General features: G+C 35.4%; 4 protein-coding genes, 1 long non-coding RNA gene and 1 pseudogene across 7 annotated transcripts; 4 read left to right on the forward strand and 2 right to left on the reverse strand.

Annotated features, from left to right (window-relative positions):
- The first annotated feature begins 9125 nt into the window (after positions 1-9125).
- On the forward strand, positions 9126-14585 carry LOC108983797. The gene is made up of 3 exons (XR_001994932.2): positions 9126-9260; positions 9367-9467; positions 14154-14585. It is a non-coding gene; the product is annotated as an uncharacterized LOC108983797 (long non-coding RNA).
- On the forward strand, positions 10245-14146 carry LOC108983796. 3 transcript variants are annotated; one of them, XM_018955559.2, is made up of 3 exons: positions 10245-12789; positions 12919-13006; positions 13128-14146. In XM_018955559.2, exons 1-3 carry the CDS (start codon positions 12410-12412, stop codon positions 13449-13451), a joined length of 792 nt encoding a protein of 263 aa, XP_018811104.1. In that variant the 5' UTR covers positions 10245-12409; the 3' UTR covers positions 13452-14146. The 3 variants fall into 2 exon arrangements, 1 of the variants encoding a protein (XP_018811104.1); XR_001994930.2 differs by having other exon boundaries at positions 10245-13006.
- Positions 14586-26629: 12044 nt separating the features above from the next.
- On the forward strand, positions 26630-49745 carry LOC108983795 (protein DGS1, mitochondrial). Its single transcript, XM_018955557.2, has 14 exons — positions 26630-26912; positions 34991-35105; positions 35208-35411; positions 38083-38220; positions 38415-38576; positions 41702-41896; positions 42945-43045; positions 43517-43606; positions 45914-45986; positions 46062-46090; positions 46190-46313; positions 47689-47799; positions 48868-48968; positions 49126-49745. Exons 1-14 carry the CDS (start codon positions 26686-26688, stop codon positions 49244-49246), a joined length of 1791 nt encoding a protein of 596 aa, XP_018811102.1. The 5' UTR covers positions 26630-26685; the 3' UTR covers positions 49247-49745.
- A 2800-nt stretch (positions 49746-52545) lies between these two features.
- Positions 52546-55549, forward strand: LOC108983792 (G2/mitotic-specific cyclin S13-7-like). The gene is made up of 8 exons (XM_018955556.2): positions 52546-52819; positions 53474-53580; positions 53676-53930; positions 54016-54141; positions 54234-54482; positions 54596-54757; positions 54870-55051; positions 55175-55549. The coding sequence occupies exons 1-8, from the start codon at positions 52780-52782 to the stop codon at positions 55320-55322; spliced, it is 1269 nt and encodes a 422-aa protein (XP_018811101.1). The 5' UTR covers positions 52546-52779; the 3' UTR covers positions 55323-55549.
- Positions 55550-61641: 6092 nt separating this feature from the next.
- Positions 61642-65087, reverse strand: LOC108983798 (tubulin beta-4 chain). Its single transcript, XM_018955560.2, has 4 exons — positions 64924-65087; positions 63952-64354; positions 63441-63710; positions 61642-62533 (listed from the first exon to the last, which is right to left on the reverse strand). The coding sequence occupies exons 2-4, from the start codon at positions 64343-64345 to the stop codon at positions 61857-61859; spliced, it is 1341 nt and encodes a 446-aa protein (XP_018811105.1). The 5' UTR covers positions 64346-64354; positions 64924-65087; the 3' UTR covers positions 61642-61856.
- Positions 65088-70003: 4916 nt separating this feature from the next.
- The window catches only part of LOC108983794, a 3024-nt pseudogene continuing 938 nt past the window's right edge, over positions 70004-72089 (reverse strand).

Consider the following 72089-nt stretch of genomic DNA (forward strand, 5'->3'; position numbering starts at 1 on the left):
TCAAGTAGTGTCCAGCCCTCAAGTGCCCACCCACATAGCAGGCGTGATATGCGAGGAGCCTTTGATCTAATGACAAGAGAGATATCAAAGGACTATGAAGAAGACAGTCTGAGAGAAGAAGGTCGGAGAACCACGCTGCATTAATGGCTCCACTACCCGGGCAACACGCCACATTAATGACGCCGTCGTAGAGCTACGCCGCATTTAAAGATTCTGACACAAGGAACAGTGCAAAGGATGAGGACTTCATGGGGGCAGGCACAATCTATCCCCCGCAGACTTATAGTATAAATAGCATATCATAGGTACGAGAATGACTCTCTAATCCCTAAACTCATTTACTTATTTACAAACTTTTAAAAACATTTACTAACTTTGGCATCAAAGGTAGGCCGCCCTCTCAAAGTCACACTCTTCTCCATCTTTTGCAGGCCGTTATTGAAGACCTGAATTGCCAAAGTCTGGCTTAAAAGTGTGTGAAACACAACGTTAATAATTAGTATAACTATATCACTAATAATATTAGTATACTAATACTAATAGTATTAGTATTACTATATTACTATAGTATCATATAGTAATATAGTATTATAACTAATACTATAGTGATTTACTTAGTAATTTATATATAGACTTAAAGTGGATTACTAATAGTATTGGTATTAGGCCATAAAATGTAATTAATATATATACTTTATATTAAAAAGATATGATCAAACAAATGTTCATGTTTAAGATTTAGATTTTATGTTATAAATTATAATATAACATTATTTCATATATAATATTATATATTATATAAAATTATATATAATTAAAAATTAATTAAAATATATATATTTACAAACCGGTCTGGTCCAATTCCGAAAAACCTAAAACCAGAATTGGATCGATTTTGATCGGTTTAGGTTGTGTTTGGATGTTGAAGTGAGTTGAGTTGAGTTGAGTTGAGATAATAAAATATTGTTAGAATATTATTTTTTAATATTATTATTATTTTAAGATTTGAAAAAATTGAATTGTTTATTATATTTTGTGTTGGAATTTGAAAAAGTTGTAATGATAAGTTGAGATGAGTTGAGAGGAGTTGAGGAACCAAACGCAACCTTAAAATAGAGAAAATAGTCTCGAACCGAATCGGTCCAGAACCGAACTGAACCAATCGGTCTGGATCGGTTCTCCAATTTCTTTTTACCGTCCTGATTCCAAACGGAGCTTTGTTAATGCCCGTTCTTTGTGTAATAGTTTTTACACCCGAATTGGCCAATATTCACGACCAAGGAAAGTCCGGCGTGCTGCTGTTGTGTGCTGGTCAGCCACCAATGTCCATAGCCAGTAAGCGAGCGCGTCCTTTTTTAGTACGGTTAGCGAGATTCAATAAGCTTCTATTTTTCAGGAGTAAAATTGTAAGATTCGCTATTCTACAAAATTCTTCAAATAATTTATATCCAATAATTTTTACAATACTTTACATAATTATGTTTTAAATTAAAAAAAAATTTATAAAAAAATTTTAAAAAATAACATAATTTTATAAAAATATTTTTATTTTATAATATTATTATATAATCTATTATACAATATGTTGTATATATATTATTACTCTTAATAAATATAGTTTTTTTTTATGGAAACAGACTCATTTCATTAATAATCCGAAGTTATAAATGTAACTTATACATGAAAAATTCAGACTATAAGCTAACTACGCATCAACTCTGAGACTTTCCTACATACAAATTCTTTTGTGACGGACATTATCTTAATTTCTAAAAACTCTCTTAACAGAGAAAACACTCTGTAAAAACAGAACTTCACGATCCCCTTTATCCTCTCAAGAAAGAAGAGTACAGGACACTACAATGGACATTAAATCCAATCGCCTATTTCTATTATATTACTAACTAAACTAGCAAAAAGACTAGATAAAAACATATAATCAACTATAAAGTCACAAACACTAGCATGAACCTAAACGTCACGCCTATCGTAAACATCGAATTGACGTACAATCGAGAAAATAATTAAAATAATTTGGACATTCACAACCGTACAATCGAAAAACAATAAATAAACATACTTGGGCGTGAAAGAAGTATCCGTTTCCGCGTTAAAAATAATTAAAATAATTTGGACATTCACAACCGTACAATCGAAAAACAATAAATAAACATACTTGGGCGTGAAAGAAGTATCCTTTTCCGCGTTAAAAATAATTAAAATAATTTGGACATTCACAACCGTACAATCGAAAAACAACAAATAAACATACTTGGGCGTGAAAGAAGTATCCTTTTCCGCGTTAAAAATAATTAAAATAATTTGGACATTCACAAATCCATGATAAGATAAAGTCCGCCTCACCGATATCGTAACTCGAATCTCGAGAATCTCCCTATTAATAAACAAAGTACAGCTAGCGTGCCGCTTGCAGCTTACAGCTGCAAGTGACCGTTAGTACAAAATTAGTGTTATTTTTTTATTTAATTTTTTTATTATTTTTAAATATTTTAAAAAAATAAAAAAAATATTTCAATACATTTAAAATTATTTTTTTAATTATTAAGTAAAAAAAAAAAAAAATTGGCAAGCGGTCAAACTGGACGGTAGAGTTGGGGCGGCTAACTAGTTTTATTCTTAACATGGTTCGACGTGAAAGATGTCTACTTGTTCGCGTTAAAAATAAGTAAAATAATGGGCACCTTCAGTAACCGACGGTCGGCCGGCATCTTTTTTTTTTTATTATTGGAGGCATCTCTCCAGGCTCTCAGGAGTCAGGAATGATTTTCTGACAAGAACTACTTCACATGGTTATAGCGCACCGGCGTCCAATTTAAAATATAAAGAAATTGTGGCTTCCAGATCTCAGCTCCTCTCCCATGCTTTCCAATATGTTGGTTTCCTGTCTTTTGCTATGCTTTCCAATGTGTTGGTTGGGATGGCTCTAATATTTGATCTATATATATAAAAATAAGAACATGACTCCAATAGATTTGTATATGTTTATAGACGTGCAAAACCTCATTGTATATATTTTGAGAATATTTTTATTATATAATTTTTTTTTATTTTTTAAATTAATTTATATTTTAATTTAGTTTATAAATTTAGATTAATTTAAAATAAGATATAATTATATGATATTTTATATGAAAGATATTGTAAATATCAAAAGATATAAAGATATTATTAATAATTAGAGAATATATTTAAAATGAATAAAAAATATTAAAAAGTATAATATTTAAAGATATGAAGATAAAATAGATAAGTTGATGAATGACATATTGTAAAAATTAATATATAAAATAGAAAAAATAAATTTTAATAATATATTTTAAAAGACATGATAAATAATCCACGCTATAAATTTTGTATTACACTCAGAATAATGATAAGTGAAAAAATCACTTTACCTTTGGCCTTTAGGGGATCTTTGATGCTTCCATGTCGGCCGGATCTTTGAGCGGTTGCATCCGCAGCAGTTATAATAAGATTTGTTTAGTTATATTCTCTCTTTTTGTATCCCACTTATCCAGTTCCCACAGCCAATGTAAAGGAAGTAGACTTCCTAATTTTTATTCCTTTATATAGAGGCCAGGCCAATGTCTTGCCACACATAAGTTTCTGGAGAGCACGGAAAGGATGCGCTTTTTCGTGGACCTGAGATATGTGTTTGTGCCACCCACAGGCCTCGCCCTTAGGTATCTAATATCCCAATACAGCTCTTGGCCTCAAAATGACAACTTCCAACTTGACTCCCTTGGCCTTCCCATGTTTTCCCTGACATTTCTGATCATTATCAGTGTCATCCTGATCTGTCTTGTGGTCTCAGTGAAGTTTGATCTGACAGTGGAGAGACTCAGGTTTGAGACGGTAGATGTGTCTGCTCCTTTGACTATTTTACTGCTGGCTTCACTCATTTTGCCACTTTCACTCTTCTGGTTTGCCTATTTGATGCTCTTGGTCTTGTCTCCTTGTTCTGGGCTCATTTTTAACAAGCTCAATCGCTCTGTGTACTGGTTTTGTCACACTTTCAAAGCCACTTTCTTCTGCATCATCCGGCACCAAGAAGAATCAGGACCACCTCTACCTCAAGTTCAGATTCAACTGACTGAAGACGAAGAGAGCAATAATGCTTAGAAAATAACTGAAGCTATGCATTGGTCTTTTGAATAATGCTAGATACACTATTAAAGTGTACAAGTCTCGAGTCTTCATTTTGAAAAAAAAAAATAGTCTATTATTAAAATAATGATTTTTTCATGTATTAAGAGTGTTTTTGCTTGTAGTCGGGGCATAGGATTTAATGTGTAACGAATGTGTAGAATTAAATCCTGCCATATCATAACCATGGATATTAATGTAAAGAAGTTGTAGGAGGTGGGGTGTCTAAAAAGAAAGAACAGGTATAAGCTGTCTTTAGTTGCAAGTTTTTTTTTTCAACTTTGTTTAGAATGATTGATGTTTATTGGGGTTCATGTTCAGTAAATTTTGATGCTTTCCAATTTTGGATCCTCTCCATTCTACTCGGGTATGGGGTCCCTGATTGTAGTTTAGAGTCAGAGATATTTGACTGAGTTTTAAACAAAAAACAGGTACAACCAAGTCATGTGTCCTGCAATGCAATATCTAAAATTAACATGTTTGGATAATAAAATATTTTTGAGATAATATCTATATCTCAAAAATTTTACTAATAGTCACTTCTTTAATTATTAAGTAAAATAAAAAATTAAAAAAAAATAAATAAAAAATAATAATAAATAGATGGTAAGAGAGTAGTAATCATATCATTTTCCTTTTAAGTATTTGAGGAAATGATAGAATTCTTAGAGCATTCTCATTAGATTAGCTAAAAGTTAAATCCAATGAGAATTTAGCTATTAGGTCAATAAATTGCTCACATTGAATTAGCTATATTCCAAATATAGCTACAGTAATATCCAAACTAATTTTCAAATTTGGAACACACTATTCATTCATCAAATCTTTTTTATATTATTTATTTCTCTCTCCTTTTAATATTAATTATTTATCTCTCTATTTTAAATGACAATTGAAAAAATATAATTAGAATACAATTACAAATTAATATATAATATTATAAATAGTAAAATATGATAAAATAAAATAAATTTATAATTAAAAAAATTAAAAAAATTTTAAAATTATTAATTACTCATTACTATATAATGAATAAATGGATAATTCAATTTGGAAATTTGATGTGAATAGTCAAAATTAAATTCATCTTATATTATTTTATTGTCATATAATGAAAAAATGGCTATTCCAATGTGGAGATTTATAAAAATGGAATAGTTAAAAGTTAAATTCATCTTATATTCATCAAAAATGTACTTTAATTTAGCCATTCCAATGAGAGTGCTCTTATATGTCTAGAAAGAGAACTTTGTGCGACTATTTTTGAGCTTTGTGAGAGTGATTTTGATCTTGCGTTGCATTTTCTTCTTCTTTTTTTTCTTTTAATAATAGAAAACGAAACTAATAATTAATTTATTTTATTTCTTAAGGAAAAAAAATCATCTTGAGAGATGAAAAAGTTTTTTTTTGGTTAGCTTTTTGGTATGCACGCACGCAACGCACCCATATGTAAACGCATATATGGGATCATTGATTCAATGGATCGATCTTCTCTGTTCTTTCTTGCGCGCGGTGATTGAAAGCGGCAAAGCTACCAGAGCTCATGGAGGTCGTACCTGTGGAGAACGATGAATCGAGCAACTTCAAATAGCTGTTCTCATTCTATTCCAGCTATCTATGGAACCGAGTGGTCGGTTTCTTGCTCACTTCGGCCTCTAATTTCCTCAAGAAAATCTCATATCTCTGTCGCCAAGCAACTCGCGCCTGGTTCCGGATGCGCGGATGCGCAGAGACTGTCTTCCCCTCTGTGACTTCTGACTCGCTAGACTCTTATTTGTACGCTCTCTTCATTATTTTTCCCACATGTTTTACATTTATGTTTTGCACATGTCTTGTTTGGTTGCCAAGAAAGTGGATGAAAAGTCTTTCGGAGTTGGCATTTTATCTTGTTTCCAGTGGTGATGAAAAACTCTACTAAATTGGGTTCAATACTTCTCGCTATATACGCTGCCTTTTCGTAAAGTTCTTGTTTTGAGTTTTCTTCTACATTGAATTGCTGCAAGCTGTGTTCATTCTCTGTCAATTTTGTGTCAAGTTTTAATAATTGAATTGTTGTACACTTTCAGTGGTTGTATGTATTTAACTCATGTTTAAACTTCTGGGTTAAGAATGATTATGTAAGGTACTGATGCGTTCCCTTTTTAATAGTCAGTGAGCTCCTTCGAGATTTCTTCCAGTGCGTTACGAGTGTTCTATGCCCCTTTATTTATTTATTTATTTATTTAAGTTGGGATTTTTACTTTGAGTCCTATGAAATGTCTTTACGTGGGCAGCATTTTGACTGAATGTGTGTTTGGATGTTGAAGTGAATTGAGTTGAGTTGAGATGATAAAATATTGTTAAAATATTATTTTTTAATATTATTATTATTTTAAAATTTAAAAAAGTTGAATTGTTTATTATATTTTGTATTGAGATTTAAAAAAATTATAATGATGAATTGAGATGAGTTGAGATGAATTTGGGATCCAAACTTATCCTGAATGTAAAGTTTCTGAAACTGTTGTCTTTATAACTCTTCAACAATGTGATATAGCTTATTTACTTAGAAAATAGATTCGTTTGCTTACAAAGTATGCTATGTTTGTATGGCTGTAATCGAGCCGAGCCAAGCCGGTCTTTGGCTTACCGAGCTTGGCTCAACTCAAAATACTTGAGCTCAAGCCCGAGCTCGAGCCGAGCTCGAGATTTTTTTTTTATTCTTTGTTCAAGCTTGACTCGATAAGCTAAACTCTCAACTCGAACTCGAGCTCAAATTCATCCCACAAACGAGTTCAAGTCAAGTCGAGTCAAGCTCGAGCTCGAATTGTTTATTTTTTAATTTTTTAAAAAATATTTAATAATTAATAAATTAAAAAAGTAAAAAATAAAAGATTTAATATTAAAGTTATACAACTAACAATAGGGGTGATAAACGGTCCGGTCGGACCGACCGTTTCGGTCCGGACCGGACCGAGACATAGACCGGTCCGGTCCGGTCCATATTTTAGAGGACAGAAAACATTTGGTCCGGTCCATGGTCCACGGTTTTTTCGGACCGAACCGGACCGAATGAAAAATAAAAAAAATATATTTTTTTATATATTTTTTATATTTAATAATTGTACGATTAACAATATAAATTTTTAAATATATTATTAATACTTGTTAATATTCTATAAATTAACAATATTTTATATATATCTTCATCTAACCTATCACTATTAACAATATAAAATTTTAAATATGCTATTAACACTTGTTAATATTCTATGAATTAATAAATATATAATATCAATTAGTTAATTATATAGTAATTATATAAATTAATAATATAATTTTCAACTAATTTATTATCATTAACCATATAAAATATTTTTTTTATTGAGTTTGTTACATAATCCACATTAATAAGTCACTTAATTTAATTTAGTATTTCAAATAATTTTTTTTATTAATTATTTAAAAAATTTAAAAAAAATGGGCCGGACCGACTGGACCGGACCGGACCAACTATCGGTCCAGTCCGATCCCTTTGGGTGTTCGGTCCAGTCCGAAAAAATGATGGACCGGACTGAACCAGACCAGACCGGACTGTTTGCAGCCCTAACTAACAAGTAAAACCTCTATTGAATTATAAAATTTTAAAAAATTTATAAATAATTAATATCTAAATAATTGATATTTATCCAAAATAACAATATATTATATGCCTACATATATTATTAATACATGCACTTAATATGATAGCATATATCTATTTATTATCTCAATGAAGTTGTTTGTTTCATAAAAAAAATATATATATATATATATATATATGTGATTCTTACATACTAGTATATGAAATTATTAAATTTTATCGACTAATTATTATACAAATTATAAAATATACCTATGAAGTATATTCACTATATAGACATAAGTAATTAAATTACATATTATATATTTAATTATAAAAGTGGTATGCTTATATTATTAGCTAATACATATATATATGTATATATACATAGGTGTATGTATATATTTATTTATCAATATATGAATGAGTTTTAATCGAGTCGAGCTAACGAGTCGACTCAAACATAAACGAGTGGGCCTTAACGAGCTTTAGCCGAGTCGAGTCGAGTCGAGTTTTGTCGGGTATGTGTCGTTTACAAATCGAGCCAGTATCTGCTTTCACGGACGAACTTTTTTTTTCACGAGTCGAGTTCGATTCGAGTTTAATTGAGCGAGTACCGAGCGGGCTATTGAATAGACTGGTTCATTTACAGCCCTATATGTTTGATAAAAATAAGTTTGTTTTTCTTGGAAGAAATTAACTATTGGTTGAATATTCTGCACGCTAGGGTTTTGAAGAAGCCATCTAGAGTTTATGATGTTTTGGAAGATATTTAAGAGCATGTGCTTTTCATAACCAAATAAAAATTTCATTGGTTGTAAGTGGGTTTATAAAACTAAGTTTAATGCTGATGGCTCGATTGAGAGGTATAAGGCAAGATTAGTTACCAAAGGTTATACTCAAAGGGAAGGGCTTGATTACTTAGAAATTTTTTCCCCAGGTGCAAAAATGGTAATAGTGAGGTGTTTTCTATATCTAGCAGCAATTCATAACTGGCATCTAGTGCATTTGGATGTAAACAATGCATTTCTTTATGATGATTTAGATGAAACAGTCTATAAGAAACCACCACTTGGGTATCTTAGAAATACTACAAAAAAAAGGACTTGTTGTGGCCAAAAAATCTAGCGGCGACGCACTGTTGGACGAAAGAAGGCTCATTTAACTGTAGCAGCGTTTTTGTTATGGCGACCCAGAAATTCGCCACAAAAAGAGACTTGTTGCGGCGACATTTTGTCTTCAGAAATAAGTCTGCCGCGAAAAGTGCTGCACCACAGTGGCTTCCCTTTTGCGGCGAAATGTGATCGCCGCAATAAGTCCAGAAAATAAAAACGGACGAAAACCCAATTTTCTCTCCACGAAAAGCCCTTCAATTCACTCCGATATTCTCTCTCTCCTTTGTTACAATTCCGCCGCCCCTGTGTTGCGCCATCAACCCTTGCTGCAGCGCCGTCGACCCCTGCTGCAGCGCCGTCGACACCTCACGTAGCCGGTAAGTCTCCTCCGTCTCTCTCTTTATCTTTCACCGTCGATCTCTCTCTCTCTCTCTCTCTCTCTCTCTCTCACTCGGTCCCTCTGATCTCTTCCTCCGTGATTAGGCTGCCCCACCGTCGCGCACGACTCCTCTAGTACTCGATCGGCCTCTATTTCATCTCTATTTCAGCAACTTTCCAGTTTTCACATTTCAATCACTGCCAAGGTATTTCTTTCACTGACCCTCTGATCACACACACGTGTTTGTGTTTATTTCTCTATGAGTTTTGTGCTGGCTGCTTGTTCAATAGAATGACATCTACTTAATTTAAAGCTCAGAACACATGAGGAGATTGAAATTAGAGAACTATCGCTTGACTGAGACTTTAGAGAACTAGAAGTATTGCTATATATTAATGCAACGATCTGTCTAGAATTACATTTCTATAATATAAATACAAAATTTTCTGCTGCTCACAAATAATGCCTGGATATAATTAAATTAAGCTATTTTCATGCATATGTACTTCTAGTATCAGGGGACCTACATATGCATAGTATATCAGTAAATACAAGAAACAACAAATCAGAGAATGGAACATGAGAAAGCATAGTAAACTCAGTGACACTAAATATATATATAGGTAACTCAGTGACACTAAGTATATATATATTGTCAGATTACCCCATTTCAATTGACTAATTCATAAGAGGTTTGAATTAAATATATATATATATATATATATATTTAATGAGAGGTTTCAATTTTAAATGGTTATCTAAATATATGCTAGCTAGGTACGTACTTAGGATGAGAAGTTAGTTTTTTTGGACTCTCCTGATGTTAGCTAGGTAGATTAACTTTAGGAACAAATATGCTATATATAATTTAACTTGTGCAAATTGTTTTACTATAGTCTCAAATTTATGCAATTTTTTTTTTATATCTCATTATATATTCAAATATACTATATATGTTAACCTAACAACTATTCATCTCATAATGTTTTTCTCTACAGTCAATATTAAATGGACAAAAGTTGGATACATTTGACTGATAGATTTAGGTCCATCGAATACAGAGAAGTGGTACAACAATTCATTACAATGGCACGAGCTCATGCAAACACTACAAATAGTATTAGGTGTCCGTGTCGTACATGTCACAATAACTTTTTTCGACCCATAGATGTGGTGGAAGGTCACTTGTTTACCAAAGGAATGGATCCTAACTATACAGAATGGATCTTTCATGGGGAGGATGAGCACCTTCCGGAGTTCTGGGATTCTGATGAGGATGATGTTGTGGTTGATCAAGGCCAAACTCATGAATATGTTGATGACATGGACGAGATATTAGATGACATTCGTGCCAACATGTTTGCCGGTGCAACGTCAACTGATCCTAGCATCCATGTAGATTCCACCTATGTAGAGCCTACTTCAAAATCATTTGATCAATTATTGGAGGATTCCTCACGCCCACTCTATCCTGAATGTGAGAAATTCTCAAAATTATCGTTTATTGTGAAGTTGCTGCATATAAAGACCATTGGGGTCTGGACTGTCAAATCATTTGACATGCTTTTGAAGTTGTTGAAAGAAGTATTTCCCAATGCCCTTTTACCCAACACATACCGCGAGACACAAAGATTAGAGCGGGGTTTGGGCTTCTCTTATGAGAAGATACATGCATGCCAAAACGATTGCATACTATTCTGGAAAGAAAATAGCAACATGAATAACTGTCCTAAATGCGGTAAATCCAGATGGGCCCTAGAAATAAGTCAACAAAAAAAGATTCCCTACAAAGTACTCAGATATTTCCCCCTGACACCAAGGTTGCAAAGGTTGTTTACATCCAAGAAGACAGCACTGGCTATGAGATGGCATAAAGAACAGCTTGTTGATGATAATGATGTTATGAGGCATCCTTCTGACTCCATAGAATGGAAGAAATTCAATGAAGAGCATGCCTCATTCGCTAGAGATGTACGAAATGTGCGCCATGGATTAGTAAGCGATGGATTCAACCATTTCAATAATATGGCAAGGCCATATAGTATATGGCTAGTTATACTTTGTCCTTACAATCTACTCCCGTGGATGTGCATGAAAGATCCTTTCTTAATAATGTCCATCTTAATTCCTGGACCAAAGGCACCGGGCAATGATATCGACGTGTATTTGCAGCCTCTCATAGATGAATTGTTAGATTTGTGGGAAAATTGTGTAGATACGTATGATGCCTCCACCAAAGGCATGTTTAAATTACACGCAGCATTATTGTGGACCATCAATGATTTCCCTGCATATGAGAATCTATCTGGTTGGAGTACTAAGGGAAAGATGGCTTGCCCAACTTGTAACGAGGACATAGACTCGATGTGGTTAACACATGGCGAAAACATTGTTACATGGGATATCGTCGTTTTTTGCCAACAGGTCATACTTGGAGGAAGAAGAAGTCTATGTTTAATGGCAAAGATGATCATCGTAGGCCACCTAGAGAACTGTCGGCGCAAGATGTACTCGACCAACTAAATTTTGTTGGCCATGTACAATTTGTGAAAGGTGGAAAGAAGAGAAAACGCCGACCTGATGAGTTAAATTGGACGAAAAAAAGCATCTTTTTCCAATTACCTTATTGGTCATCATTGAAATTGCGACATAACCTTGATGTCATGCATATCGAGAAGAACATTTGTGATAATATATTGGGAACGTTGATGAGTATTCCAGGCAAATTAAAAGATTCAATCAATGCACATAGGGATTTGTATAGTCTTGGTTTAAGAAATGAATTGCACTTACATGAAGATGGAGCAGGTTGGTCTATGCCACATGCATGTTACACATTGCATGGAGATGAGAGGAAAAGCTTTTGCATGTGGTTACAATCTGTCAAATTCCCAGATGGATTTGCAAGCAATATTGCGAGATGTGTTACTGTAAATGATTGCAAAATACAAGGAATAAAGAGTCATGACTGCCATATCTTCCTACAACGGCTACTTCCTGTTGCAATAGGTGGGGCTTTGTGACTAGATATTCGACTGGCTTTGACTGAGCTAAGTACCTTCTTCAAACAATTGTGCACGCACATTGCCTATAGAGGTCTTACAACGCCTTCAGGCTGATATTCCAATTATCCTCTGTAAACTGGAGATGATATTCCCCCCTGTTTTCTTTGATGTAATGGTACATTTAGCTGTTCATCAACCTCATGGGGCATTGTATGGAGGACCTGTGCAGTATAGGTGGATGTATCCGTTTGAGAGGTACTTGGGAAAATTCAAGCGATACGTCCGAAATAAGGCCCATGCGGAAGGCTCAATAGCTGAGGCCTACATTCATGTAGAATGCCTTACATTTTCATCTATGTATCTCCATGATATCGAGACTAGATTCCATAGAGAAGAACGTAACGTGGATGTATGTGAAGAGCGTGAACAAATGGATTTATCGGTATTTTCACAGAAGGTGCGACCATTGGGGTCATCCACCTCTTATCGACCCAATGAGGCAATGTTTGAAACTGCATGTTGGTATGTCCTCAACAATTGTGCAGAGATTGTACAATACATTGAGTAACCAACCTTCGATCATCTTATGCACCACATCTATGTAGAAATGCTTATAAATTGAGTTGGTTTTTTTTTTTTTAATATTTGCAGTAAGCACTACAACAAAATTAAAGGAGAAACTGCACATAATGCAGATCGTCTACATCAAACACAATTTCCTATATGGTTCAAGGAGCGTGTGAGTTTCTTTAAAGCATGAATGCAAATCTTTATCAACTTCATATATATATATATATATATATATACTTTTATGCATTGGTTACTTAGATAGTCTTTCCCTTATCATATTCACTGAACAGATCAAAGCATTGCGCCATTCAAGTCCTATTGAAGTTTCCGATGAGCTATATGCCATTTCATGTGGACCTGACCCATTGCTTGCATCATATACTGGTTGCATTATGAATGGTGTTAGGTTTCACACAAAGGAGCGTGAACAATATCGATTATCACAAAATAGCGGGGTAGTTGTTTCGGGGGAGCATGAAGGCAAGCCTGTAGACTTCTACGGAGTTCTAACAGACATTTTTGAACTCGACTACATGGGCTGGCGGCATGTTTACTTGTTCAAGTGTGATTGGTTTGACGTTGGTGAGAGTTCGTGTCGGGATTCACCAGACTAGTGTCAACACATGTCGAAAAAGGTACAAGGACGAGCCATTTGTCCTTGCCTCACAGGCCTCTCAAGTATTTTATCTTAATGATAGGAGCTTAGGGAGGAATTGGCATGTAGTACAAAAGGTTACGAGCAGAAATGTCTATGACATTCCACGCGTAGAAGACTTCAATGAGGATGAGTCGAGTGTAGATGAAGCGTATCAAGATGATGAATATTCGATGCCTTCCCATTCTATACATCACGACGATACAAGCTTAGAAGTTCCATTGCATCGATTAGATGTTGAACCATTAAGAGTTGATCCCCAAAGAATGTTAGCACAACCGATTCAACCCCATGCTCATGAAGAGTTATTCGATGACGACTCACCTTCTTTATTGGGTGATGGGAATAGTGATAACATGTCTGATATAAGCGAAGAAGATGTGGATAGCGACCCTACATCACTCTCTATGGAATAACTTTTCATCTAAAGTTGATATTTTGTTTATATATGTAACTTATATAAATGTACACACAATGGCAATTTCAAATATTTTATATATGTCCTCTTCTCCTTACCTCTATATGTGGATACTGACCCTACATCATGCTATAACTAGTTAGTTGATAGTTGCATCACACAATGGCATTTTCAAACATTGTATATTCAGCGATCTCATCTTTAACAGCATGCTTGATAGTTTGTTTTGTCCCTTGGTGACAGGACTTTTGCAATTTAAGCAACTTTGCTACAAATCACAAGTTAGCACTTCTTTGAGCATGACAGTGTTCAGGCTATGCCATAAGGAACAACATCGACAACCAACCACATAGATGGTCATTGCCAGCGTGTTCCAAATTATCTTTTTGACCTTCTAATCAAAACAAAATGATGTTTCATTGAACTTTGTTGTAGAATCTGGAGATGAACTATTGGTGTACAATGGAAGTCATGTATTGGTTGCTAATACACTTTGCTACTGGGTGTGGGATATTTTTGTAGTGAACCTATGAAAGGTGGGGCCAGGGTGGGCGATGACTCTGTTTTTGGTTTTTCTTAATTTTTCTTTACTTTCAATCTTTGTTAAATATATTGAAAGAGCTTACAATCTTGGTAAAACTAAGGAATCCACATGTCATGAAACTTGATGATTGCTTTATACAGTTCAAAACATATTTGATTTCATTTAAATAAAGTTTGAGAACTTTTTCTTAATCATTTACTTAAAGAAGATAAGTTCTTTCAGTGAAATGAATGGTGTTATACATTGAAACCCTATAGTATTGATTTAGTAAAATCTCATTACTGGATGAGTTATAAAACTTAGACAAATGTGGAGTTCCATTTTGATTGTCACTTGAGTTGAAAATTGAAGTATATTAAGAAAAAATTTATTTTTTCATCAGGAGACTTTGTTAAGACAAGTATCTAACAATAAGAACTTTGGCCAGTCCAAATTGTAACTCCTAATTCATCCCCAACTTTGATTCTACCCATGGATGACCCAGAATAGAGATGCTCAGTTACAAAATCATTGAAGGGTTGACATCTCAATACCCAAACTCATTTTTATTTTTTTTGTAAATATTAGCCACCAATGTCAGCTGTGTCTCTCCATAGATATAAGTAATACACATATATCTAATATGAGAAATGCTGCTCTTACAGATGGGATACAGCTAACATTGGTGGCTAATAAAACAAACAATATATTTTTTTAATATGTAATCTAATTACTTATGTCTATATAGTGAATATACTTCATAAGTATATTTTATAATTTGTATAATAATTAGTCAATAAAATTTAATAATTTCATATATTAGTATATGGGAACCATATATGAAATAGATATATACTATTATATTAAATGTATGTATTAACAATATATGTAGGCATATAATATATTGTTATTTTGGATAAATATCAACTAGTTAGATATTAATTATTTATAAATTTTTTAAAATTTTATAATTCAATAGAGGTTCTATTTGTTAGTTGTATAAATTCAATATTAAATTTTTTATTTTTTATTATTTAATTTATTAATTATTAAATTTTATTCGAAAAATAAAAAATAAACAATTCGAGTTTGAGCTCAAGCTCGACTCAACTCGAACTTGTTTGTGGGACAAGCTTGAGCTCGAGGAGAAATTGAGAGTTTAGTTTATCGAGTTGAGCTCGAGCAAATAATAAAAAAAAATCTCGAATTCGAGTATTTTGAGTCGAGCCAATCTCGGCAAGCCAACGACCGACTCGATTCGGCTCGATTACAGCCCTAATTAAGTTGGATCAAAAAAGCACTTTCGAAATAGCCCGTGCATTATTAAAAACTTAGAAATATATCATTTTATATTGATAACTTATGGTTATTGATGCAGGCCAATGTCACCATAACAGTAAATAAAAAGGACATCATAAAAAGGAAAGGAAAACATTCATGCACAAAATCTTTGATAAAAAGCACTTGCTTGAAGGGAGTTGTGATGAGAATAAGAAAGAGAAACAATAATAAAATATAAATTTGATCTATGTAAAGTAACCATCAAGTTTAGAGTTTTTTTAAAAACTACTGTAGCTAAAGTCCAATTTTTTTTGACTTTAACAAATCCATAGCAATCAATTTTTGGTGTCTAATAATTAAATATATGATGAATTTAGCTTTTAAATGATCAATTAGGATGCACTCGTCCAATATTTATGCAAATTTACTTAAGTACGTTAATTAGCATATCCAAACCTTTAGTAGATGAGTTATAATTGTGGGCCCCAAATGGATTTTCTTTCAACATAAATGGACAACATTCCACCAACCACCTATTAATATAATATTTAATGGAGGGAAACAGTTTGGCAAATGAGCGGGACGTGAAAAGATAAAGGGGGATATATTGAACTCAGACCTTATTTTACAATGCCATGTACCCACAAAAGGCCTTCGGAGCTCAGTAGAGAGAAATAAGTTCTACAAACATGCAGTGAACACGATTTTTGGTATTGAAGTGAATAAAATTGTTGAAGAAATATTATGTTTTATAGCGGAAGAATAAAACCGTTGGAGAAATATATCCGTTAAAAAATATATCTGTTAGAAGAATGTGACTGTTAAAAAGATATGACTATTGGAAAAATATATCTGTTGGAAGAATATGATCGTTGTAAAACAAAACCGTTAGAAAATTATATACATTGGAATAATATGAACGTTAAAAAATTAATGTGTACTTTTTAATAATGAATAAATATTATAATTACCATTAGAATTAAAATAAATGAAAATGTCAAAATTAATATTTTAATAGAATAATTACAGATTTAGAGAGTTTGTTATTTAGTATTGTTGAAAAGTGGCTAGTTAAATTAGAAAAAGTGAATTTTTTAGTCAAATTTTAGTTAAAGAATGGCTAGGCCATTACTAATGCTCTAATGCTAGTGTAAGACTGTAATATCTTTAAGGTAAGTACTTGGAGGGGAAAAAAAGACTTTTGAGTTCAAATCCACAAATTGCAATCTTATGATCTGTTTGAGAATATAATTATTTTTATACATTGTCAGACTACTTCACTATTATTTATTATTATTTATAAATTATTTACTATTATTTTATATTTATAAATTATTTATAAATCATCTGAAATGTTTTTAATATCCAAACGAAACAAAACCGTGCCAAAAAATGAACATAAGAGAACGGGCGGCAATCACTTGTCAAAACTAACGTGCATATATAGCGATCGAGACCGCGGTTGTCATTCTCCGCGTACGTACGCGGGATTCACAATCTACAAACTTGAAGGTAATTTTTGTAGTCCAAATCCTAATATAATGCTATTATATTATTATCCAATCAAACTTTTTCTTCGAAGACAGAGCCCCCCCACTAAGTTACTGTTACTAACTTCAAGCACCATCTAGGCTTCTAGTTCTAGTTGTCTACGACTACACTCTTTGTTTATCCCGCCCCCAACACTAACGTTAAAGAACAGACGGTAATTACACTTTTTCATAGTTGTTGTATAAATACATGAGCGTACGTCTTTCCATTTCTGCTACGTTAAGATAGCACAAGATGCACTTTTCCGTGGACTTGAGATATGTCTTCGTGCCACCCATCGGCCTCGTCCTTAGGTTTCTATTATCACAGGACAGCTCTTGGCCTCAAAATGGCAACTCCAAACTTGAATCCCTTGGCCTTCCCATGTTTCTCCTGACATTAGTGATCGTTGTCAGTGTCATCCTTCTGTGTCTTGTGATCTCAATGAAGTTTGATCTCACAGTGGAGAGGTTCAGGTTGCAGACAGGAGATGTGTCAGGTCCGTTGACTATTTTACTGCTGGCCACACTCATTTTGCCACTCTCACTCTACTGGTTTGTAAGGGTGTGCATCCGGACCGAATTTTTTTCCGGTCCGATCCGGAACCCGGAAACCCGGGTGCATCCGGGCGGTTATCCGCCCGGATTACACCCGGGCGGTTAATAAAGTTTCGGATCCGGTTTCGAATCCGGTTATGTGATCCGGTTACGGATAACCGGGTCCTTTAAACGAAAAATCCGCCCCATTTCAGTTTCTTCTTCACGGCGTTCTCGCATCGATTAGGGTTTGCACTTACCCATCCTTAGCAACTTTCTCGTCTCGACGTTTCTCGAATCCGCCTTCTCTCTCGGTCTCGAAGTCCTTTGCAAACTTGCAGCTCTCTCGTCTTCTCGAATCCCTTCTGGCCTTCTCTCTCAAGGCTCTATTCTCTCTCAAGTTTTTCAACCTCACCGAAACACGGAAATAGAAACTTCGAAGCTCTTAAGGTATTTTCCTTTGCTCTGTAAGCTTATTTCGATATCTTATTAGTGAATTTTTTTTATTCTTTGTTTTGGGTTATCTTTGTTCTTCTGCCTCTCATTTTCATTCTTATTGCTAGATTAAGCAAGGAATTAAGCATGCTGCATGCCATTTTCATGCTGCATTATGCCATTTTCATGCTGGGTTATCTTTGTTTATCTTGTTGCATGCTTGGGATCGATAAAGATGGAAGAACCCTTTAGTACTCCTTCACTTAGCAGCTTTCATCACTACTTTAATATTCCTTTATATTTTTCATAAAAAAAATAAAAAAAATGAACAAGTAGTACTGTGATTGAAAATTATCAACATTTTTTGTCTTTTTATTTGCTCTCAAGGTGGTGGGGAAAGAAGTAAAAGCTACTTTTAGTTTCTGTTAGGGTTTTCAAAGGGTCAAAGAGTATTCAACAAATTTGTAGAACAAAACAAAGAAATGGGAAGATCATTTTCAAAAGAAAATGACCCATTTTCATGATCTCCATTATACTTTTGCCATTGATGCACCTTTGAAATGCTTTTGCTATATATTAAGTATTTGTATAGCCCACTAAAAACAATCATTACCATGTTTTGATCCATATTAGCAAGCTTAGGTCACTCAACATGTGTTACCACCAAGTGGGAAAATTGCTTGATCCATACTACTTAATTTCAGCTTTAATTAACAATGCTAATCGATCGAGTTGGTGTGTGTGTATATATATATATATATAGATATATATAAATAGTGGAAGTTAAACCTAGATCAACTCGGATAAGCTTTAATTAAAGCAGTTCCATCATGCACCAATATTCCTCAGAGTCTCTGTTATGTGAAGTATATCTTTAACACTCCCAAGTGGAATCAATTTGTAGATTGTTGATGCATTTTTTTTTTTTTTGTTGTTGTCAAGGTTGGATGTATGGTTGCATGATTTATAGTGGTGCTAGGTGGATTGTTGTTTAGTTCAGTGTGTTTATTTAGAGCTTGAAATTTTCATTGCCTCGTTATGCTTTCTTTTACCGTGGTAAATAGAGGACGAGAGGTTGGGGAAGATAAAGTTGAGGTCCCTGTTGCCTGAAAGTAAAGTCTCCTTTGCTTCTACCTCTTGCATTTCCTTGAATCCAAGTCTCTCTCCTTGCTCTATCTCCCAACCCTTTCTAGCTACTTTTCCTCTTATTTATATCTTGTCCTTTTCAGCTTGCAGCCTCCAATCATTGACATAAATTGTAGGTTCGCGAGGTCTACTGACCATTCTTAAAAAAATTAATTTATTATGTACATCTCATATTTAATATTTTTTTTAAAAATTTGCGCGACGCTGGCGCATACTGCCAATGTTGTTTCCTTTGTTTTTAACATTCCCATTACCAAAAATATTAAAATAAGAAACGATCAAGCGGTATAAGAGTTCCATCGAGATTCAAGTAGTGCGCAATAATGCAGAGTCAATAGAGTTGGTCCAATGATACATACAATCAAGTGGCATTCCACGATCTAAGATTTTGCCTCCCCATTCAATGGTGCATTGGATTCTGTCCCGAAAGTCAATAGAAATGGGCTGATTTATTTTATGTTGCTTGTTTCGTCTAAGATATAGCTAACCTTATCAGAAAAATGGTGCTCTCTTTCCTCTCATATATAATCTGCACCATATACTTTGCTTCGTAAAAGAATTTCAAGAGCTCTAGCAGCTAATTAAAGGAAAAATGGTGGTCACCAACATATAGCTGATCAAGTTTCGGCTTTGGTTGAATCTGACTACGACCGCTTTAATATTTTACGTAAAATGGTGGTTACTCGTGAGCTTTCCTTCTCCTTAGAAAAGAAAAAAGAAACGAGGTAGATGCCCATGATGGAACTGCTTTAATTAAAAATCTGCACTTAATAGTATAACGTGTTGATGGCCAAAATTCTTGATATTCAAATCATGTACGATAATCAGATTACTTGATTGTGAATCCAATATCAGATTACTATTTAACTTAACCAATCAGACTTTCCTTATTGAATAAACATCATACTTATTATGCTTACTTTACATGTAATTCCTGGGAGACACCTCACTGTTCCACCTACAAAAATAGCTTACACCTCACTGTTCCATACCTTACATGGCTGGAATACGTATGTACAGCTAACTAACCTGTATATATACTGTCATTGTTGGTTTTGTCTGTTTTGTTACCTAAGAATGATCTAATTGGCCAAGCTTGTTTGATATTTGCTGTCATTGTTGGTTCTTATTATATTTGCTGAAGTATATACATTATTTTTTATGTTTAAAACAGATGGAAGGTAGTTTTAATAGTAGTGTTGGTGGATCAGCGCCTATTTCATTGGACATGGAGGAAAACACTAGTCCTTTAGTGCCTTCCTCTATGAATACCCAAAACCCCACACAATCTCTCCCCCCAAAGTCAAAAAGAGCCAAGAAGGCTACGAACCAATCTCTTGTATGGGATCATTTTACAAGAGTTGAACCTATTGATCCCATTGCACCCAAAGCTCAATGCAATTATTGCTTTAAGATTTATGGATGCCATTATAAAAATGGTACTTCATCAATGTCACACCATTTAAGATATTCTTGTCCGAACTCTCCCATTAGAGAGAATAAAAATCTTGGGAAGGATAAATCACCATCACACACTGGAGTTAGGATGGATGGTAAAGGATCTAGTCCTCAAGTGTTAGGACAATATGATCATGAAAAATTAAAGGCGATGATTTTCAATTTGTTTATTCAGTGTGAATTGTCATTCAAGGTTATAGAGCATCCGGTATTTGTTAAACTTTTGGGTTATTTAGAACCTAGACACACTTTGCCATCCCGAACCACCTTCCAAAAAGAGTGTATTAGTTTATACAAGGAGGAGAAGCAAAAGTTGAAGGCATTGTTGAGTAGTCAAAGAGTTTGTTTGACTACCGATATATGGACATCGGTGCAAAACAAGAATTACATTTGTGTTACATGCCATTATATTGATCAAAGTTGGGTATTACACAAGAAAATTATAATGTTTTTCAAGATTTCTAATCATAGGAGTGAGACAATTGCTTGGATGTTAGAGTCTTGTTTGGCAGATTGGGAGATTAACCGCATTTGTACAATCACCATGGATAATGCCTCCTCCAATGATGTTGCTATTGATCATGTGAGGAGGAACATAAGAGATAATGAGTTCACAATTTTGGGAGGTGAGTTCATACATGTGCGATGTGCTGCACATATTTTAAACCTCATTGTATGTGATGGTTTAAAAATTATTCATGATGCTGTAAATAAGATTAGAGAAGCAATTAGATTTGTGAGGTCCTCACCGGCTAGGCTTGATATGTTTAAAACGTGTGCAAACGAGCTGAATATTATGTGTGGAAAAATGGTGTGTCTAGATGTTCCTACTAGATGGAACTCAACATACATAATGCTTAGTATTGCTGAAAAATACGAAAGAGCTTTCATACTAATGGGAGTGAAGGAGTCACAACTTTTGGCGCCTCCGTTTGAAGATTGGCAAATGGCTCGTATTTTTATTAAGTTTCTAAAAGTTTTTTATGATGCCACTTTGAAAATCTCTGGCTCATTGTATGTGACCTCTAATATGTTGTTTCAACAAATTTGTACAATTGAGAACACTTTGAACAACATGGGTCAGAGTGAGGATGATATGTTGATGAAGATGGCTTCTACTATGAAACTTAAGTTTGATAAATATTGGGGGAAAACAGATAGGATGAACATGATTGTTTATGTAGCTTTTGTCCTTGACCCTCGATATAAGATTACAGCCTTGTCATATTGGTTAAAAAGGTGCAAAGGGGATGAATGCGGAGATAGAATTGAGGCCAAAGTAAGATTGCTCATGAATCGTTTGATTGAGCAATACCATGAGTTTTATGAGCTAGGTAGTGGAAGATCAAATATGGCCCATAGAAGTTCATCAAGCATTATTGTTGATGACCTGGATTGTGAAGATTTTGATACAGCTATAGAGCAATATCTTGAGAAGCAAAACAGTTCAGTACTTAGCTCGGACATGGATAGGTATTTGTCAGATGTGATTGAACCAAAAATACTCGAGTTTGATATTTTGGATTGGTGGAAGAAGAACTCATTTAGATATTCCATCCTTGCGGAGATCGCACGTGATGTATTGGGCATCCCTATTTCCACCGTCGCATCCGAGTCCGCATTCAGTACCGGTGGACGTGTAATAGATCCATATCGAAGCTCATTAGCTCCGGAGACTGTCCAAGCACTAATTTGCACGCAAAATTAGTTGACTTGTGAACCACTTAGTTCTTGGGAGGTCGAGGAGCATGTAGAACGCGTTGACATCGAAGGTAAACACTTTTATTTGTTGAGTTTGATTTTTTATTATTAATTTATCCATTTAACTTATACCTTTACATTTTTTTCTGCTTAAGGTAACCCTCTTCCTTCAACTTCAACAACTTAAGCATATTGACTCCCACCCTATGCATTGAAAACTCTCCTTATGCAGTAAGTTATCGGAACCATGCCATTTTTAATTTAAATAGATCATGAGTTTCTTAGTTCTTTGTATTAATATTTGTGTCTTTTTTTCCAAAAGAAAGAAGTTAGGTATTACCCATTTTGCTTTGCTGCTGCCTACTCTTGCTTTGCTGACTATCATTTCTGAGTTGAGTAAACTTAGATGGGAACCAGGCTTGCAGAGTTGGGTTTGTTTCAAGACTTAAAAGCATTGGTTGGCAGGCTCTTTAAAAGTTGTTTCCTTATAAATTTCTAGGTGGTTTCTGTCATTTAAGAAAAGAACTTTCCTAATTTGTCATTTTATAAGAACTTGTTTTTTGGCATCATCCTGTTTTATTTTCTATGTTTTATTTTGTGCAGAATTATCGGCGTTAGAAAACTTGGAGAGGTTGAAATTAAGTAGCAATCGTCTCACTGACGGCTTAACACCCAAAGGTAATTCCAAAACTTCACAAAAGGACAAGGGTGTGCTAGTACCATTAATGGTCAAGTTTAAACATTGATAGACGTTTTGTTTTTATTGTACTAATTCTGTGAAACAATTTAATTAATTAAAATCTTAGTGAAATAAGGAACCCAGTAGAACTAAAAGGATATTATTGTGTAAAAGGCCAATATTAAGGCACCTTCTTCTTGTTTATACCTGTTTTAATTGCAGATAAAATGGGTAGAGTTCTTTCTTTTGAATCTTTATTATTTTTTGACTCATAAATTTCATCTTATTGTCTTATTTGAATTGTTTTTCCATTTGATATAACAATTTTCTCTGGATGTGGTGAACGCTCTTTTGATCTCTAATATAGAAGATTAACTTGATTTTAAGAAAATTTTAATGCTTTTTGGTAATCTTGCTTTTGAGATTATGGGTAATAATATGTTGATTCATTTCATGACAGACGTATATTGATTTTGAAATATCTGAGGGTGAGTTCGAAAGGACCAGAGAGCTCTATGAGAGACTTCTAGACAGAACAAAGCACCTAAAGGTGTGGATAAGCTATGCAAAATTTGAGGCATCTGCTATGGAGGAGGATGCTGGGGACTTGGATTTGGCAGAAGATAGCATCCAAGAAAATCGCTATGAACAAAAGAAACAATGCATTCAGCATGCTAGAAGTAGGCAATTTCTCGCAAAATCCTATTGTTTAGTTTTCTCAATTATTACCAAATAAAACAAACATTAAAATTTTATTTTCTTTCATCCCCTTCCCCCAAATGAATCAGGGGTTTTTGAGAAGGCTATCAACTACTTAAGAACATCTGCACCTGAGCTAAAAGAAGAGAGAGCAATGCTGTTAGAGGAGTGGTTGACCATGGAGAGCAGTTTTGGTGAGCTTGGTGATGTTGGTTTAGTCCAGGCTAAGCTGCCAAAGAAGCTCAAAAAGAGGAGGCCTATTGTAGCCGAGGACGGTCCTGCTGGGTATGTATAACTAAATTTACTAGTCTTTTCTTTCTGTTTAGCCCCTGAAGTGGCTGGTTTCATTTAGTTATGCAGTTTTTAATTGTTTGTTGGTCTTTGTTGCTTATGAATCATGTACTCTTTATAAACGTGGATTAGCAGGGTGCCATCCTCAAGATGAGTATATTGAGAAGTTACGACACCCAAGTCTGTATATTCCCCGAATTTATCATCAATGTATTCAAGCTCTATCGATTCCACTGAGAATTCTTCTTCCATCCTAGCTACTGGTAGTAAGAGAAGGCTTGTATTCACAAACAATGATCAAAATTGCCCACCAAAGAGAAGCCGCCGACCATAGATTGTTATATCTTTGGCTTCCTTGGAGTGATCTCCTTTCTTATATTTGCTATGTCTCTCTTCTAAGTTAGGTTGTAGTTACTTGCTTTCAGCAATATTCTTCTCTTTTGTAACTATTCTTCAGCAATATTCTTCAACAATAATGTGAAGGTCAATGCATGTTCACATGCCCAAGTAGCAGAAAAACTTAGTATTGATAACTAAGGTCTGTAATATGTATTTAAGGTCTAAATTAAGCATGGTATCAGAATTTGTTTTAAAAAAACCTGCTATAAATGTCTTTAAAAAAAAAAAAAAAAAAAAAAAAAACCTGGATTAAATCCGGTTATTATCCAGATTTCCGGATTTAACCCGGATATCCGGTTATACGGATTTAACCCGGATATCCGCTCGGATTAAATCTGGATTAATCCGGACGGATAACCGCTCGGTTTTTAAAATCCGGATCCGGATCCGGTTGTGGCCGGATATCCGGATCCGGATCTGGATGCACACCCCTACTGGTTTGTCTATTTGATGCTCTTGATCTTGTCTCCTTGTTCTGGGCTCATTTTTTATCAGCTCAAGAGCTTTGTATACTGTCTTTGTCACGCTTTCAGAACCACTCTCTTCTGCATTACTCGGCACCAAGAAGTTCAACCAGAACCACCTCTACCTCAAGTTGGCATTCAACTGATCAATGGAGCTGAAGGGATCAATAATGCTTAGGAAAGAACTCAAGTCAACGCGTACGTTGATGCTTTTAAAGTAGTTGTTTTAAAGAGTATTTGATCTACTTTTAAGACACTGTGGATCAGGATGTCCTTGCAAGGAATGCTTACAATTAAATAATCTAATCCTACCTTATCAAAATTATGGAGGTAAATACTAAATGTAATAAAATTGTGCACGTGGAGCATCTAACAATAAGGAACAGGTGTGAGCTTTCTTTGGTTAATGTTTTTTAGCAGCTTTGATTGAGGTTTACTGGGGTTTCAGTGGATTTTGATGCTTTATAAGTTTGGATCCTCTCTATTATACTTATGTATGGGTTCATTTGGGATAAAACAATTTTCTGTTTTTAGTTTAGGCCTCATTTGTTTTCGCAGATGATATGCAATGAGATGAAATGGTTTGAAATTAAAATTTAAAGTTGAATAAAATATTATTAGAATATATTTTTTAATATTATTTTTGTTTTAAGATTTGAAAAAGTTGATTTGTTTATTTTATTTATATAAAAATTTAAAAAAATTATAATAATTAGATGAGATAAAATGAGATAAGTTGATAAGAATTGTGAAAACAAACTAAAATCGAGTTTTTCTTTTAAAAAAAAAAAACAGTACAACCAAACCATGTGTCCTGCAATGCAATATACAATCTTAAAACTGTTTGATAAAAGATATTTTTGAGAATAATTTTTCAGATATTATCCTTACATATATTTGTGAAAGTGGTGAGACATGGAAAAATATTTGTAAAAAAAATTTAAAATACATATTTTAGGCATTTGAGGAAGGGATAGGATTCTTACACGTCTAGAAAGAGAAATTTCGGTGAGTTTTTTGAGCTTTGTGAAAGCGATTTTGATCTTCTTTTGTTTTTAAATAATGTCAGATAACATTTTAAAATGTATAAATTTTGTACACTTTTTTTAAAAAAGTGGAGCTAACCAAAAACTTTTATTTTTTAATGTAAATAACAAATTTATCATTTTTATTAAAATAAATTTACACTCATGCCTAAGGGCAGGTTTGGGATGCAAAACAAAATATAAAATTTTCATCTCATTTCATATCATTATTACATTTTTTTTAAATCTCTATATAAAATATAATAAACAATTCAATTTTTTCAAATCTCAATACATATTTTTTAAATTTTAAAATAATAATAATATTAAAATATAATATTTTAAACTTTAAAATAAAATACAAAATTCTTATCTCACCCTCCAAACCTGCCCTAAATGTTAAAACTGCATATATCAATTTTGTTCATTTCCATCGTAAAATGAACCTACTAATTAATTTATTTTCTAGTTTTCTAGAAAAAAATAATCTGATAGTTCTTTATAGATTTTTGGCACGCACGCACGCACGCAACGCACCCATATATAGGATCATTGATTCGGTGCGTCTTCTCTGATCTTCCTTGCGCGCGGCGAAGTTACTAGAGCTCATGGAGGTCGTACCTGTGGAGAATGATGAATCGAAGAACTTCAAAACGCTGTTTTCATTCTATTCCAGCTATCTATGGAACCGAGTAGTCGGTTTCTTGCCCACTTCAGCCTCTAGTTTTCTCGGGAAAATCTCATATCTCTGTCGCCAAGCAGCTCGCGCCCGGCTCCGGGGGCGGAGAGAATGTCTTCCCCTCCCGTTGGCTTCTGACTCTCTAGACTCTTATATGTATGCTACCTCTTCATTCTTTTTCCAACTTGTTTTACATTTATTTTTTGCATGTCTTGTTTGGCTGCCGAGGAAGTGGATGAAAAGTATTTCGGATTTGGCATTTTATCTTGTTTCCAGGGTTAATGAAAAACTCTACCAAATTGGGTTCAATACTTCTCGCTACATAAGCTGCCATTTCGTAAAGTTCTTGTTTTGAATTTTCTTTTACAATGAATTGCTGTAAGTGTTCATTCTCTGTCAGGTTTTAATAATTGTATTGTTGTACACTTTGAGTGGTTGTGTAACGCCCGATGCTGGAGGTCTAGAGAGTTAATTCCTCTTACCTAATAATCAATTTCAACAATGCTAATATGTTCTCCAAATCCAAATATGTATTTCCAAAGACTCCAAATCAAACATAAATTCCTCTAATCTGATTAACTACACATACTTATATGTTAGATCCTCAATACAATAAACCAAATAAAATAGATTTGCTGCTCCACATATCTCAAATAACATGGTAAAATAAACCAGAGTTTACATAAGTCTCCATAAACCACCTAACATACTGAAACCTATCTACTGAATAAAAATAAATCCACCAACAGCAATAATAACCCGAGGTACTCAACTACTATCCTCAACTAATCTTGCCCATGCCCTCTATTATTGATCCCCAGCTGAACCATTAAAGTCATCTGAAATATTGTGAAGATAAATAAGTGAGTTATCAACAACTCAATTCAGATAACGTATACTAGTATGTAAATATGAACATTTACAAAGTTCAAAATGTGGAACAAAACATTTATTTTCAGAATGCAGAATTGAAACATGTTACAAAATATCAGAGCGAAACTTTCAGAAAATATTATTATTCCAAAAAAAATTCTTTGACATATCATAAACTGAGACATCATCTTCATATCATATCGGAGCATCACATCGGGATAGAGACCATATTTAACCCCTGTGGTAAGGTTATAAACTACTATTTTACACGTGACGAGGCCGTATGCCACTATTATACCCGTGGCTGGGCCATATACCATGTTTAACCCTTATGGTAGGGTTATAAACCACCATTATACCCGTGATGGGGTCGTATGCCACTATTTACTCGTGGCGGGGCCGTATATCGTTATTATACCCGTGGTAAGGCCTTAATGGAAACAAAATAGAAACAACATTGGAACCATATTATAATCAGATTCAGAATAAAACATTCATGCTAAGGGTTTTTAGATGACACATCATATCAAAACATAGTACTGAATAACTTTAGATCATTTCACATATTCAAAATAACATAATCATATTTAATCAAAGCAAAACGTTTTTAGATCTCATATTCGCTCTTTTTCGGAAGAAATAGAATGCTAAAATAATCTTATGTCCACACCAGTAATGACGGAAAATACTCTCTCTTTATTCAGATTTCATAAGTATGCATAACACATATCTGATGTTGTTTTCAGGTTTCTTTTCAAAGCAAGCATGCATATTTTTAAAATCAACCTCATTTCATTTTTTTTATGCAAAGTCTAGTACAAGAACTCCGCTTACCTGACTCTGGTAGTATATTGTCTATGTTTTGGGACCGTAGTCTAGCTGTATCACGATAACCTAAATCAGAAATATTTGTTCACGAGTTATTAACTCATACCAGCACATAACCTTACCTAACTAAATTCCGTCATCCTAAGAATAGAGCGAAACAAGCTTATAAACAGCCCAACAAGCTCCTGATTTAACAGTTAACCAGCCATGAATATCAATCCCAAATATACAACATCAACCCAAACAACATATAAATCCAAGACCACTCATCAACTCAACACCCCACATATACACCCAAAACAGCCAACCCATTGACTCCAAGCATCCACACAACTTACCACACGTCCAACACAATCAGCATAAAAAACATCATCTCACAAGCTTCGAAGAACAACCCCGACAGCTACCTAATTCCACACCGTACAGCCACCAATCAACTCCATCCACCACACATCAACCCAAGTCACTATACTTTAACAATTAGAAAAGGCATATCACAACCAACATCTCCAACTCTATTAATTATCAGTTTCATCATATAAGTAGTGACATAATTATCTTCTAAAACTCATTAACGTATAGATTTCCTAATAACAACATAATCACAAAAATAAAGTTTGAATTTCCTTATCCAAATTCCGTTACTGTGATAAAATGAATTCGATATCGGGATGAGGTTGTCTAAGACTAATTTCAATGCCCTGTGATACCAAGTGGTGGTGTTAAAAATGAGATTTACAACTGTGTTTAAAACACGCCAAAATAAATTATGTGTGGCTAGGCTGTGTGATGTAACATACCAAGAGAAAAACAGCTAACGTGGCTGAGGTGAACCCATGGTAGTGCAACTTTAGTATCGGCACGTGGAAGCAACACAACGGTAGATCACGATGGCTGAAGCCAAACAAAGGTGAAGAGATGAACATAGAGAGAGAGAGATATGAAACTTTAAGAGAGAGAATGAATGAAGAGTGGGCTTACCGGCGTAAAGAGAAGGGCATAACCCAAGATTAGTGGCCTTGATGTCCAACTCGAAAATGGGCGACGACACACACAGCTACAGTCAAATGGAGGTGAAGTGGTAAGGCCTAGGGATTTGTTTCATCACAACCCAAATTGCCATTAGTGTTCAATTAAAACACAGAGAATGAGAGAGGGAGGGAGGGAGGGAGATCCTTACCAGCGTGTGCGGAGTATGGCAGCAGACCAAACGGAGATGAGAGAAGAGAAAGTACCTGTGGGGAAAATGAGCCCATTGGATGAAGAGATCAATTGTGGAAATGGGGGTTCAAGTGGGGTGTTTGAATGAGACTAGGGTGGAGGTTACAAAGACGTGGGAGAGGAAATCTGAGATAGAGGGAATATGAAAATCAAAAGGGGAAGGGGAAGGGAAAACTGTCAGGAGTGGGAGAAGGGAGGAAGAAGAGAGTGTAGGGAGCTTACCTAAACGGCGTCGTTCCGTGGTGTGGGCTGCCATTCTTGTGGGCCTGGGCTTGGGCCTAGGTATTATAGGTTGTATGTATATAACTGTTTGAGGAAAGTGTGTTGCGTGCCTTACAGGAAATGAAAAGTCAAGTTGATTTGTTACAAGCTAATATATCTTGGATGATACGGTGCGCAAAGGGGTTTAAAGGGCAGGGAGTGGGCTTGGGTAAGTTTGCGGGCTGTGGCCCAAGTGGGCCTCAGGAGCTGCCTAAGGCTAGTGGGCAATTAAAAATGGGTCAGGCTCGGACTAGTGGGCCTCAGGCTGGGAGTGTGGGCCAGGGAGGAGAGGCTGATTTAAAGGGGAAGAAGGCTGTAAATGGGATGGGTTGGAATAGAAGCCCACGTCAGGTTTGGCAGGAGAAAGGCTTGAAATCCAGGATTTCGGGTATGCTGGAGGTGCCTGAATCATCCACTTCAAGCCCGAGTCTTGGGCTGGGTCCGGCACAGATAGGGGCGATGGCCTGCGGCGCCTCAGGTGGTGGTCCGGCGGTGGCCTCAGATTCGCCGGAAGTGGTGGTGGGAGAAAATAAAAATGGCACTGAATCCATTTCTGCTGTTGATGGCTCTGGTGTTGCTTGGGGAGGGTCACCTCTTTATGGGGTGTCTCAGTCTCCTTCGGCAGACCCTGGGTCACCATTATTCTTGGCCCAGACACAGCTAAAGACGTGGGGGGAAGAAGATATGGCTCTCGGTTATGAGGGAGCCAGTGAAGAGTTGGCTCACGGAGATGAGGGGGAAGGTATGTTGACATTATTTGACCCATGCAAATATTCTTCATAGGGGGAGGAGGCTGTAGAAGAGGATCCTACTCTGTTAAGTATGGTTCCTCCTGGAATTTCCTTGTATTGGGTTTTGAAAATAGTAGAGGAACTCCAGAGCTATATGGGGATCTCGTGTGTGGGCTATGGAGAGCAGTTTAAGGCTTTGATTATAGCCATGGAAGCAAGTCAGCATGGTGCCAGGTCAAGAAGAGATAGGGAGTTAAAGAGGCTGATGTGGTCCATTAATTATGATGGCAAAGAGGGGAGTTCGAGTCGTGGAAGAAACAAGGGGAGGGGTGGTACAGTTGATAAATGAAGTCCAAAATATTGAGTTGGAATGTTAGGGGGTTGAATGAGATTAATAAACGCTTTAGAATAAAAGCTTTATTAAGGCAATGGAAGGTAGACATCATTTGTTTGCAGGAAACAAAGTTGAAGCTTGTCAATCGTAGTATTATTAGGAGCATATGGAACTGCCCATATGCAGGTTGGACTTACTTACCCTCGAATGGGGCCTCATGAGGTATTTTGGTTATGTAAGATACGAGGGTGGTGGAGAGCATTGATGAGTTTGTGGGGGAGTTCTCGGTGGGGTGTTTGTTTAAAAATTTTGATGATGGTTTCCTTTGGGCCTTTGCTGGGGTATATGGTCCGAATTTGGATAGTGAAAGGCGGATGCTTTGGGATGAGCTGGCTGGTCTTTGTTCTTGGTGGGAGGCTCCATGGTGTATTGGAGGGGATTTTAATGTGACAAGATTCTCCAGCGAAAAATCAGGGGAGGGACGACAAAATCAAGCTATGGTGGATTTTTCAGATTTCTTTTTTGAGTCAAGCCTTATGGATATACCCGTAATGGGAGGGGAGTATACTTGGTCTAATCATTTTTCTTGGTCGAGACTGGACAGGTTTCTCATTTCTCCTTCATGGGAACTTCAATATCCAGATGTAAGCCAGAAAAGACTCCTGAGGATTTGTTCTGATCATTTTCCTGTAATGCTTGATGGTGGTGGTATCACAGGGGGTAGAAGGCCATTCAAGTTTGAGAATATGTGGTTAAAAAAGGAGGGTTTTGTGGATTTGGTTAGACAATGGTGGAGTTCCTATTTATTTGAGGGCAATTCGAGCAATGTGTTGGCCAGGAAATTGAAAGCTTTGAAATTGAATTTGAAGATATGGAATGAACAAGTGTTTGGTGATGTAACCTTACAGATGAAAAGCTTGACACGAGCTACAAAGCTTGGAGGGTGTAGGAGTCGAGAACAACCGTAAAGAGCAAGTTGTTTCTGAACTTGAAAGATTTGACTCTATTGGAGGAGATTTCGTGGAGACGGAAGTCAAGGGCTCTATGGCTTCGGGAAGGGGATAAATGTACTAAGTTTTTTCATCGTATGGCTAATGCACATAGAAGGTTTAATTCTATATAGTCCTTGAATATAGAGGGAGTTGCATCCTCTGATCAGGTCGTGATGAAGGACTTTGTGGCTGGCCATTTTGATAATTTGTTGTCAGAACCTCATACATGGAGGCCTATGGTAGATGACCTAGTTTTTGAGGGCATTGATCAAAATAGCATGATGTGGTTGGAGAGACCTTTTGAAGAGGACGAGGTAATACTAGTAATCAGAAAAATGAACAAAGATAAAGCCCCAGGCCCGGATGATTTCACTTTGGTTTTTTTCAGACTTGCTGGGAGGTGGTAAGAGAGGATGTTATGCTGGTTTTTCAGGAATTATTCACTTATGGCAAATTTGAAAAAAGCTTAAATGCGACCTTTATTGCTCTAGTCCCAAAAAAGGCCGGTGCAATAGAGATACAAGACTTTAGACCGATTAGTCTTGTGGGCAGCGTGTATAAGATATTGTCAAAGGTTCTTGCTAATAGGATGAGCACAGTCATGGAAAAGATTATCTCTAAATGCCAAAATGCCTTTGTGAGGGGGAGACAAATTTTAGACTCGGTTCTTATTGCCAATGAATGCTTGGATAGCAAAATCAGGTCGGGAGTTCCAGGTCTTCTATGCAAACTAGACATGGAGAAGGCATATGATCACGTTAATTGGGATTTCTTGATATACATGTTGAGTAGATGTGGTTTTGGGGAAAAATGGAGGATGTGGATAAGGCATTGTGTGTCTACGGTTCGTTTCTCGGTCTTGGTAAATGGTGATCCTGTGGGCTTCTTTAACAGTTCGCGGGGACTACGACAAGGTGATCCATTATCACCCCTCTTATTTGTTCTAGTAATGGAGGCACTAAGTAGGATGGTGTCGGCAACAGTAGGGGGAGGATTTTTTTCAGGATTTTCAGTGGGAGCTTCATATGGCCCTACCATTATTTCTCATCTTTTGTTTGCAGATGATACCTTGTTGTTTTGTGAGGCCAATGTAGGACATATTCAATCTTTGAAGGCCATCCTACTCTGTTTTGAAGCTGTATCTGGGCTGAAAATTAATCTTGCCAAGACAGAGATGGTAGCAGTGGGAGACGTAAGCAATATTAGGGGGTTGGCTAGCATCTTGGGTTGTGCAGTTTCTTCGTTGCCGTTGAAGTACCTTGGGCTTCCATTGGGGGCTGCTTTCAAAGGAAAAATTTGAGCGTAGGTTGGCCGGATGGAAAAAGTTGTATTTATCAAAAGGGGGGCGGATTACACTTATTAAGAGTACTTTATCCAACCTTCCTACGTACTACTTATCTTTATTTCCTCTTCCCGCTAGCATTGCAACAAGAATAGAGAAGCTTCAACGTGATTTTTTATGGAGTGGCATAGGAGATGAGTTTAAGTTTCACTTAGTGGGATGGGACAAGGTTTGCTCTCCTATGAGGGATGGTGGGCTGGGGGTTCGAAATGTGAGGGCTTTTAACAAGGCATTATGAGGTAAATGGTTGTGGCGTTATAATTATGAGGGGGAAGCTTTATGGAAATGGGTGATTGACACGAAGTATGGGAGTGAACGGGGGGGTAGGTGTTCTAAAGAGGGCCAGGGGACATACGGAGTGGGGCTATGGAAGTACATACGTAAAGTTTGGTACTCTTTTGCTAGTAATACTCGATTGTGCTTAGGGGATGGTAGTAGGATCAGCTTTTGAAAGGATGTGTGGGTGGGTGACACGGCTTTGAAGGATGCTTATCCAACAATTTTTAGCATTGCAAGGGATAAGGAAGCCATGATGGCCGATTTGCAGATACTTCATCAAGGTTCCCAAGAGTGGAACATTAATCTTACTCGGGAGGCTCATGATTGGGAAGTGAATATCCTGGTGGAATTTTTCAATTTGCTGTATAATACTGCTATTGCAGCCACAAATGAAGATGCCATGGTATGGAGACTTGCTCGGAGAGGAAAATTCACGGTAAGTTCTTTCTATGACTATTACCATGCAACAAAGGCATTATTTCCCTTGGAAGAACATATGGAGGAGCAAAGCATCAACCAAGGCAGCATTCTTTGTATGGACAACAGCTTTAGGGAAGATTTTGACCATTGATAACCTTAGAAGACGTGGTTTCATCATCACAGATTGGTGCTGTTTGTGTAGAATTAGTGTTGAAACGGCGGACCATCTACTTTTATATTGTGAGTTTGCTAGAGGTATTTGGAATTATTTTTTCAGCAAACTGGGAGTCGCATGGGTAATGCCAGGCAGGGTTGTATTTTTTGGTGTATTTGGAGTGAACGAAATGAGCGACTTTTTGAGGATCATGAACGTTCCTTGGAAGAGTTTCGTAGTTTTTTTCTGGAAGACTTTGTTTCTGTGAACCATTGCTATAGATTTCAATGGTTCCAGCTTCCATGATTACCTTTTAACTGTTTCTAGTTCCTAAATAGGTGTATGTCTTTGTATACTCCTAGTGTACTTGGGCTATGCCTATCTTTCTATCAATGAATTACTTATTACCTATAAAAAAAAATGTATATAACTGTTTAAACTTTTGGGTTAGGTATGCTTATATAAGGTACTGATGGGTTTCGTTTTTAATAGTCAGTGCCTTTGAGATTTCTTCCAGTGCATGATGAGTGTTCTATGTGCCTTTTTCTAAATAAGAAAAAAAAATTAGTTGGGATTTTTATTTTGATTCCCATGAAATGCTGAAATGTCTTTATGTGGGCCGCATTTTGATTGGAGGTAAAGTTTGTGAAACAGTTGTCTTTAACTCTTCAACAATTTGATATAACTTATTTACTCAGAAAATGGATTCGTTTGATTACAAAGCATGCTACGTTTTATAAAAATAAGTTTGCTTTTTTGGGAAGAAATTAAACTATTGGTTAAATGTTCTGCACACCAGGGTTTTGAGGAAGCCATCTAGAGTTTATGATGTTTTGGAAAATATTTTAAAGCATACGCTTTTCAATTTGCATAACGTCCAGAAGAATTTGCAGTTTTGGCAATCTAGGGCGGAGGTTAGTAAATTAATGATGTATCCCAACTGATAGTGTAGGTTACCCATGAGCTTTTAAGTAGTGTTATCTAATTTGTCCTCATTTTTTCTGAGTTTATTTCAGGGATCAAATGCTCGTAAAATGTACTTTATGATCTTTGAGAGAGGGCCACGGGCTTTTATTCATGGATCAGTTAAGTTGATACGTGTATGTGTTGCCGAGGGTTCTTCCATGCAGCATCTGTGCCATTCTGCAGCATCTCACATATCTGAGAGAATAAAAGTCTTAAGTTGCTTACGATCTGAGCTTGCTATATTCTTGGCTCAGGTTTGCTTAACCTCATTCTTGTTTCATTTTAAGCATCCAAAGAGTATTGGGTTTTCCATTTTTTTATAAGTAAAAAAATTATCAATCAACACAAAGGACGCACCCTAGTTTGCAAGATGTATAACAAGAGAGTCAACTATCTAGGATTAAAAACAGATACGAGAAAGTCATGAAATTGGACCATCTTGAGATAGGATTTTTGCCTTCCAGCCATATATTTTTTGAACACTTTTTCTTTTATCTCTCTGAGTGATGATGTTTTGGACTTGTGGAAAAATATGGTCTGTCCTAGATGTTCGGTGCCAAGTTGCGGAGGTTAAGAATTGCTCTTATCTCTCCTTTCTTATTCTGGCTAAAACAAATTGCTGACTTCCTTTCATTTAAGGCTTGGCCTGACCAGGAGCAGCACGTTTGTAAACACTCCTTGGGGGTTTCTGCTTCATCTCTGTTTGCCCTGCTAAAAAGAATTATCACCAGCAAACAGCAAACAGTAAAGTTGAATTAAATCTCTCGTCTTAGGATCAGCCTGGAGAGAACTTCAACTCCCAAAATTAAGAGGAATGGTGATTGAGGATCTCCTTGTTGCAAACCTTGAGTAGGTTAGAGGCTGTCAGAGGAAAGCATGTATTTTAAAGTAATAAAGTTTTGAACTCCTTGAGGGTCCGTTTACTATCCTCAAAACTCCTACTGTTTCTTTCTCTCGAAACTCACCTTCCTTGGTGTTGCACTCCATCGTGATCAATCTGGTTATTGGCCGTTGGGAAGGGAATGAAAGGGGATCCTTTTTCCTCTTATTCCCTTTGGTGAAGAGAATTAGTGTGAAAAAGGAAAGATAATCGGTTGGTTTTTGGAGGAAACCTAGGCCTCAAAACACCAACTGTCAAGGATAAAGCTCACTGCTTTATATGTGATAGCATGTGATCTTATATAGATTACGGCTTAAAGGAATGATAACTACAAAGAACAATTCTCAAGTATTAGTGTTTATCCGAAAGGATAAAAGTACACATGAATTTTAAATAACTTAAAGATAAATGATAGTAATAAACAGATTCTAAAATAAAAGTGAAATGCTTTAGCCACAAAGAGATCCCATAGAAGTAAAACCACAAACTAACGTGGTATGGTGTGGTACGCTAGATTGTAAATCTACTTTTATTGTAAAGTAGATCTAACGTATCATATGAAGTTTTGTCAGTTTGTGGGTTTACTTTTGTGGAATCTCTTTGTGGCTGTAGCTCTTCTCAAAATAAAATACTTCTCGCCAGGACTTATTCCCAACTATGTGATCTTTCTCCTGCCATGTGAAAATGTCCCATGCAGATTCTCTGTTCCTAACTTCTCTGTCACCTTCCCAACACTAGGTGGGTAGGAACAACCTTCCATTCTGCTGTAATTTGTGGGCCTCCTTTTAACCCTCTATGTGAATAAAAAAAGGCTCGCGACCCTTTTGTGTATGGCGCAAGCCAAAATAACCACGTCTGAAGAAGTCACCCTACAAAGCATTAGGCACCTCATGATGGAATAAGAGATGGTCAACAAACTGCCCACTCCTCTTGCACATTCATGTTACACCTAAGGTTATATTGAGAATATGCATAACCCACATAGAGTGGGTAGGCTAATAAGCTAGTCATGAGTGCTAGTTCTATGTTGGCTACTTACTAGGTGAAATTGGGTTTTATAAGTAACTAAGGAAATTTTAAAGTGACTAGACTTTTTGGGGTTATAGCTTAAATGTGGCTACCGCTTTCCCCAGGTCGTTGCATGCAGCATCAGTCATGTTTTGATTTGGAAACCGTGTTATGGGCCCACTATGCTTTGGCTGCGCTGGCCATATCTGAGTTATACCCCCAAAAGACTACTCAATTTGAAGTGTTTCTAGAATCACTTAGGTGGTAGCATGTGGTATGATATGTCATGTATGCTTACCATAACTAATGAAATTCCTATTTTTGATAAAATTCCTATTTACTGATAAAAAAAAATGAATATTCTTTTGTTGGTAGATAAAAATATTGAAAAGAAAAAGAAATCATTAAATTATGTCCGTGTACTTGGGCTATACCTTCTTTTCTTATGAACAAAACTTCTTGATTACCTATCAAAAAGGAAAAACATTAAATTCAAGGTCAAGCTTAGAAGTGAAAAAAGCCCAGCTAGAGTATATTATTCAATATTCTACATATTTAGAAGAGTATTGTTGGATTAGCAAGCCATTTTTTGTTTCCAGAATTCTTTTTGGCCGGTATTATGGCTTTCTCCCTAAAAGATCACTATAAAAGAACTTACCAAAATGAAAAAAACCCTACACATCATTTTCGTCTGAGGGTATAAATATAGTTGATTTTTTCTGCCTCAGAATATATATTTTTTTGATAGGTAATCAAGAGAAAGCAAGTTATTAATTGCCGTCTCAGAATAATGAGCCATCGCATATACCTCTCAAATTACATCAAACTGAAAAATGATCTTTTTTCAACACTTTTTTTTTTTATCAGTAGATCTTTCTTCAAAACTTTGCTTGGTGTAACTTCATATAAAGGGATATATAGACACATATATGCTAGCTTAGCTAAATTTTCATGTATTACCTAATAACTTCATTTATTTCTTGTCTTCCTTTTCTTCAAGAGTCTATAATCAGACTTTTATTCAATTTCATTTATAGATTTATGTGGAAGTTGATAGATTTGGGGAAGAGTTACTGACGGATCCAGAGACTTCATTGCCTGCATTATTGGCCACAATTAATGGTCTATTTTCAAATTTAGAGGCATCAATTGGACATCTCCATGCAACTTGTCAGGTGACTATATAAACATAAGAATCATGTTTTTCATCACCATCTTGTGGTGATCACTGTTTGCTTCTCCACTATTTTCATTTGTTTGATTGTAGTTACCATGCTGTATGCACGTGTATAAATATTCTATTATTCTTTGCTATACATGCAAATTTCAATTTTTAGTTTTTCCCTCTTATTCAATGATTACTTTGCAGAGGGATGCTCCTGTTGAAGGCGGCTACTCGGGCCTGCTAAAGTTTGAGAAGCTACTCGGAGTAAGTCAGGAAGGCTCTCAGTGGACTGATTGTGAAGTTGGAGAGGCTATCAACTTGATTTATCGAAATATTCATACTCTCGACTCTTATTTATCTGATCTTGTAAGAGCTTCTGCCATATTTGATGCTTTGCAAAGAATTTGTTCTCAGATTTATTGGAATGATATTTAACATACTGTAGTGTATGATTATCTCATAAAACTTGTGTTTGTATTTTTTTATTTCCTTATTTTGGTTGGCGATCATCCCATTTGTTTTTGATAAGGAAAGTGATCATCTATAAATTTGTTGTACCTATTTATATGATCTTTGATAAACTTTTAGTACCTGCAAATTATGGAAGCCTTTCCAAAAATGAGTGATTTCTATGTTGAATACTTGTAGAAGAAAAATATGACAAGTGCAGTTTGCAGTGGTTCACTTTGATTTGTGTTGGTCTTCTGGATCTCATTAGCAGTTCACTTTGATTTGCTTCTGATTTGTGTTCTAATTCTGGATATCATTATTACAACATTTTTTCAACATCATTTAAGGCATCAATGTATATACAGTAACACTACTTTATATCCCTTGCATACCTTTCCTAAGTTTGGGCTTTGATATGCTGAAATGCTGTATATATCAACGCAAATCCATCATTCAAACTTCCTCTTAGAGCACAGAGCTAATATTGATTTTTGGTATGATATCTAAATGTCTTGTGCGATTGAATACCGATGCGGTTGATCCTGTAGTGACATTTTGCAACATGTTCTGTGTTTTAAGATATTTGTATTACTTGCTATATTGTTTGATTCAAGTTTGTTAATTATTTTGACATTTAATTGATTTTTTCCCTATATTCTATCGATTATATTTGGTTAGTACTATGGATTTTCTGCTAGTGATTAGTATACATGTGTGAAGTTGTGTGATAGCATTGTAATGTGAAACTTAGGCTTGATTGTGGAGCCTCCTTAGGTTTGGTTTGTAAAGATTATGGTGTTTCCATTCCCTTCCATGTTATATAAAGTATAAAATTGACTGAGCTTGTTCCAAATGGTATTTTAAGTCATAGTTGGGTGCTTCGATATGGAATGTGTGGAGATAAAAAAGACCTGCAAAGGAGAAAGCGCTATTTTAGATCGACATACACATTGAGAGATGAAAGTTAGGAGAGCATATGGTTAGCTATTCAAGTAGTCTTCTTCGTAAATGATGGATACCAGGTGCGGTTTGTATTGACCAGTGCAATCGTGAGCACGTTAAGTATCCTGTATTGGGAGTACATTTCCAAGAATGAAACTTATGGGAATTGATGGAACTCCACAAAGCTGGGGAGCATGTGGTTTGATTCAATGCAAAATGAAGAATCGTACTCAGGCTTGACATGTTGTGAACCTATGTTTTTAACCTTTCGTTGTTCTATCATTTTTTAAACATTTATATAAAATGTTGAAACTTGACTATTTATGCTTTTTGGGTTATATATAAATAGGAATCTCTGAGAATTTTTCCGAAGAATCCATAAATGTGGTGAAGTCATCGTTTTTATATAATTTGTTAACGGAGTATTATGTAAGAAACTAAAGCAACCTTATTTGAAGTCCAACCACATGCTTCATTTTGCAGCTAATGGCTTTCAAGTTTTCTAGCTGGGGGCATTGAAGTCAAACTACTTGTTTCTTCTTGGGGTGGAGTGTTTATTTGGGCACGCCATTTAGTGGGGATGATATAGGTGTTTCCGAGTTGGTTGGAGTTTTGGGGTGTAAGGTGCTCTGCCTACCTGGAGGTCTTTGGAGTTGGTGTTGGGTGCACTGTTCAACACCCAAACAATGTGGAACACTTAATGGAAAGATGGAGTAAAGATTGGTTAGCTAGTGAAATTTGTACTGATCTTAGGGTGAGGATTATTCTTACTAAAACACCTTATTTAGTTTTTCTATGTATTTCCTATATCTTCTTACAACATCTAACCACATTTCTAAGAAATGGCAAAAACGAAAAAGGGATCTTGTCGGAGTTGGGGTTGGTGAAGAGGTCCAATTTCACTTGGTGGATTGGAGTGGCGTGTGTAGGCTTATCGTGTGCAGCAGTTTGTGGAAGTGCAAAAGATGAGAATGTTCAGCTAAGTTATGTTTAGAAATTGGCTTTGGACATATAACGAGAAGGGGGACCAATTTGGAGGTATTGTGAGGACAAAGAGTGACTTTTGGAGAAATTTTATTGGACTGTAGCACTAGTAAGAAGGCATGATTGATGCAGCCTAAGCAAGATCATCAGAAAGGATTAGGAGCTGTCTGATTTTACCTAAGTTTGTTGCGTTTGGAGGAACCTGTAGTTAGAGCATGGGATTAGAAATTAAGTGGGCATTTCGAGACTGGAAGGTTATAAATTGTGGACTCCTTATTTGAGTTGTTTCAACTTAGTTTTGCTAGGAAAATGGCTTTGATGTACAGTGAGAGAGAGAGAGAGGGGGGGCACTTTGGAGGTATTGTAAGGGGAGTGACTTTTGGAGAATTGTTATTGTACTGTAGCACTTGTGAGAAGGCCATTTGATGGGGAGCAGCTTTTGCACAATTGAGGTATTGTGACATGCCCGCACCAATTCATATCGGATGTGTCTGCAGCAGATTGAAATTTCATTTTGAAGTATCCTTTCTTCCAGAGGTTATTTGGCTTGAACTAAGTAATCAGAACTTTGATGGAGGAGCATTTCTTGTTTAACAAGTGCAAAGGTTTATATTTAAAATATTGTAAGAATGACTTCACTATTTTGGGCAATCTCCCGTCTTAATTTTCTGTATTTTCTAGGTTGGTTATATTTTTTAGTGCAATATTTAAGAGGATTTCTTGTACACTTCCTGTTTACTTTTAAGCATCCATCCTTAATTCTATTAAATATTTTTTCTACTGATATCAAACGAAAAGCCTGCAATATCCAGTATGAGTGTTGTGGAAGCGATTTGATATGCATATAATGTGTATGTTTCATAAATGCACATGATGTTGCTTAAATGGACTGGCCACTTTTAAATAATTCTTTATTAATTGAATGTTACTTATTAGGTCAAACAGGGATATCATTAAATTTGGTTTGAAAATTGTTGGATGTTTGATAGCAGAATAATTATTCAAAGTTGCGTCTGCCTGGCTGAGTTTGTGTGATTGATTGGCTTATGTGTTGGTTTATTGCGTAGTTTGATCAGGTCCGAGACATGATTTGTGCTTGCATTTTCTTCTCTTAGGTTGCCAAACATCGGAAACCCAGAAAGATAACTTTACACTGGGTCCGCTATACATGTGGTGCAGTTGGCCTCTCCATTTGTTCTTTTTGGGTCCTACAGCATAGTAGTTTGATGGGAAGTCCTGACATTGACAACTGGATTCGTGAAGCAAGGGACTCGACTTTTAGCTTTTTCAAAGATCATGTAGAGCAACCGGTACGTTCGTACTTGCTGTATTTTACTATGTTGCTTTCAAAGTAGCAGTTACATGTATGTGACTTACTTTTGTTTTCATGAACTTCCAAAATTAGATTTAAGGTGTTCATTCATTAATAGGTGACAGATTCATAGGCAGAGGAAAGGAATACAAAGGTCCAGCCCTAGCAAAAATGTCCCATGGTGAAATGATACCCCTCACTAAAACAGAACTTCCCACTGCCAAATAACGGAATATTTTCATGATTCTTGCATGATTTTCTTGTATCTTTTCCTATCTCTAGATATGTGTCTCTCTTTTATACAACTGGTGTACTTGGATTAACCATTCCAAACTTTGTAATGAAATCTTGGTTCTTATAAAAAAATAGTGGAACATTTATCACATAAGGTGTTGGGCAGTTATTGAAAAACGATGGTGTCGATTAAAAAGTATTATTATTTCGTCTTTACTAGTCACAACAGTGGCTGTTGAAGGGGTTTCAGAAATGAATATAGTCAAAATCAATTGTGCAACCGGTGGGGATCAGTAATTGAATGATATTCTAGTTATATATTTGGAGCAAGATAAATCCAACTCCATTGGCTGTGGGGAAATTGCAACAATTTCAAAACAGAAAAAATCATTGAGGATGACTGAATAAATTATCATCGTTTGCTCAAGCTCCACCCATCCTATATAACATGGTGCAGTTCTTTAATTCAGAATTGAATATATATATATATATATATATATTTTTATAAGTATTCATAATTGAATATTTTTACTTAATGCTTGCATAATTTTTTAAATCCGTAATGCATGCTAGTTAGTTAGGCTTTCTTATTGACTTTTTTGTACTCATTGAAGTTGAATCCTTGCTCCATAATTGAATAGGTGATAAATTGAGCTTACTGTTCTTCTTTAGACCCTCATTTTGGGACAGAAGGTGTATATCTGTCCAATTTTGTTGCTATCAGTTCTCTTTTGTTTATTCTTTGTGCATTACATTGTTTATATATCTATGGGGTTTGAAATTCTCAATGCTTAACTCAAATCTTTTTACAGCTTCGGTCTATTAGAGATGAACTTTTTGATACATTCAGGAAGAGGCACAAAGGTGTCATGGAGCCTGAAGAGGTGCAGTTAACTTCTAATTCCTTGCGCAGGTTATTGCTTCTATTTCCACATTGTTAACCTTTTCCCATCATGCACATATAACATTTACCTCAGTGATGTCCGTAAAAAAAATTACCTCAGTGATGTCTCAAAAGGGGTTTGGTAAACAGTGATTTTATTGAGAACCTATAAGTGCGTGCTCCCACTTTAGTATGTACGGCGTTGCATCAAACTTCAATGTTTTTCCATAAAGTGTCCAATAAAAAATTGACGTTTTGTAGAGAAAATATTGAATGACTTTGATCCTTTCTAAAGAAGTAAATTTCTATACTTGATATAAGTTGTCCCATTTATCTTTTTGTCCATCAAATTATACGTATTTTTTAGCTGAACTTTCCTTCATCATGGAGTGCTAGGGGGATTGCATTTATAGTTGATATATGATTTTGCAGTGAACATAATTTGGGTTTCTTAGATAATGTTTTACTCTAACCTTCACACATTTATCTCTTTTCTTGCAGAATGCTGTTGACATTCGGTGAGCAGACCAAAGGTCAAAAGTTCCCAGAGAATGCATCAGATCAGGAATTGCTGGAAATAGTGATGGAAAGGTGGTTGTCTTGCAGTGCTTGCTTATTTTAGTTACTTTCTAACTGTATTTTCTATTAGGTGCTTCAATATGATTGGAGAACTGTAGAAGAGAATAGTTTTGTCCTACTTGCCATTTTGAGGTTCCATTTATTTGCAATGGATTTTTTTCTTGAAACATCTTTCATTTGTTTCAGTATTGAATAAAATGAAAAATAGAAAAAAATGTTTGGGATAAGGTTGTATTTGGGAAATTTACTTAGAAAATAGCTATAATGCTTTTAATAGTAGATATTTTGTGTAAATGACTGTGCCTAACTCATTAGTTATAGGTTCAAATGCATACAATGAAAGAACCCAATTCATGAAACAGAACCCAGGACAACACATGGACTCGCTTTAGTACCAGTTTCCCACTCCGAAACGGCCGATGGAGCTTTTGGAAAGGGTATTTCAAATATTGGTGCACCTCCATTCACAGTTGTGCAAGATATTGTGGTAATGGACTAATGCTGTATATGTAAGCGGGGTGGAGAAGGCATTGGTCATCTTTTGCTACACTACAAGGTGGCTCAAGAGTCTAGACTTGTGTGCACCAATGTTCTTTACATTTCGGATTGTGTGGGTCTTAAGAGCCATTATATTCAATACTCTTTATCCTTGGATGGCAGCACATGGTAGCTTCCGCTCATGCTTTCTAGAGTTCTTAGAATTGTGTTCTTTTTCTTCATCCTGCTAGTTGGATGTCTACTACTGCATACTTCCTGTGTACTAGAGTTGCAGCCCTTTGCGTTTTGAATAAACTTAAAAAAAAAAAGGTTCAAAGGCATCCCTGTTTTTACTTGCAACTTCTTGGCCTTGTATATCAATCATTGTTAGCACATAATATGTGTTCAGTATAGGCTATATTGCAAATGAAGAAATATGGCTATCTTATGTCTATCTGATAAGTATCCGCAATAGATATTTAAGGTGTCCATAGGATATGTATTTGGATATCAATTTTTGTATATTTGGATATCAATTTTTGTATTGGATATTGTTTAGATACGGTAGATATGACATGGAGACCGTGACATTTGTGGTTAACTACTGGTAGGTGAAGTTTTGGACAGTTGCATGTATGCATATGAAAAAGAATTTTGTGATGAGGGAGAAGATCCTTGTTACCGCTTTCTGTCTAGACTCTTAAGATAATTGGTGAGTTTGTGGACCATCTCACTTTCCAGTTGCTAAGGCGTGTTGGCCCTTTCTTGTGTTGCCTTTTTCATGGTAAAGGGCATGTCTAATTTGGATAGATTTTTATTGACAAGTAATTGATATTTTTTTAAAGTACCATCCCATATGGCCCACATACCTCATTGGAATATCGCCCATCCTGAGCATAGCCAAATTTTGCATCCATCATGGCTTTCCACAAGGGCTCCCTTTCATGCTGGTATCGCTAGAGCCATTTCCCTCAAAGGGCCAGGTTGAACAAAAGGTCCTGATACTTGGGTTTAATATCGTGTTCATGTTAGGCGTTTGGCTTGTATAGAACTGCAAAAGCTTAAAGAGCCTTTCTGTCAGTTCTAATGCAAAGCATGGGACATATGGATAGATGTAGGATTTTTTTTAATGGAGCTGGAACTCCAGTTCGTTAGTTTAAGTTGCCATTGTTTCAGATACTGTGTTCTTGGTTGGCAAGTGCTTTTCCATCCTCGTTCTGTCTTCCTTTTGGGGTTTCTAGACTTCCTTACTTTTAGACATCAATCAGCCTTTTGGTTCTTTATATTTAGGAACTAGGGCTTTGACACTCAGATACTTTTAGTCTTTTACAAATATGCATTAGGTGCACGCATCTTGTGAGTATATCCAGTTTACTCTTGATTTGTTTTCAGTTGACCTTGCAACATTACTCAAATGGATAAATTCAAGCCTATCATTGCGTAGGCTTAGCTGTGACAGTTTCAGCCTGAAGCTTGCTCAATTGTGCCAAATTTATAATTTGATTCTTTCAAGCTAGATGGCAAGTGCTGATAACTTACAGGAAATATTACTGGATATTTATAACTTTAACGGTGCCAGAAACAGTGAAAAATAACTAAGAATTATACTTGATCATAGAGAATTGTGCTACATATGGAATGCCTCTAGATTATCCTACTTGTATAAAAAAAATGTCTATATTATCCTAGGGTAAAGAGATTTACTTGAAATAACAAATACCTATGTATTCTCTAATATCTTGACCGCTGCATTCTCTAATAAAAAATACCAGTCCATTCATGACAAGGTAATTCAGCATTGTAACAAGAATACAGGGATGTTCATTGATTTCTTGGATGTAGGTATGAAAAGGAACTTGCACATCCCATTCAGAACCTTCTTAATGGAGAGCTTGCTCGTGCTTTGCTTATCCAGGTAATATATGCAATCATTGATATGTACTTGTTTAGGCATTTAATGTAAACTTACGAATGTTTTGTTCCATCGCAGGTTCAAAAGCTGAAACTGGATATTGAGACGTGAGTGTTATTAATCGGTATCCTTGGGTTGCTATCCAATTTTATTGACAAACTAGTTTGTCTTATTTTTTCTATTTCTGAAATTATTTTTTTGAACAGGGCAATGCTTGAGCTGGACCAGATTCTTAAGGCGAATGAGATCAACTTTGCTATTCTAGCTGCTTTACCAGCATTCTTCCTCTCTCTTATTTTGCTCATGGTAGTGCGTGCATGGTTTAAACAGGTAGGAAGACTGTAGATCTCCTCTGTTGTTTTTAGAGGATATTTTCATGAGTGAGATGTATATTTGCCTGTCTATGCATGCAGCGTTTGATGCAGTTCATTGCACTGTTCCAATTAAGGTCCCGTCTACAGTGACGTGGGCCAACATCCATGCTTGTTTCCTTGAGTAGATGGAATCATTTATTCATTTTTCCCTTGCTGATATAAACTACTTCATGAGTCGTATAATTTCCATATCAAGGTTTTCTGTCACCGTTTGAGACATTTCTCCCTGCAGTCTTTTTTCTACCCCAGAAAATCATAATTTATTTATGGCCAATTTCTATTACTGTTGGAAGGTACTCTACTTCATGATTCCTTGAATGAGATACACTAGTTCATTGCCTGTGGTTCCCATCACAAACTTATCATAGCAATCTATCTGTAGTTATGCTGAGATTAAATTTAGCTTGAAGTTTGTCATTGATATTCAAAAACAGTTGGTTTCCTTTTTTTAATAGGTTATTGGAGCCAACTGTTCACTCACCAAATTCCTTTTATATCAATAAAATTTTACTTTTACCTATTAAAAAAAAAAAAAAAAAAAACTGTTCACTCACCAAATTAGTCTCTCTTCTCTTTTAATCTCTTTTAACCTCCTTGGAGCCAGTTCCCTCCCCCCACCCCCTCTTTCCTCTTTTCTATTGTCTCGTTGTCTTCAGTGGGAGAGTGCTGTAATGTAGTTTATATGCTACCACTTTCAACATCAGCTCATGCTTATAGCAGCCAATCATCCGTTACTGACTGATGATTTTTAAAATAGAAATTTCTAAAAACTCATAATTTTTATGTCTATTATTATATTTTTTTTTATCTAAATTACACTCTCCCCAAGATTTGAAAAATATAACCTTATACTACAGAACAGTTACTATTGTTCTTTGGGATTGGTAGGAAGCTTGGGATTGCCAGTTTTGGTAACAAGATTATATGCACTGGAACAGTCAGGAATTATGATTAAAGATGTGTAGTTTTGAACAGATTCATTTTAGTGTTTTGTTCTGATTTAAAGAACAATAATGCTTCTGCATCCAATCACATCTTGGCCCAAAACACACGCTCATAGACTGAGGCATGTTGCTATGAAACACGGAGCTATCAATCCATTGAATTTTTGGGCATCCAGTGAAGGATGATATTCCATTATAGAGGCCTGTATGGACATCACTGAAAGAGATTGAATTTTTCCGTTCACCTTTTGATGGAGTAACCTTCACTACCCACTGCGAGGAGTTATCAATCCTTTCTAAGTTCCGTTATCACTACAATTAGTTTTCTTTTCCTTCCCTCCCTGTTTAAGGCATAGCCTTATCTCAATTTTCGCTTTTGTAAAACAGGATACCAGAGCAGAAGGAAGGGGTAGAATGGCTCGGCTCCAACGGAGACTACTTATTGTGGAGGTTGAGAAAAGGATTATGCAATTCCAAACTTATGTTGACCAAAATCAGGTAAGAAGTTAAATCAATTGTCAATTTTTATCGAAAGAATATTTTCCTTTAATGAGTGGCTACTTGCTTGTGTTTGTTTTACTTTTTCGGTATTAGAAAGAGCTAAGCCCATAGAAGCCATAAAATCATGAATTCAGGTTTGCAATGTTCCATTGCATATTATTAGTATGGATAGGACTTTCTGCAATTTCATGTCAGTCTATATGAATTTTATGCATTCCTCAAGTAACATCCTGAATTAAACCTTCTCTTAAAGCCACAGTTTTGATGATAGGCAATGAAAACTTTCCTTTTCAACTTTTAATGAGCACTACTATAGGCTGTCTTCTATCTCCCTGAATTACCACTCCCACTCGCAAGTTGTTAGATTGAATTAACACCCTTTGCACTCATTCTCCGCTCGAGGAAATTTCTGCTAATATCTTAATATTTAATGCCACACTGTCTCGTATGATTGGGTGGTAAGCATGATGTAGATTGGGGACAAGTTTACTAATGACAGAATTGTCTTAATATTTGGATAGAGTGTTCTATAGGATCTCTTTTTTTCCTAGACTGGCTTACTTTTGGTGGTGCACTGTCATAACTCTGGTGTTTTATGGTCCTACTTCGCAACCACCATCAGTCACAGCAATACATGCAAGGACACATGGCTTCCATATACAATTGGGTTCTCTGGCAGAAATCTTCAACATCATCATTTACCTTCTATCTTATTGTGTGGCCAGATCTCATCATAAGAAATTGAAAAGGGAACTGAAAAATAATTTACCGGATATATATTGTTTTAGAGTACGGCAAAAGTTCCAAGCATTCAGTTGCATGTTATCGAGTATTTTGATCCAATTTCATAACTGGTATTTGACAATTATTGTTCCCAGGTTCTTGTGTACTTGAACTTATCAAAAAAAAAAGAAGGTTCTTGTGTACTTGAATGAATGACAAGTTTTTGGGCTACTTCCATCATTATTTGCGAATTAAGAAGATAATAAAATGTTACTTACTTCAATAATAAACACCACTCCTGGTTTATAATCGAAAAAAATCCTCACGTCATGTACTTTTCAGGAAAAGGATGCACAGTGCATGTTTGGACTGATGTTATACAGTCTTGATCGCCTATATCGTGCTGTTGAGAGGCATGCAAAAGCAACCGGGGAATGGCAGTGGTCAGTTTTATTTTGGCTGTTTTTGTGTTTCGGTTCCTTCTTAAATACATGTGTGCTTGCATGTGTGCATGAAATATATATATATATATATAGAGAGAGAGAGAGAGAGAGATTTGAATTTAGACGCAGAGTTAACCAGTAATGCTATTTTGAACAGTTTGAGACAGGATATTATTGATCTGGGAAAGCCTGGCCTTCAAACTACTTATAAGCTCTTGGTGACCTCACGCATGGAGCGGATTTATGACTGCTTGCTTCCGGCATTCAAACGACAATAGTACTTCCATCTTTCTTCCTCCCTCCCCCCTTCACTTTCCCCCAATCTTTTTGCATTATAAATTGCTGCATCACAATTTTTGGGATGGTAATTTTGCTTCAGAGATTTTTTGCATTTGTTTCATCCAATTTTTCCTTCTTTCATTTTCATCATGTGAAATTTAGGAAGACTCTAGTCTGGGACCTCTCTTCCAGAAAATAAAAATAACTTTGCTTGGATTATGGTTATAGCACATGATGTGTGCTTGGGGGAAGCTGAAGTTATATATGTTGCTTCTCCTTTTTTTGTATTCTGATATTTGAGAGAGAACTTGAGAGGCTGTTCAAACATATTATACCCCTCAAAGATGGTTTTTTTTTCATTTTCAGAGTGAACTCCAGATAAATTGAAAGTGTAGTAGTCATGATCCATATCTTCTATATACGCAATGTTACAGCATCGACATAGTTCATGTGTATTATTAAGTATGTAATGCAGAATGAGGGAGAACATAAAGCATTTGCCTTGTTGTCATTGATTATGTTTATTAGTTGACCAAATGACATGTTCTCTTCCACAGTTTTAAAATTGAACATGGAGAAAGTCTTGTAGTAGCCGTTAACAAAAAGGATTGACACCAGGATCTTAATATCCAAATTACTTGGGGCTGATTTAGGAACACAATTGTTTTTAGATATTCACAAATTATTTACTACTATTTCACTACTATTTACAAACTATTTTACTACTAGTCAGATGATCTAAGATATTCTTAGCTTCCAAACAGGGCCTTAATCTCCATGATCTCAACACAACCAAATATGTTTAGGGTTAGTCTATATATAGTTTCCAAATGAGGACTGCTTATGCAAGCATATATAGTTATGTTTTAAAAAATTTTAAAATTATAATAATATCTCTTTTAAAATGATTTTTTTTTCCTTTTATCCCAATTCATTAATAGGATTGTACATGCAGTCCTTCATTTAGGACTGCAAATAGAATTTTTCAACAAAAGTGTCTACGACTTAAAAAAATAATAAATGAGGTATATAATAAAGTTATACAGGATCGCAAGAAAAAATTGAGCCCATTAAATAGGGGTTTCTTTCGGTAACAATTCTATAGAAATTAGGGATTTTTTTTTTTCCCTCTCTTGCGGTGGCCATTTTTAGTGGGTATTTTGGATCTATTGTGCAACATCACCTTTAGCAACGTGAGATGTGTTGCTCCTTTTCAGTGCCAGGTAGTAGTGTATGCCTTATTCTATTTGTAAGTTGATGTGGAGACACATCCTGCATGTTACTAATAAGAGCATGTTATTGCAAATAATAATAATAATAATAATAATAATAATAATAATAATAATAATAATAATAATAAGAGCATGTTTGAACATTATGAGAATTTTCATAATTCTCAAAATTTTTCATAATTTCAATGTCAAATATCATTAAAAAACAAAACAATTTTTCATAATTTCAATCTCAAATGTCATTAAAAAACAAAACACTTTTTAATTTTAAATTTTCATCTCTTTCATCTAATCAATACTTAATCATTATTCAAATACAAAAATCAATACAATTTTTACAAATTTCAAGACGAAAGTAATATTAGAAAATTACATTCAAACAATTTTTTAACTTTATAATATTTTTATTCAATTCTTTCTCACATTTTTTAAAACTCAATATAATATCTTCACTCAAACTATTTCACTACCATTAAATTATGAGATACTCCAAGTATCCAAACATGTCCTTAGTTTGCAATAGAAGTTTGAAAACTAAGGTCTCGTTTGGATATAGAAACAGTTTCATCTTATATCATCTCATCTTATTATTACAACTTTTACAAATTACTATACAAAATATAATAAACAATTCAATTTTTTCAAATCTTAAAATAATAATAATATTAAAAAATAATATTCTAATAATATTTTATTTAACTAATATAAAATCATCTCATCTCACTATCTAAACAAGTTTTAAATCTTCGTGTCAATAATGTGAAATGTGTATTCTCCGCACCGGCTTGTGAGTAGAAGCATATTTGTAGAAATTTCATTTTGTTATTTTTTATTGTTGAGTGGAGTTTTTAGATCTTGAGTCTGTGTTTTTCTCTCTCTGAGCAGTATTTCTCCTTTTCTTATAATATGTACATTCGGTGTGTTTGTGTCATACCCTTTGCGCTTTTATGATAGTAAAAGAGATTTGAGCGGATCTTTTGCCTTTATGAATATTGTATCTTTTACACTATAAATTTTCTTTAAGTTTTATAATAAAATAGTCATCAATATCCATGGAGTTCTGTGAAAATAAAAAGGCTTTATAGAGTAATAAACTAAAACCTTTGAAGATAACCTTCAAGAAGTGCAAACTTAAAATTCCTGTGCATTATAAAAAAATGTATATAAAAGAAGAGAAATAATATTTACAGTTGTTGGACATCTGCATGTTCTCCACACTTCTTTTGAAAAAAGTGGTTAAATTTGAGACTCACATAAAAAAAATATTTTTTTAATTGCGGATCCTTACTTTTTTTCAAAGGCAATACGTCCAATTTGTACATCTTAATACTGTATCTAACATTGCTTAAAAAAAAAAAAAATGTGAGTTCCAAACCCATATGGAGGCTAATCTGTTATCATATTATTTTACTGTTATTTACAAATATTTTATTATTATTTATAAACTATTAATTATTATTTTACTATTATTTATACACTACCTCATTACTTTTTATAAATGATTTGATTTGAAATAGCCTTAGCATCAAACGGAACCTTGAATAAATACAAAAGCTCATTACCAAAACATGTCAACGAGGAAAAAAAAAGTAAAAAAGAAAAAAGAAATAAAAGATACAGGTAAAAGAAATAAAAAAATCAATTTCATTTCCTTATCGTCCTCTCATTATAATATGATTGAAATTATTTATTATATTTTATTTATAAATTTATTATCTAATATCACATCATCTCATAATATAAAGATGATAAAAAAAAAATGATGAATAGCAAAAGGAAGACCATTTAGGTCATTATGGGCCAAGGGCAAAAACGAAAAACTGAGGCAGTTTGGGCTTCGGGCTCTTCCGAACGGCTCATAATCGAAGTACCAAGATACCGGAAAGCCGTACAGTGTAACGGCTAGAAAATCCCAAGCGCGTTACTAAAGAAGGAAGGATAGATAGCCGTTGATTTCACATGCATCCAACGCTCCGATTTCAAGAAAGAATCAGACCGTTGGAGCCATCGTTTCACAATTTTTTTCCTTATAAATGTTCCACCAAATTCGAGAACTCTGTACCTGTGAAGAGGAAGATACGCAACGAAGACGAAACCAAGAAGAAAAATTCTTAGGAAGAGAAGAAATCAATAGAATCAGAGAGAGACGGACAGAGATTTTGGTATTTGGGTTCGACGAGGTGGCGACCACAGACGCTGACGAAGGAGGAGAGACGCGCAACAGTCGCCTCCAAGTGTTTCTTTCGTCGCTTTTGTCGAGCTTTGGAGGTGTTTTTGGCTATAACTCGCAAGAACAAGACATGGCATCGAGAGCTGTTGTTCCTCTTCAAAAGCCCAGAGGTACTCTTGATTCTTTTTGAGTTCTAACTCCTATATTTCTTTGTTGATCTGTAGGTTTGCGACATAAACCCAGTTTCGCTTTGATTCTTTCTGAGTGTGACCGTAATGGTGTTTTTTTTTTTTTTCCCTTTTGAAGTCAACTTTAGTTTCCCATTTTCTCATTTCGTGTACCGTGCGATGTTAACAAGAAAGAATTGAAAAAGAAAAAAATGATACCTTTTGGAAACAAGAAAGAATTGAAAAAGAAAAAAAGAGATTATTTGCCTGTACATGCTGGGATCCAAAGTAGTCTCTGTTTTGGGGTCTTTGATTTAAACAACTTATCAAGCTTGTCGCGATGGCTAAGGGGAATGTGCCCTTGATTATTTCTATTCTTTCATTTTAATTTTGGAGGTTTTCCCTTTCGGTTGTCTACCATATCTTTAATCTCGTTGCTGGAGATTCTGCTCTCCGTTTAATTAACATTCGGTTTAATTTATTCATAATATGTGATTAGCACCGGAACTGCGTCTGGATCTACTTGTTCAATCTGTTGTTTTAGGAAAATTGATGTTCTTAGTTTTGTCGGAAATCCTCTTAGCCTTGCTTTTGTGTTGTAGTTATTTTTTTATGACTCATTTTTTTTCTTTCTTATGATTTTTACGGTACTTTCAGGCGAAGTGAAGAAGAATGCACCAGCAGAAGGAAGGACTAGGCGGGTTCTCCAAGATATTGGTAATCTCGTTGTGACTAATGCACAAGCAGCCGCAGAGAAGAACAAGGTGACATCTCAAAACGAGAACTTCTTTGAACTATTTCGTTTTCTGTCAGACTTGCAATCTCCCCTGTTTAATGTGCTGAGTTTTTCAATTTTCAGAAACTAATCACAGAAGGTGTAGATGCCGTTGCTGGTAATGGGGTCGGTGTAGGGAAAGGCCGGGCAGCAACAAAGTTGGTGGTACCTCAAAAGAATGTAATCAAGAAGCCGATCCCCAAGGAAGTGATAGTGATTAGCTCTGATGAAGAAGACGGGGGTAACTGTGCTGGTGGAAGAAAATCCAGAGGAAGAGAAGTTTCCTCGAAGAAGGAGAATGTCCGGACCTTCACTTCAACCCTCACTGCTCGAAGCAAGGTGGGATTTTTTTTGTACTTTTCTTGTTCAAGAGTATTGATCTTGTCCTGTTTCTTTGAGTATACTAAACTTGGTTGAACCCCAGGCTGCTTGTGGACTCACCAATAAGCCCAAGGATCCAGTAGAAAACATAGACTCGGGTGATGTTGACAACGAATTGGCAGTAGTCGAGTACGTGGATGACATGTACAATTTCTACAAGCACGCAGAGGTACTGTTTCATAACTCTCTCTTTCTCTCTCTCTCTCTCTCTCTCTCGCTCTTGCTCTCTCTCGTTTCTGATGTTAGACTTTGCTAGTGCAGGATTCGAGTAAACTGCATGACTACATGGCCACGCAGCCAGACATAAATGCTAAGATGAGATCAATCCTTGTAGACTGGCTGATTGAAGTTCATCGCAAATTTGAACTCATGCCGGAAACCCTCTATCTTACTATTAACATTGTGGATCGATTCCTTTCTGTGAAGTCTGTCTCTAGGAGGGAACTCCAGTTAGTTGGAATCAGCTCAATGCTCATTGCAAGCAAGTATGAAGAGATATGGGCACCAGAGGTAATTAATTGTATACTTTCTTCAATTTACTTGCCCAAAAAAGATTTCTTCAAATGCTGTGCTACTTATGAAAGGTTTTGTTTTGCCTAATTTTTGTGTTCTGAAAATGGCAGGTAAATGACTTCGTTTGCATTTCAGACAACGCTTACATCAGAGAACAGATCTTGGTCAAAGAAAAAACAATCTTGGAAAAGCTGGAATGGTTGCTGACAGTCCCCACTCCCTATGTCTTCCTGGTTCGATATATTAAAGCCTCTATTCCATCGGATAAGGAGGTACATAAATTTTGTTTCGATTTCAAGACAATTTCATATCCAACATTCAAATTAATGAAAATAAAATACGAGACAATTTGAACTAATTTGTGTGATTTTTGCGATAATGTAGATGGAGAATACAGTATTTTTCCTAGCTGAACTTGGGCTAATGCACTATCCTGCTGTAACTGCTTACTGCCCTTCAAAGATTGCTGCTTCTGCTGTTTATGCTGCACGATGCACCCTTGGTAGGAGCCCTATCTGGACTAGAACTCTAGAGCACCACACAGGCTACTCAGAAGATCAGCTAAAGTAAGCTCTCTCTGTCTTCCTTGATCGCAAGTTCTGCTTGCATACTTGGTCTAATAAAAGAACCAAGTTTTAATATTGACTCTCTCCTTGTTCTAAAATTTGATCTGCTTTGCCATGTAACAGGGGTTGCGCTGACCTCTTGGTTAGCTTGCATTCTGCAGCTGCAGAAGGTAAGCTCAAGGCAGTGTATAGGAAGTTCTCATGTTCAGAAAGGGGTGCTGTTGCTCTACAGATCCCAGCCAAAGGCCTTCCAAGCAAGTCGTTGAACTAGTAATGAATTTTTAGATAGATTGTGGTGGTTTTCAAATAGGGGAGAGAGATCATTTTGCTGTTATGATCTTTATTATATTTTTTTTTCTTCTTCCTTTGGTAGTTGTAGAAACAAGTTGTGTGAAAACAAGTTGTGTGGAGTTCAGGTCTTTTACAGTTATTACTGAAAATTGTGACTTTCTGATCATTTCTTTCAATGTCAAAAGAAGATCGATGTTTGTTGTCTCATTTGTATTTTTGGCTTCCTAGTCGGGGAAAGCCCCACTCTCTGTGTTGCCTGCCTCTGTTTGTTTGCTTAACAACAGCAAAAGTGCTACACAATTTACACAAAAACTAGGGCCTCCTGGCTTGTTTGAATACAAAAATTATCTCATCTCTTCATCTTACAATTTTTTTAAATTTTCATACAAAATATAATAAACACAATTTAATTTTTTTAAATTTTAAAATAATAATAATATTAAAAAATAATATTCTAATAATATTTTATTCAACTCATTTAAAATCATCTCATCTCATCTCTCACATCTCACAATCCAAACGAGATTACACCTGTGAAACCTATTGAAAACCTATGGGTTTTGCTTTTGCAAGCCCCCTCGGTGTTTAATTAAAATCTTTCAGAACACCTTTTGAGTAAAAAGGGAAAGAAAAAAAGTGAGATCTTTACAGAAGGAGAGTGTGTAATCACTACCCAAAAAACCATATCTCAAAAACTTTCTTCATCTAAACAACAGAGAGAGGGGGCAGACAAAGTGTGCGAGTCGAGAGAGAGAGAGAGGGGGCGAGAGAAGCTCCTGAATGCGGGGAGGGAACAATTTTTCTATTATAGGAGAGAAAAAGTCCAGTGGTTTGGTTAATAGCAATAATTGAGAAGGAAGAATTCTGAAAGGGAAAAATGGAAGCAGATGAAGTGATCGAGGGAAGCTTCTGTTATAATGTAATTACAATATAGAATAAACTCAATTGTCATAATGTACCAAAATGTCTTTATCATAACAGAATAAACATAGGGATTGTATATAAAAGGGAGAGCTCTGTAAGATATAATTAATTGAAAAAGCTTAGTTGTGTAGCACCCAGATTCAATCAAGCTCAATTTTATTTATTTATTTATTTTGTTTGATTTTATTTGATTTGATTTGATTTTTATATCCACTCTGTGCACGTCTCCAACTCTATTTTCATACACACACGACTCTATTTTCAGCTCTCTCCACACGCACCTCTCCCTCATTTCTCTAGGATTTTTTTTTTTTTTCCGTTGCCTATATATATACTTGTAATCCTCTCCTCCTGAAAAGTATTAGTTGCAACAACCCAAGCGTAACTCCCTTTCGTTCACTGCCTCTCCACGTTCTCGACTCTTGCTCATCAACTTTGCCACTATAAACCTCCATCGTAAATGACCATTGCACAGGATCCAAAGCCTCACCATAGCCACTTCTTCTTCTTATGATAAAATGTTATTAATAATTTAATATATATTTTATGTTTAAAGCATATGATCAATTAAATTTTCATCTTTAAGATTACACTTTTATTTTATAAATTATAATAACATTATCTTATATATAATTATATTAATAACATATAATCAAACAATTACAAATGTTCATATTTAAGATTAACATTTTATGTTATAATTTATAAATTATAATTCTTATATATAAAATTTATATATAAAAAATATTTTGTATAATATATAAAATTAATTTATATATATATTTTTTCTAACCAGTCCGGTTTAGTCGGGTCCGGTCTCGGAAAGTACGGAACCGAAACTGGATCGGGTCCGGCCGGTTTTCATAATATAGGAACCGGTTTCGTACCGGACCGGTTCAAAACTAGACTAACTGGTCTGGTTCAATCCGATTTTTTTGTTTAAATTTACACCCCTACCAGCCGTCCTCACCACCACAGAAAGCCAACCATTGTCACCCAGCCGTTGAAGGAGGAACACACACGGCATACTCTGTTTTAGCTCCCGAAAACAGAGCATCAACAGCTCAGTGTTCTTCTCGTCCAGAGCCATCACGCGTCGCCACCGTACAACCCTCTCTTCTTCTCAGTATTATCTTCTTCCTCATGTCGTGATCATTTTCTCTTTTGCTTATCACTCTCTCATTCTCTCTCAGCACTCTCTCACTCCCTCTCGGTTGCTCTCTCTCTTTCTGTCTCTCATGCTCAGCTCAACTCGACGGCATCTCCGCCGCACTCCTGCTCCTCAGCCGTGCCACCACAGTCCCTCCAGCCAGCCCCGTCGCACATTACCTTCTCAGTGAGTCCCTGCCGCTACTGCATTTTTATTATTCATGTGTACGTTCATCGTTAGTTTTCTTCATAAGGGTATTTATATATATATATATATATATATATGTACGTATGTGTATGAGTAAAGTTTTAACTTGAGTACTTACTAGTTTTAACCTAATATATATATATATATATGGAAGGTTCCCAGTTTTAACCTAATGTTTTCGGGTGAGAGGTTTTCTTTTTTTTGGGTTTATATTTAAATGGGTTTTGTTTAAGTCTCATTAAATGTTATATTGTATTTTGATAATATTGTCAATTAAAGGAAGTAAACCTATTTTTCTTAAGAGATGAGTTTTTCATGACTTATTTTATGGAAATTTTAGTAGCCAATGTATTCGATTTATTTATAAAATGTTGTTGGTATTTTAGTAGCCAATCTATAATTATCTTAATACTTGCTCGATTAAATTCTTATTTGGTACGAATTTGATTAAGTGGATATTGATAGTTTTGGGAAATTATAGTATTTTGCGAATTATGAGAATTTTAGGTTTTGAGAAAAAATAAAACAGGTCATTTTAGCATCTTAGGCTTAAATATTGAAATATGCATTCGATTGGAAATTTATGAAAAATTACGTAATTATTTTATAAGTGACGATTAGTTATTGTTCAACATTTTTGAGGAAAATTTCGGAAAAGCTAAGAAGCTCATGTAAGTGGGATTCCTATGCTAGATTTTGCATTAAAATAAAATGAGCTAAGGTTGACTTTTTGAAAAATATACATATTTGGTTATGAAAAGAAAGTTGAACTACCTCCATTATTTGTTCTGCATTATTCATGAGATTCTGTTTAAGAAGAAAGTATTTTTTGTCATGATTAGTGTAGACATGAGTTTATTTTTTACATTCTATTTCTGAACTTTGAAAAATAGATCGAATATGAAATTTTGTGTATAAGTTATGTTTATGCGATTCGAGTCTGTTTAATACTCTGTGTTGATAAGATGTGGCACTTGAAAAATCTTTAGCATGACTTTGTGATTCTGTTCTGACTCTGATTCTGATTCTGATATGGTGATTCTGATTCTGTTTTGCTCTGATATGTGGCCCTGTCACGAGATATAATAGTGACCTCTGGCCCTGTCAAGGGATAGAATAGTGACCTCTGGCCCTGTCATGGGATATACTAGTGACCTCTGACCCTGTCACGGGATATACATCCTCAGAGCCTCAATTATGCATTTAGCCTTGCTAAAATTCAAGAAGAGTACATCCTTAGTACTCGTGGCAACAATAGAGGAGGGAATTATCAAAATTCCTATGTATCATTTTCTGTTGGTGGATATGGCTTTAATAATAGTACTGTATGGAAGGAGAGTATTGTGGTAGGAAGAGCTAGCAGTTTTAAGCCTTTTTTGCCTATACAAAAAGTTATTCTAGATGAAATGAATGAGAGAAGGGAAAAGAGTTTGTGTTATTTCTGTGATGAGAAATAGAACCCTAGTCATAAATGTGAAAGAAGGAAAGCAGGAATTTTTTTGATGGAGATAGAGTGGTTTAAAGAAGATGAAATTCAAGACTGTGAGTTGACAGAAGAAGAAACTGTTGTTGACAATTTGACATCTCAGAGTGAAGTTCCTGAGATATCCATGCATGCTATTGCAGGATCCTTGAGCCCAAGAACCATGAGAATCCATGGTAGGGTTCATAACTGTTCTGTGACCATTCTTGTGGATATAGACACTACGCATAATTTCATTGATCCCATGGTTGCTAAGAAGGTGGGATTGATAGTTAATGTTGTACAACAAGTGGAGGTACGAGTGGCAAATGGAGATAGGATGAGGAGTGAAGGTATGATAGAAGGGTTGCAGTTCCAAATGCAAGGGCATCAGTTTAATACTGATTTCTTTTTATTACCACTACGAGGTTGTGATGTGGTGGTGGAGATGCAGTGGCTAAGGACTTTAGGTCCTGTGTTGTGGGATTTTAATGGTCTCACAATGTCCTTTCAACACAATAGCAAGTCAATAATCATTCGAGGAATGAATGCTGCCAAGTCTGAGATAGTTGAAGACATTCAGATTTGTCAATTAACAACAGTTGAGAGGAAGGGAATGTTCTTGCAGTTAATTCAGCAGCAGCAAAGTGGTGTTAAGGAATAAATTGATGGGGAGATACGAGAAGTTTTAAAAAGTTTATTTGCAGTCTTTGAAGAACCAAAAGAATTACCTCCAAGAAGAAGCCATGATCACAAGATTAATTTGAAGAAGGGTACAATGTCTGTTTCTGTTAGGCCCTATGGGTATCCCTTTGTACAAAAAGCTGAGATTGAAAAAATAGTCAAAGATTATATGAAGCTGGGGGTAAAAAGGTGTACTGAGTCTCCTTTTTCTTCTCCAATTATTCTTGTGAGGAAGGTTGATGGGTCTTGGTGAATGTGCATTGATTATGGGGCTTTGAATATGAAAACTATTAAAGATAAGTTTCCTATTCCTGTGGTAGATGAGCTTCTTGATGAGTTGTGGATCGTTTAACAAAGTATGCTCATTGTTTGCCTATGTCTTGTCTTTATAATGCAGCTTCAGTAGCCAAGATTTTTATATCCCAAGTTTTTAAGTTGCATGGAATGCCTGCAACAATTGTTACTTATAGAGATGCTACCTTTATAAGTACTTTTTGGAAAGAGCTTTTTAGGCTTAATGGGATTATGTTGCAATTTCAGTCTGCCCATCTGCCTTAATAAGATGGGCAGACTGAAATTGTCAACAAGTGTGTGTAGTAATACTTAAGGTGTTTTGTCTTGGATAGGCCTAAACAATGGAGTCATTGGCTTCCTTGGGCAGAATGGTGAGATAATACCTTCACTCAACAACTAAAATTTCACCATTTGAGGCTTTGTATAGTGTGACTCATCCTACCTTATTGCAATATGTGGCTAGCATTACTCGAAATGAAGCAGTGGATTCTAAGTTAAGATCAAGAGAAGAAATTCTGTTATTATTAAAAAAGAACTTGGCAGCAGCTCAGAATTATACGAAGCAACAATATGACAGAAAACATGTTCATAAGCAATTCCAAATGGGTGATATGATTTACTTGAAATTGCAGAAATATAAACAACATTCAGTAGGAGCTGTTGTCAGTCCTAAACTGGCAGCAAGGTATTGTGGTCCTTTTAAAATACTGCAGTGCATTGGATCAGTTGCATACAGATTGGAAATTACCAGAGGGTTTAGCTGTACACCTAGTATTTCACGTGTCTAGATTGAAGAAGCATGTAGGTCCATTGACAATTGTTTCTCCAATACTGCCATTACAAGATTCTCATGGTGCATTTAGAAGTGAACCTAAAGCAGTATTGCAAAGGAGAATGTCTGCTGTTGATAACAAGCCTTTTATTGAATTGCTGATCAAATGGAGCGAAGCTACTGAGGAGGATGCTACTTGGGTTTCTATAGATCAATTGAGGTTACAATATCCAGACCATCTGGGCAAGGTCTTTTTTTTTTTTTTTTTTTTTGGGGGGTGGGGGGGAGTGAGTTGTTATGAGCAATAATTGAGAAGGAAGAATTCTAAAAGAAAATGGAAGCATATGAAGTGGTCGAGGGAAGCTTCTGTTAGTTAGTTAATAAGCAAAATACTGCAATTACAATAGTAGCCTTACTTAACTGTCATAATGTACCAAAATCCCTTATCTTCATAACAGAATAAACGATAGGATTGTGTATAAAAGGGAGGGCTCTGTAAGATGTAATTAATTGAAAACGTTTAGTAAAGTGCATTTGGAGAAACTGATCCCTCAAAGATCAAATTTGTGAGTCATTCTTGAGTTTTATCCTTAAAGGGGGTTCTTAAAGCCAAAGCCGGGTGTGAAGTTGTGAGTGCCATATCTAAAAAATATCTCAAAAAACAAAACTTTCAATCCATAACTAAAAACTTCAAGCAATAACAACCCCTTGCTCATATAATTTGGGTTTCCATTTCAAGCACTCGACGGTTAAAGGCCTACTACCAAACAAGGAATTAATAATTGGAGAGAGAGAAGAGCTCATGTGAGGCATGGAATAACTTCAAATATAGAATATATATTGCTAAATTCCATAATAAAAACGGATATAGAAGCAAACCCAGAAATCAAACATGCACAACCTCCTCTCCCATTAACTAATTAATATTGGACCAATCAAACCATCTCACGAATAATCAGTACTGGATTTTTAGCCACCATATATATATCTTTAATGCAATAGTAAAAAGCTTTTAAATTTCTCAAGTCTCCTGCACACCTTCCTCCTCATCCTCATACTCCAGCTCCTCCTCAGCTGTGGCATCTTGGTACTGCTGGTATTCAGATACAAGGTCGTTCATGTTGCTTTCAGCCTCAGTGAACTCCATTTCATCCATCCCTTCCCCAGTGTACCAGTGCAAGAAAGCCTTCCTCCTGAACATAGCTGTGAACTGCTCGCTCACCCGCCTAAACATCTCCTGAATAGAGGTGGAGTTGCCAATAAAGGTCGATGCCATAGAGAGGCCTCTTGGTGGAATGTCACAGACACTTGATTTCACATTGTTCGGGATCCACTCAACAAAGTAGGAAGAATTCTTATTCTGAACATTGATCATCTGTTCATCCACTTCTTTAGTACTCATCTTGCCCCTGAACATGGCTGAAGCTGTGAGGTAGCGACCATGTCGTGGGTCCGCTGCACACATCATGTTCTTCGCATCCCACATTTGCTGGGTGAGTTCTGGGACAGTTAGAGCACGGTACTGCTGAGATCCACGTGAGGTAAGAGGAGCAAATCCAACCATAAAGAAGTGCAGACGTGGGAAGGGAATAAGGTTCACTGCAAGTTTCCGGAGGTCAGAGTTAAGCTGGCCAGGGAACCTTAGGCAGCATGTAACACCGCTCATGGTTGCAGAGATCAGATGGTTCAGATCACCAACTGCCAGGGGCAAATAAATCAAATTAATCAGCATGATTATTTTATATTCATCGCCCTACATTTGATAAAAAATTCCACACAAGCACTATGCCAAACAAAAGCAGGAAGGCTATATGCAATTATCAAGAGGTACTATACCGCCCAAAAACAGTCAGACACTCCCACAAGGCAATGGACAATGACATCTTACCAATACAACTAAGTTTTTATTTTCCCCAATCGACTACTGAAGTATCATGCAAGATCGAATGCGGATCCCATATTGGAAACCACAGGTTCAGAAGTCAGCGTCAAAAGGTGCTATTGTACCAAGTTAATTAAGATAATTACGGTTCAAGAATCAGATGAACCTAACACGTGCCACCAAGCACAGTTCATCATGATATATATCAGGCAGGCAACAAATTGGCCCCACAACATACAGATATTGCAACCAACCAAGCAGGTGCAATCAATGAATGAAAAACAATTCATCAGGATAACAGCTGTCCACCACCATCCACAAGAATAGACAATACTCAAACACAGTCCGACCAAACAAAAAGGGAGATACCGAGCACATAGGCTACAATCGAAAAGGAAATAACAACTGAAAACACTAAAAGAACTTTGTAATCAGATTTGAGTTAGGTTTTAGCATAATCAAGATTCTTGAGGCTCTACTACGGAGCTAGATCCCAGAACAAACATACACAATATATTAAAAACACGTTCAATATGCTACAGCGTAAGCTTAAAATTCATTAAAATTCAACCAGTTCACATGTGACATAGTCGAGACCACAAACTTGACCTAAGAAAACTACATTACCAATTGCTTTAAAATAAAACCACTTGACAAGACTTGACACTCAACTAAATCAAACTCCTGCATCTACAGTGTTGTAGTGGAGCATAATGAACTTACAGCTTGGAGTGGTTAGCTTCAGAGTCCTGAAACAAATATCGTACAAGGCCTCGTTGTCCAACACCATGCACTCATCTGCATTCTCAACAAGCTGGTGAACAGAAAGAGTGGCATTGTATGGCTCCACAACTGTATCTGATACCTTTGGTGAAGGGAACACAGAGAAAGTAAGCATCATTCGATCAGGGTACTCTTCCCTGATCTTCGAAATAAGCAGAGTCCCCATCCCAGAACCGGTTCCTCCTCCGAGTGAGTGGCATACTTGAAAACCTGCAGCGCAATTAAGTTCAAAATTTAATTTCCACGACACAAGAAGTTAAGGAGAATAAAGACAATACTATATCACTTTTGTTTTCCAGAATTAAATTTAAGAACTGAATCGGAAATGATTATCCGACATCCGAAAATAATTGCCATTTCCAAAGTTTTAACTGAAACAAATGTAAATGCCCCAACCATTAGCAGCAAAGAAATAAAAGATCATAAATCAAACAGGAACAAGCAACTATACCCTGAAGACAATCACAGTTCTCAGCCTCCTTTCGTACAACATCAAGAACGGCATCAATGAGCTCCGCTCCTTCGGTGTAATGCCCCTTCGCCCAGTTGTTCCCGGCACCAGATTGCCCGAAAACAAAGTTATCGGGCCTGAATATCTGGCCATAGGGACTGGTCCTCACGCTATCCATGGTACCGGGCTCCAAATCCATGAGCACCGCACGAGGGACGAACCGTCCACAGGAGGCCTCGTTGTAGTACACATTGACGCGCTCCAGTTGAAGATCGGAATTCCCGGTGTACCTACCGGTTGGGTCTATGCCATGCTCGTCGCAGACGACTTCCCAGAACTTGGATCCAATCTGATTGCCGCATTGCCCACCTTGAATGTGAAGTATTTCCCTCATATTTTCTCTCTGGAAACCAAGCACAAACAGCAAAATAAGAATTATTTAGTGAAGATCCTAATGCTCTGTTTACCTTGCAAACAAAATTCATAAAAATATGTAGACTAACATCGACTAAGCTTCGGATATACTGCAAAAAAAAAAAAAAAAAAGTAAAAAAAGTCTTGAACATAAATCTCTCATGTTTCTGACCTATAAGCTAACTTCCGAAAAAAATCACTCTCTCATATCCATCAATTTTCTCGGACACGAAATAGAATGAGAAGAAGTCCACAAAAAAAAAAAAAAAAAAGTTCACAGCAATTTAAAAGTTTTATGCAAAAATAAAAATGTTCAGATAACCAGGGATGATAAAAAAAGAACTAAAATTTCGAAGATTAAAGCAACAAGACGAGAAGATTAATACCGTATGGTAGGCAAACAAATGAATGGAAGGGAAGAAAATCAACCAACACATAATAAACCAAAAATTGAAAATTCGCTCTGCTTTCATATTTCATTTCCTCTCCTTTCCATAGTTTTCTGAGCAACCAACCAAACAAAAAAAACAGAGGCCAGATCTGTGAAGCAGAACTCACCAACGAGTAATACAGCGACCAGTTGTAAGCAGAACTTCCGGCGATAGAACAGAAGCCTGACTCGATCGGAAGTTGAGAGAGTGGAGTAATGGGAAGAGTGTGGGGTGAGGACTACGAGCTTTGGAAATGGTGGTTTATATAGTGAAGGGAGAGGACAAAGTTGTGATATCGGACGGCCAACGATATTTCCCTCTCTTTTTTCTGCTAAGGCATTGGATCATTTGGATGTGCTTATATCAACGAGAGTGTACGGTGAGGATTTAGTTGATTTATTCTAGGACAATGGATTTCAAGGTTTTTTTTTTTTTTTTTTAAATGTTGCGGCATCGTTTTCGGATGGATTTATGTAAAAAATTATAACCATTTTCTTTCAAATTAAAAATTATATTTTTTTAGAGTTTTCCAAGATCTGTTTAGATAGGTGAGATGAAACACATCATTTCATCTCATTTTAATTAATAATCTTATAATTATTCATAAATTATCTCGACCATCATTTTATCTCATTTTAATTAATAATCTTACAATTATTTATAAATTATCTCGACTTATTTTATTTTATCTCACTATCTAAACATACCAGATCGTACTATATGCATGGACATGACAAGAAGTGCACCAAGCATAAAATTTTTATCATTTTTAAAAATGTTACAACATTATTCTGGTTAAATAGATTTAAATGAGAATTTATATTTTCATTCTAACCCTTTTTTAGAAGTGACATTAGAAGTGACACTCACACTTTCATGAAAAAGAAAATGTTTGATCAACGTAAAAATTTTATAAAAATAAATTTACAAATTAATATATCTTGATGTGATACGTTAAATTGTCATTTTTAAATATAATACGTCATAATATGTCACATTTTAAATGACTTCATTATTCATTGTTGGTTCTGTCATGTCCAATTATATATACTAACTGATATATTACATTTAAAGTGACTTTCTATTTAAGTAGTTCACTTATGAAATCAATTAAAAATATAAATGAGAACGATAAAATTTAGAACGAGCATCAACAAAGATGATATGTGTGTGTCATCTTTGTCAACCGTGCCGGCATACACAGCCGGCATGACATGAATGGTAATTACTAATTCAAGAAAATCTAAGAAAGATGTATTCATTTGAATGTAAATGTCCAAAACCATAAGTGTGCAAAATATAAAGGACAAAACGGTCGGCAAGATCAACTCTTGCAGAAAAGACTCAAAAGTCATGAATATATATGGCAACCGAGAGAGACCCCATGACCGGCCAACAACTTTGACAAGCCATATGCCATCTCTCATACCTAAAAGCTCAATTGAGAGGATTTTTTCCTTTTTTTTTAATGGTGTTCTATATCATCTGTGACTTCATTTAATCATGTTTTGCTTACATTTTGGGTTACTTGCATATGTCACCACGGGGGGTCAATGGATGCTAGCTGTTCATCTATCTATATCATAGTCTATTACTTTGAATTGAGGTTTCCTTCCATGATTTAATGTATATTAACAATCATGAAAACATCACTTGATCTTTGGGCGGGTCCAACTACATGCATGAATTTTGACTTGTAATTGATACAGTGAATCCGGCGAAAGAGGTTTATCCTCGTGAGATTTTGATTATGTTCTTTGATAGTCAAGTCGGAACATGTCCTAAGTGATTGGGTTTTTCTTGAAGGTTCAAGGGAACTTGATATTGTCAAAATGAATGGCCGGATGGGAATTATGTACTTAGGTATCATATGCATGAGTAATTATTAGGTAGTATTTTCTGAGTACATATATATATATCATGTGATACTCTCATCTTATCATATGATGTTATATTAATTTAAATTAATAATTATATAATCATTTTTAATTACATGACATGCTGTGATACAAAAATAGTAGCACGTCATTTATACTAAAAAAGTATATAATAAATTTCTATTCTATTAGTGGATCTTTTATAATATAGTAAGCTTTTACTTCATTTCCCTAGCTAGGCTATGTATTTTACTATTTTGTGGGAGGCATAGGGCTCTTTTGTACAGTTTGACGCGAGAGATTATCTTCCATAATCTCATCGGAAACGTTCCTACTACATTCTTTCACCTCGGCCTTATCTATATATAGCTTTAGCCTTAGGTCGACTCATTTAGGTCCTTTTCATCGAGTGGATCAATTTGAGTTTGACACTATTATTTGGTATCACCAAATCATGTTTAAAAGGCAATATTTTCAACTAACAAGGTGGTAGTTAATTCAGCTGGTACGAACTGGTATTTCATGAATTTAAAGTCAAGAGTTCGAATCAAGACATAAATTGAAATCACTTAGGTACGTAATAAAGCCTGACATTTGGACTATGAGATGAGATTTTGGACCAGCTGGATACTTTGTGGAGGGTTGTGGTGACGAGCTCACCCTTGGAGCAATATGTATGACTCAAACCAAACATTCCATAGCAGAGAGGGGCTCCTACACTGGTCGCCTCCGCCTCTCATTTTTGCTGAAAAAAAGGCAATCTTTCCTTTTAAAAAAATATACTACTATGAAAGACTACAAGAACTAGATTACTTTGAATAAAGATATTGAGAATCTCCCTCCTAATTTTAATACTTAATCATTTATAATTAATAGTTTAAGATATAAGAAATGATATTTACAGTCTTAAGATATGCAAGTTCTACTTATTCTCTTTGAAAAAAGTAGTTAAATCTAAGACCCACATGAAAAAATCATTTTTAAAGATAGACTCTATTTTTTTTCAAAAAAAAATGTTTGGAACTTACAAAGATTATATCTAACATTATTAAGATATTATTAATTTTATTGAATTGATTGATGTCACCTGCTAACAGTGGGCCTTTCATTCCTTCACTCATTGGCTGTTGTATAGAAGGAGAAAACATCATTAAAGAATTGTAATTTAAGGCAAAACATGATTGAAAGTTTAAGAGCTGAACTACAAAAATGTAGTAGCATTTGGGATTTTTCTTTATAAACTATTAAAAATACAAATGAATTTCCTAATCTTATTCCAAAATCAACGGTACATAATAACATTCTATGATGGATATACCTTTTTATTCGCAGAGTATCCATTTTTCTGCATCACATATCACTATTACATTAGAGGATCTTTTAATGATAATAACCATATATTTCATCATTTTCCTAGTAATTTTGGGGGAAGCCATAAGACTATTTTTGTACATAGTGTGAGATATTATACCATTTGATGGAAGAGATTATCTTCTAAAATGTTCCTACCACATTCTTTCAACTCGGCCTTGTCTATATAAAGAGCTGTGGCCTTAGGACGACTCATTTAAATCCATTTCATCGAATTGAATAAGACTTTGAATATAAAAAGCACTACCATAAAACACTAAAATAACTGGATCAATTTGAATAAAAATCTTAGAGAATCTAAACCTAATTTTAACACCTAAATATTTATAATTAACAATTTAAGATATTATTAAGTTTATTGATTCATTGATATACATGCTAACAGTGGGCCTCCCAAGCATGATTCTTTCACTCATTGGCTGTTGTAGAAATGCCAATTATGAAGTTAACAAGCACTCAAGAGTCAATACACATCTATGAATTTTTTTAAGTATTTATTATTTTTAAGAATCCATTATAATTTTTTAATTGATTTGTATCAATATAGTTGGTAGTTATTAGCTGATAAATATGATATTTGTTGAAGGGAAAAAAACCCCATGAAATAATTGTAATTTAAGGGCTGAACTAAAAAAAAAGTAGCATTTGGGGTTTTTTTTTTTAATAAACTATTAAAAATACAAATGAAATTCCTAATCTTATTCCAAAATCATGAATCCTAACAAATAGAATATGTTTTTATTTTGACAAAAAATAGCATTTTGTTTCTATTTTAACTTCTGATTGAATACAATTTATCATAAAAAAATAAAAAAAAAGGGATTTATAACATTCATCACCCAAAAAATAAAATAAAAGAAAAATAAAAGTAGCTGTGGTGGTTATCTTTTTGATGGGATTGTTGAACAACTTCCCTATTTAGGTCCAACCTTTGATTGCATATTGGACCATTTTTCTAAAAGGCTTCTTCTGAAAATTCTAAGGTGAAAGGTTAACATCATAGAAGAATATTATTGGCAGCAGTGGTAGATTAGGCGCCTTCTACCCCTTGGAAGTGTTTTTTTTTTTTTTTTAACTAAAAATAATGTTAGAATGTACAACATTAATATTCTATTTTCATCTCAACCTACTCATGCAAATAGAATTTAGTAGATTTATTAAAGAGTACCGCTACTCAGTTTAAATTGATGTGATTTTATTTGATCTGTTAGATCTATTTTATAATAAAAATAACTTTACAATTTGACGAACCATATTCTTTATGACTAAAATATTTCTTTTTATTAAATATTGTCACGTCAGCAGAATAAGATAATGAAGTTAATAGTAGTACGTTTCCAACATTATTTAAAAAATGAATTACAAAATCTTCTCCTTCCAAGTAAATTCACAAATTCTTACATTAAATACACCTTTTAAAATGGAGACTTTGTTTAAACTTTAGACAAAACTCTCATAAAACGATCGAATCTAATTTTATATGACCTAAAATTTAGACTAGAGTCTCGTGAAAACGTTAGTAATTTATTCCTCCAAGAAAAATCCCAACTCTGTCGTAGTTTGTAATACCCTTGAAAAAGTATCGCAGCAAGATATGGTCCTAAAATCCTTCCCAACACTATTAGCTAGGGGTCAACACCACACGAGAGTTACGATGGTTGTATTGCTGCAACAAGATCATGCCTCTTATATATGACTAAGTGCTTTGTCTAGTCTATGGGGCAATTGTCACTGCACAACAAATGCCTCTTAGGTCTGACTAAGAGTATATTTCAGTTTTCATCTTCTAAGTGTATCTTTCATGGTTTTGCAGGTAGACTTCAAATATGCTATCTGCAGTGGAGATAGTTTTGGTAGACTTTAGTTATTTTGCATGTGATAGAGGTGGTTAAACTCTTCTTCTACCAACTTCGAATTCAGAAATTAAATATTAATGATTATGATAATACTACATAACTATCACTGAGTAAGCTTTTTTCTGATTAAATTAAGCTCAGCTACAACATCTCTCACATTCATTCGTTTTTCGGGTTGTTCAAGAGAACATGCAACTCCAATCTGGAAAATCAAAACCAAGCACTCTTGAGTTTTGTTTCTTCTTGTAATATTGCTGTTATTTTGGCCATTGTTTCTAGTTGTCTCCTCTTCCCTTTCATGAAAAAGAGTTGGATCCGAAATCTCTACCACTCCTTGAGGCAAGGCTGTCTTGACAAAGGAATGTAGGTTTAGAGTGCCCTGAAAGATTTCATCAGTGGGTCTCTTTCCTGTGAACATTTCTAATAGAAGGATCCCATAACTGTATATATCGCCATGGGTTGACACTTCATTTCCCATACCATACTCTGCAATTTGAAACATACACTATATTAGAATGCAACATTAGTTTCTCAAAAATGGAGCATTTATGTTAAGAAAGAAAGGATAGAAATGTTTTTTTCACCAGGAGCTGCATAACCAATAGTTCCTCTTAATCCAATAGTGCTGGAGTAAGTGGTAGAAGAGTTATGGTTGCCTTCAAGGAGAGAATATTGCCATGCCAAAATCACCCAAGTGTCCAATCATTTCACTATCGAGAAGAACATTGCTCGGCTTTAGGTCACAATGAATGACTTGTTTTTGGCAATGATGATGTAGATATTCCAATGCACTCACAACATCAATGACGATATCCAACCTTTGAAATAGATCTAGATTTCTTTGGTTCTGATGCACTTCATCTTCTGTAGCAGTTGCATGCAACCATTCTTCAAGGCTTCCGTTGACCATGAACTCATAAACTAGAGCCTTGAAATCATTACCATGGTAATCAACACTTGAACAAACTGTAAGAACCTTTACAAGATTTCGATGTCTGATGTTTCTCAAGGCTTCACACTCAACAAGAAAGCTTTTGAAGGCTCCACGGCGCAGAAGGTTGAAGACCTTGACAGCAATTATAGTTCCACTCTCATCAAGAACTCCTTTATAGACAGATCCAAAACCACCCACACCAACCAATTTTGCTGAAGAGAATCTATCAGTGGCTTTTAGGAGACTTTGGTAAGATATATTCAAAAGAAAATTTCCTGAAGAACTTGTTATGGACACTTTTCGTTTCTTTCTCAAACAAGAAACATACAAAAAGTACAGCACCAAAGTGACTCCTAGTAGCCCTAGAACTGTAGATATTATTAATTTCAAGGTTGAGGTCAATTTTGTATTCCCAAGCTTTTTGAAGTTGCATTTAGGCAAGTGCATCTCAGGAATTCCCCCACATAGTTGACTGTTCCCTGCAACTAAAGCTAAACTTAAATTCTTGAAAACGCCATCTGTTGGCACCGACCCCGCAAAATTGTTGTATGATATATCTAATTTCTGCAAAGACTTCATATCCACAAGAATGTCAGTGATTTTTCCCGATAAATTGTTCCTAGAAAGATTTAAATGTTGAAGTCTTGTCAGAAAGACAAAACTTTGCGGAGCAGCTCCTTGGAAGAAGTTTCTTTCCAAGGATAGATACTCCAGCTTAATGCAACTGCCAAGACTGCTAGGAATTTCACTAGATAACATGTTCCTTGAGATATATAATGCACCTAGATTCTTAAGATTTCCAACTTCCATGGGAAGAGGACCTGTAAGACAATTTAGGGACAAAATTAGGTAAATTGATAAAGATGTGAGACCAAAGATCTGTGGGGGTATGGAACCACTGAAATTGTTACGAGAATTGTCAAGTGCAATCAAAGATTTGCAATTGCCTAGACTTGAGGGGATGCTTCCGCCAAGGTTATTTCCATATAAATCAAGTTCAAGTAACAAAGTTAAATTTCCAAGAGAGTGCGGGATGCTGCCTGAGAGATTGTTTCCCGATAGACCCATTGTCTTTAACCTATGAAGCCTACCGATAGCAGTTGGAATGTTACCTGACACTTGGTTGTCTTCCAAGGAGAATGCTTCTAAGTTGACAAGATTCAAGATCCCACTCAGAATCATTCCAACCATTTTGTTTTGATCCATTCGAATTATTCTTAGGGTCAATGACAAGTTACCGATGCATTCGGGAAAG

This window comes from Juglans regia, chromosome 5, assembly GCF_001411555.2.
Source record: "Juglans regia cultivar Chandler chromosome 5, Walnut 2.0, whole genome shotgun sequence".
Lineage (NCBI taxonomy): Eukaryota > Viridiplantae > Streptophyta > Magnoliopsida > Fagales > Juglandaceae > Juglans > Juglans regia.

Bases quoted from the DNA above. Each gene is read 5' to 3' on its own strand.
- LOC108983792 (XM_018955556.2), top strand. From the start codon at position 52,780: ATGGCATCGAGAGCTGTTGTTCCTCTTCAAAAGCCCAGAG. The intron at 54,142-54,233 runs GTACTGTTTCAT...TTGCTAGTGCAG, and splicing joins ATTTCTACAAGCACGCAGAG to GATTCGAGTAAACTGCATGA. The intron at 54,758-54,869 runs GTACATAAATTT...GCGATAATGTAG, and splicing joins CTATTCCATCGGATAAGGAG to ATGGAGAATACAGTATTTTT.
- LOC108983796 (XM_018955559.2), top strand. From the start codon at position 12,410: ATGATATTCCCCCCTGTTTTCTTTGATGTAATGGTACATTTAGCTGTT. The intron at 12,790-12,918 runs GTATGTCCTCAA...TAATATTTGCAG, and splicing joins ATGTTTGAAACTGCATGTTG to TAAGCACTACAACAAAATTA. The intron at 13,007-13,127 runs GTGAGTTTCTTT...TTCACTGAACAG, and splicing joins CTATATGGTTCAAGGAGCGT to ATCAAAGCATTGCGCCATTC.
- LOC108983798 (XM_018955560.2), bottom strand. From the start codon at position 64,345: ATGAGGGAAATACTTCACATTCAAGGTGGGCAATGCGGCAATCAGATT. The intron at 63,711-63,951 runs GTATAGTTGCTT...ATTGCGCTGCAG, and splicing joins GAACTGTGATTGTCTTCAGG to GTTTTCAAGTATGCCACTCA. The intron at 62,534-63,440 runs GTAAGTTCATTA...TGCCCCTGGCAG, and splicing joins GAAGCTAACCACTCCAAGCT to TTGGTGATCTGAACCATCTG.
- LOC108983795 (XM_018955557.2), top strand. From the start codon at position 26,686: ATGGAGGTCGTACCTGTGGAGAATGATGAATCGAAGAACTTCAAAACG. The intron at 26,913-34,990 runs GTATGCTACCTC...TCTGCACACCAG, and splicing joins GACTCTCTAGACTCTTATAT to GGTTTTGAGGAAGCCATCTA. The intron at 45,987-46,061 runs GTAATATATGCA...GTTCCATCGCAG, and splicing joins CTCGTGCTTTGCTTATCCAG to GTTCAAAAGCTGAAACTGGA.